The sequence below is a fragment of the Monodelphis domestica genome, chromosome 5 (assembly GCF_027887165.1).
Source record: "Monodelphis domestica isolate mMonDom1 chromosome 5, mMonDom1.pri, whole genome shotgun sequence".
Classification (NCBI taxonomy): Eukaryota; Metazoa; Chordata; class Mammalia; order Didelphimorphia; family Didelphidae; genus Monodelphis; species Monodelphis domestica.
Genome location: NC_077231.1, coordinates 172,781,147 through 172,853,235, shown reverse-complemented (window position 1 = coordinate 172,853,235; position 72,089 = coordinate 172,781,147). Strand labels below are relative to the sequence as shown.

The window sequence follows — 72,089 nt, the reverse complement described above, 5'->3', positions numbered from 1 at the left end:
ATGATCTGCATTACTGGAAACAATACTCACACTGATGAGATTACAGATCCATTCAAGTGTAGAAATAGAAGGATGATTATCCACTATATACAATTTGTTAAAGAGACAGAGACAGAGACAGAGAGACAGACAGAGAGAGAGAGAGAGAGAGAGAGAGAAAGAAAGAAGAGAGAGAGAGAGAGAGAGAGAGAGAGAGAGAGAGAGAGAGAGAGAGAGAGAGAGAGAGAGTGCTCTAGCTTCCTCTGAGCCAGGTAGGAATTCAGGGGAAAGGAGTCTCAAGACAATGGCCCTTTCAGGCCTCCAGAAAGGCCAAGGAAAGGAAGTCAGCCTTTACACTCACCACATGTCAGTTCAATCAGCAGATTCTTTATCAGCCTCAGCTCAAGTAGAACTGCTTCTTACAGGAGGTTCCACTCCAAGTGTGAATCTTCACTCCAAATCTCTCTTCATTCCAAGTGTGTCCCTTCACTCCAAGTGTCTCTTCACTCCAAGTGTCTCTGTTTCCACTTTTAAAGATCTTTTTCTCTTGCATCACTTCCCCTAAATTTTTATGTCTCCCAATTACAGCTGACACTCCATTCCAGGACTGCCCACTCTTTCACACGTGGGTCACAGACGTCCCACTCAGTGTATGAAATGGGTGTTCATACATTTTTGTGGTTAAAATCCAAAATGGGTAGATCTCCATGCTCAACTTTAAGTACTGTGCTTACATTTTTGAGGATTATAATCTAAAAATAGACAAGGAATTATAATTTAATCTTTACAATCAAGGAAGAGCTAGGTACCTTCATTGTTACAATCAGGGGAGAGCCAAATTCAATCTTCACAATCCCCCCTGATGATCATTGGGAAACTAATCTCCCCATTGATCATTTAACATAATCATCTTATACCCCTAAAAACTTCTAACTACAGATGTATACAATATTTTACTTTCTAAGAGGAAATAACAATAGTTAGAGATAAGAGGGAAATACAAAAGAGAGAGAGAGAGCAAAACCAATGTTTTGCTAGGTGCATTGACAAAAAGTCAAATTAGGGGGCAGTCCCCTTTGGCATAAAAGTGTACATTTACAATAAATGTTCAATTTCCTTCTGTTCAATCAATTGCACCCAAAAGTTCATTCTGGATCTTCTTAATGCAGTGTAGGTTTCTGCAAGCATCTTTCTTCAAAGAGTTCATTCTCTGGATTCAAGGAGTTAGCAAACTTCTTTTCCTGAAATTCTTCTCAAACAAAATTCTAGATCTTGGATTTTTTTTAAATAAAAATACAATACAATCCCCCCTGAAGAGGATGTTCACCAACATAGGGATCAACTCAAAGAGGTTGAGTTATGGGTGTATGAGTCAGTGATCAAAACAAAAAAGCAAAAAGAAAAAGAAATAGAGGAAAAAATTAAGCTTTTGAGAGAAATCAAAAAGTCAAAATCAGAATCAATATATCAAAAACTATGTATATAAAATTTCTTAATTAAAAAAGTATAAATTCATAACAGGCCCTTGTTATTAGGGTCTAATTAAAGCAAATTTCTGTCCTCCAAATCTGTAGGAGGAAAATTGCAATAATGTTGTATTTACCCATTATAAGTCAGGACTCTAAGTCAAATTGAAGTATAATTTTCTCACTTCCTTTATTTTTCTTGCTTTCTTTCTTTTGAAATATGACTAACATGGAAAAATGTCTTCCATGATTTCACATATATATAATTGATATATTGCTTGCCTTCTCAGTGAGTGAGAGAGGGGTAGGAAAGAGAGAGAGAATTTGGAACCCAAAATATAAAATAGAGTTAAAAATAAATAAATAAGATTTTTAAAGATTATGTACATGTTCTCATATTGAGTATAGCAAAAATGATAAAAACTTTTTCTTGATTACATAGTCATTGTGAATATAAATTATTGGTCTCTGATGCAATAGTGATTTATGCTTTTATCAGTTTTTTGCTTTTGTTTTCTCTAGTGATTGTCAATTCCTGCTATTAACAATATATCTTCCTCCAGCAACATCCTGCCCCCATCCCACTTCTAATTTCTTTTTTAATTTCTAATTCACTATTGTGAATTTTTTTTAAACCCTTACCTTCCATCTTGGAGTCAATACTGTGTATTGGCTCCAAGGCAGAAGAGTGGTAAGGGCTAGGCAATGGGGGTCAAGTGACTTGCCCAGGGTCACACAGCTGGGAAGTATCTGAGGCCAGATTTGAACCTAGGACCTCCCATCTCTAGGACTGGCTCTCAATCCACTGAGCTACCCAGCTGCCCCCTCACTATTGTGAATTTTAAAACTATTCCATTCTAATCAGACCATTCTTTAGAAGATCTGATTTAGCTATTTCCTGATCAATAACAATGGAAATACTTGAAATAACAGTATCAGGTCTTGGAAACTCCACATTCTTCACCCTCCTCAGTTTAACAAGATTTTGAAAGGTCTGCATCAAACTCAAGATTTAATTATCTGAGAAGATGGCCTTCAACAGACATGTGCAAAAAAAAAAGACAGACCTCTGGGCTGTCCTAAGTCAAGCTAAGTCCTCATTGATACAGATGGGATGCAGAAAAGTGATATAAAAACATCCATATAAGGCACATCAGTTTCTGCCTCTTTCTCTACCTGGAGAGACGACTCTGGCTGGCAGCATGCTAAGGGTTCTGACATCTTGGAGTGTTGGGTGGTGAGTTTTGCCCTGGAGCTGATTTCAGGTCCGGACATCTTAGCTAAGCCTCTTTGGAGGTCAGGCTGAAATTTTCCTCCTTCACACTCAAAACCTTACTTTCTAGATCTCCTATCTTCCTGCCTGGTACTAGCCTTTCCTTCCTCCTTCTTCTTAAAATCTTCTCTACTATATCAATTAAATCACCATAAAAATTGGCAGCTGACTTGGGTATTTTATTAATTGGGATTTCCCTTGGCAACCACTTAAATTTAGGTTTTTTTCAGTCTCAACCATAATTTCACCCTTTACACTATGAACTGGGAAACCAGTTAACCAGATTTATGAGAAATATGTGTTAAATGCTTTTTATCTCTAAAGGAAAGACTTCTATGAATAAATAAAATGCATTTTTTAGCCATTCAAAGAATTTTTTAAATTGTTTCCAGGTTCAGAGCTGTAGTTTAGAGATTTAAAGTTGCTGGAATTTTACATCTTACTGGGATGTTACATTTCTGAGAGTGTACATATATGCTTATATATGCAAATGTGGAAGAATAACATGATACAATCATTCTTAACAGAATTTTTTATTTAAGCAGCGTAAGATTGATATGAGTTTCATCTGGGCCTACAGTTCTGAAGAAAAACATTAAATTATACAAATTCTAGTAGTAGCATTTTATGAAAAAAAATAATTTCACTTCAACAGCTGAGAAGTGACAAAATTACTGAAATAGGAAAAAATGTATCTATTCTAATTCATTTTTATATTTTATATTTATTTATATTATTTATATTTTATATTATTATTATAAGGTTTCATTAGGTCCCTTTATTAGGAAGCAATCTGTTTTAACAATACAATTTTCATTAACTGGGGAGAAAGCAAAAGGTTCTATTGCCCAATTATTCTTACTTTGAATTTGAAAATAAGCACATGCACACCTCTTTAGAACCAAAGTAAGAAAGCCATATTGGCTGAAATTCAGAGCGTACAACTATATATGTAGGGATTAGTCAAAATTCTTAGCCTAAAATAAATGCTAAGTTGGATATTATAAAAAATGTTATTGCTTCAAGAGCCTTGTCATGAAGTAACAAAATTTCCATTTTCTTTCAAAAAGTGAATTGACACAATGAGATTAAATGCCTTGGTAGCATGCTTGTTTGGATTCCTTACCATCTGAGCACTGAAGGCCCAAAGAAAATTAAAAGGACCTTTTTTACAGTCATGAGAAGAGGAGAATTGAGGCAAGGATAAGACTATGCCATAAAAGCAGAAAATTATAATGAACAACAAAGAGAATACAGGACTATTCAGTTTCTATTCACTTACGATAATCTTTAGGCTAGACTTAGAAATGTTAGGTCTAGAACCCTAGTTGGGAGGAACATGAGTGAGGAAAATCTATGTCAGTTTTCTTAATACACAACTCTAAACTGTAAACGTCAATGTCATTAGTCTCTTCAGAAACAATCTGGTCCATACAGGACACTAAGCCACTTCTCTGCTAATTGCTTCCTATCTTGTCTTCCTGTTTCCTATGGGACATAGTCATTAGATGTCTGATGGAAGATTTGAACTCCAATATTCTGTCTGAATGTCCAGCTATACACTGTCACACTGTGAAATGAGCTACCATCAAGAGGTATTACTTTCATTTTGTTATAAGAGGTTCACTTTCTTCTTTTGCTTTTTTAAATCCTTACCTTCTGTCTTAAAAATCAAATCAATACTAATTGGGGATGAACTATTTATCCAAGGTCACACAGTAGGAAGTGTCTGAGATCACATTTTAACCCAGGATTTTCTATCTCTAAGACTGACTCTCTCTCCACTGTGCTACCTTAGCTGTCCCCACATTCCTTTTCACTGGACTTTCTCAGTTGAAAACTGAATGGCCACTTAGAATTTGTGAAGATTAGATTTAGCTCTCCCCTGATTGTAACAATGAAGGTATTTAGCTCTTCCTTTATTGGGAAGATTGAATTGTAATCCAATCTATTTTTAGACTTTAATCCCCAAAAGGTGATAACTCAGTATTTGAAGTAGATCTACCCATTTTAACAACAAAAAGGTGTTAAATAACCAAAAAAGGTATAATCTAACCAAAGAAGGTGTGAACTAAAGAGTGGGCAGTAATGGAGAGGAGCATCTGCTGTGATTGGTAGACATGAAATTTAGGGGAGATGACACAAGAGGAAAGGATCTTTAAAAAGAGGACCAGAGGCCAGAAGAGTTTATTTTGATTCAAGTTAGATCAAAGAACTCTCACTCAGAGGAGAGACTGGAAGAAAAGACACTCAGACTTGGAGTGAAGACACTTGGCTATGGAACTGGACCCCTGGAGGAGCTTGCACAGGAGACCTCAGACTGCTTTCTTTTTAGATGGTCACCGTTGGTGAGTGAAAGGCTGACTTAGTAACCCTGCCTTTCTCGGAGGTGTAAACTTCCAAGAAAGGCCCATCATCTTGAGACTCTTTTCCCTGATTAGGGCCTTCAAATTTCTACCTGGCTCAGAGGAAGCTGGAGTTGTGTCTCTCTCTCTCTCTCTCTCTCTCTCTCTCTCTCTCTCTCTCTCTCTCTCTCTCTCTCTCTCTCTCTCTCTCTCTCTCTCTCTCTCTCTCTCTCTCTCTCTCTCTCTCTCTCTCTCTCTCTCTCTCTCTCTCTCTCTCTCTCTCTCTCTCTCTCTCTCTCTCTCTCTCTCTCTCTCTCTCTCTCTCTCTCTCTCTCTCTCTCATTTCTTAATATCTTCCCTCTATTGTAAATAAACCACAATAAATTCCATTTACTTTAGTAATTCATTTTGGGATTTAGAAATTAAATCCCTGGCAATTAATTAATCTATTTCAGTCTCAACCACAAATAAATTTAACAAATTGTATTGTGAATTTTTGTTCAGGCATGAATCAAGTTTGATGACCTTTAAAGTTGAGTTGTGCCCCTTAAAAAAAGAAATTCCTTGAGAATAGGTAGTTTTATCCTTATATGTTTGTATTCCTAGCACCTAGCACAGTACCTGGCATATCAGCACTTAATAAATGCTTATGTATTGCTTCATTGTCTTATCACTAATTGGAAAATCTGGTGATGATCCTCTCCATATATAACTGGTCTTTAGTTTTAAAAAAACCAGCCTCTTGATAATTCTGTATTATAAATCTGACCAATATGGTACAACTAGTTAGAAATTGTGTTCTGTGTTGCATTTTCCAAAAACCACCATCACCAAAGCCTAATGAGACATTAGGCTAGCATTAAATGGGTTAAAATGGTTCATTGACAATCATAGTCAAGCACAGTATTGGAGACAGATGCATTAAGATAGCACATGGCCTCCTTGTCCCCATCCTATCATGAGGAAATTTTTTAATATTTTTTTCTTTTTTTAGATTAACATGCACAGTTTGAATACAAATACATGATTTGGTGCTTGCATGTTTCTGCCTAGTTAGTGTTTATGTTGCTTGTTTTTCTTGGATGCTTATTTAGTTAGTAAGGATTAACGTTAGAAGAAAGTAGAAAGAGAACATTTACTTTGCCATTTTGCTTAGGTCCCTGGTAGCTACCAAGAGCCACTAAAAATCCTTTTTTATTTTTATTTTTTCATTAAAAACCCTTACCTTCTGTTTTGGAGTCAATACTGTGTATTGGTTCCAAGGCAGAAGAGTGGTAAGGGCTAGGCAATGGGGGTTAAGTGACTTGCCCAGGATCACACAGCTGGGAAGTGTATGAGGCCAGATTTGAACCTAGGACCTCCTGTCTCTAGGCCTGGCTCTCAATCCACTGAGCTACCCAGCTGCACCCCCTTTTCTATTTAAATAGAAGCCAAAAACAATGCGATGATGATGATGATGATGATGATGATGATGATGATGATGATGATGATGATGATGATGATGTTGTTGAGACAATGACAACAACAAAAACTATAAATCACATTACATAGCTTCGTGGTATATAAAGTATGATGTTTCCTTTTGGGAGAGAGAAAATATGAGATATATTGGCTCTGTTCTCCTGTTGAAGCCCAGAGCCACTAAGGCATATGGTTCACTTCACATAGGGTTTTCAGACACAAGGTCTGCCATGATACCTACCAGGTGAGGCAATAAGTATCAGGGAACGTGGACCAGAAGCAAAAGGAAGATGTCTAACAAATCAACCAGGTGTGCCTACTCAGAATGAGAAAGGTGTAATTATAACGATCTCGTTCAGCAAACTTGCTGGGGAGTTTCAGAAGCCAATTCTAACTGGATACAGCTTAAAGCTTTCGTGCACCAGAAATGCATAACATAAGAGAGTCCCATTAAAGTAAAGCCATAGATTCTTCTGGTTATTCAGTTACCAAGTAAAACCTCAATAAAAAATCTCCCCAATAACAAAAATCTTATTGTATTCGCCATTATAGATTCCATTCCTCCACTAAATGACAATCCACAACTACAGTCTGTATGAAGTATATTTTTTTTCCCAAAGTGAATTCTAAAGCTCTTTTTTTTTCTTTTTCTGAAACAGTGCTATCCAAATCACCTTCTGTGGCTTCTTCAAGGGCTCTAATGTAGGTGTCTGTAGTGCCTAAAGAAAATAGTTATAAAGCTCTTGGGTAATGGCGATTTAAAGTTGGATAATAAACCACTGAGTAAAAGAATTTTGTACGTAGTTTTTGAGTGCCTTGTTACAGGTTCCATTTGACTAAGGTGTTCTTTGCTTGACAAAAAGGGATGACAGTAAAAAGTGTTTAATAACTTCCTTTTGTGGCTATAGTTTACATATTTTGAAAACTTATGAAAGACAGCCCCTTTGTTCCGCTTTTACAAGAACAAAACTGGGCATAGTAATGGGAGTGTTGTAGCATAATGAAGGAGAGAAGGCCAGAGGGGAGTTCTGCTCTCTTACACAACACAACTTTTTTACTCACTCAGCATTTCTTTATAGAAAGCTATGTTTTAGTGTTTTAGAAGTACAAAGCAGTACAAATTTGCTTTCTTCAGTTTCCCTAAGTAAGCCTTCTACATAACTGTATTAAATATTGTGTATGTAATGTGTCTGAGAGTGTACTCTCCTGCATGTTTTTTCTAAGAAAAAAATACTCATTGTTTAAAGCTTGCATCATGAAAAATTACCCCAAGATGGTTTAAATAGGTACTTTCCTATAGGAAGATAGAAATCTGATAAAGAATCAACAGACTTGGGTATAGAAATTGAAAAAAGAGAAGAAAATTTTAAAATTTAACATCATTTCTAGAAAAAGGGTCACCTCTAAATTCAATGTGTAGTGACTTTAAAAGAAATCATTTTACTAGAAATTAGATTACATATTAAGAGAGATTTATGAAGTAAGCCAATAAACTAGAATAGTTTTTTTAAAAGTTGACAAGTAGCCAACAAAAGTAGAACTTGTATAAACATCTGAATTTGAATGATACTGAGTTTTAGCTATAATTGGATCATACTTTCTTTTTTTTAATTGAATTTTTTATTTAATTAATTAATTTAGAATATTTTCCTATGGTTACATGATTCATGTTCTTTCCCTCCCCTCCTACTCCCTCCCCATAGCACAATTCCACTGGGTTTTACATGTATCATTGTCGATCATACTTTCAAATGTTACCTATTCATGTGTTCTGTAATAGTCCAATTTAGAGAAAGTATTTCATGAAAGCAATAAAATACACATCTGAAAGGACACAATCTCTATATTTAAGGAGTCCAGGAAAAGATACTTGACCAAAATTGCTATATATCTATGAATTTAGACCCTAACAAAAATATAGTTCACATTTTATATGATTCTTTTTTAAAGCACTTTATTAACCTTCCATAAGTTGAAAGGCAGAACGGCATAGTAAATACAGAATATGCCTCAAAGATTAAAACAACTTTTTAAAATTTAAAGAAAAAGATAGGAAGAGTCAATGTTGGAAGAATTGTAGAAAGACAGGCACCTTCATGTATTGTTGTTAGAACTGTGAATTGGTACAACCACTCTGAAAAGTAATTTAAAATTGTGCAAATAAAATAACTAAAATGCTCATCTTTTTCCTAGACCTCTCTATCTCAGTCTCTGTCTCTGTCCATATATAGACATATATCTATATGTGTGTACATGTAAATACACATAATGTATGTGCACATGTAAAATGTATGTGTGTACATACACATAAAATTTTGTGTGTGTTTCATTTGGTATATATGTTCATATGTTTGTGTGTACATTGTATGTGTGGATAGATAGATGAAATAAAATATTCAAGTGTTAGCAAAGAACTAGAAATAAAATTCATACCTATCAATTGGTGAATGACTAAGTAAATTGGGATACAGAAATGTAATCAAAACTACTATAAAAAAGACACACATGATGAATATAGAGAAACATGAAAAGATTTATGTGTAGACATGCCATGTAGAGTAAGCAGAGCCAAGAAAATAATATACAAAATGACTGCAACAAAGGAAAAGAAAAGAGTGACCAAAAAAAAATTAAAACTGAATGTGGTAAGATTAAAAGGACCAAGTTTGGCCCCAGATAAAAAAATATGTGAAGCCACCTGTCTCATCTTTTCGAGAAGTGGGGTTCTACAAGTTTGAAACATTGTACACAAAACTAAATTTCCTATGAGTTAATTAGTTTTGCTGAATATTTTTTCTCTTATTCCTCTTTCTTTTTCTTTATTCTTTCTAAGCAATGACTCCCTGAAAATGCAAAGGAAAGTGATACAGGGGAAAATATAAGCTAGAGTTCCAGGCTGGGAGTTGGGAAGATCTCGATTCAAATGTGACCTCAAACACTTCTCAGCTGTGTGACTCTAGGCAAGCTACTTAATCCTATTTGCCTAGCTTTTGTCCTTCTGTCTTAGAGTTACTAAAACAGAAAGTAAAAATTTAGAAATATATATCAATAAAATTATTTTTAAAATAAAAAAGAATACCACTATCTTTCTAAGCCATCTGTTCTCTAGACAAAGTACCCTTAATTCCTTTAATCAATTCTTAAACATCATGATTTAGAAGCTCTTCACAATCCTTCTTGCTCTCTTCTAAATGTACTCCAGTTTATCCATGTCATTTCCAAAATGCAAGGGGTAGGTAAGTGGCTCAGTGAGTTGAGAGCCAAGCCTAGAAACAGGAGGTCCTGGGTTCAAATGGGTTCTCAGACATTCTAGGTGTGTCACTCCAAGCAAATCACTTAACCATCATTGCCCAGCCCTTACCACTCCTCTGCCTTGGAACCAAACACAGTATTGATTCTAAGACAGAAGGTAAGGGTTTTTAATTTTAGAAAAGGAAAAGAAAAGAGAAGAAAAAGATCCAATGATCAGAACTGGGCAAAATAATGCAGATAATCTTGTTATTCTTAAAGCACAGACTATTACCTCCCTTATTCTGAAAACTGTATTTCTCTTAATACAAGTAAAGTCACATTCAAATTTTTTAATATCATATCACATTGCTAATTATATTGAATTTTTAGTGTACTAGAACCCTCTTTCTTTCTTTCTTTCTTTCTTTCTTTCTTTCTTTCTTTCCTTTTTTGACCATGGTATTTCTTGAAACAAAGCAAAATACAAAATGGGTCTCATGCCTATGTGGCTACCTTTTACCTCTTCAGTGGCAGTGATAGTCATGGAAAAGGGAAAAAGAGTACTAAGTTTTTAGGTAGCCTATAAACATTTATTTGGTTGTTGGGACTTTTGTTTAAAAAGTAAAAATATTACTAAAGGAACTGAATCAATACTAGCATTCTTGCTATAAATGAAAGATAAAAATATAATAAAAATTAAAATAATAAAAAATTTTTAAAAAGATAAAAAGAATTTGAAGTTAAATGGAATTGTGGAGAGAGAGACTATCAACAAGAAAGCCAAAAAATAAAAATAAAAAAAGGAAAGATGATGTTCTGGTAGTGTTTTTAAAATGCACAGAAAAGAATAAGAGGAAGTTTAGGAGACACAAATTAGCAAGGCAACTTTGAACCAAATATCTCTCTGGACATGGAAATAAATTTGGTAAGAAATATCAATTCATAGGACATTTGGTAATTAAGCATTGTCTTGTTCATAAAGATCATAAATAAAAATACCACCAAGAAGATAATTGTATTTTTGGTGTCAACATTTATGGCAGAGAATTGGATGATGAAATAGAAAAATGTGATGAAGATAACACTCTATACTTTAATTCTCTGTGACTTCATTGAGAAAATGGGCAAAAGAGGAGAATGGCAAATGAGGCTGAGGATTAAGAAATGAGGCAAAGGAGATGAAAGATGAGGCAAAGAAGATGAAAGATGAGTCAAAGGAGATGAAAGATGAGGTAAAGAGGATGAAAGATGACCTCCATAGTAAATCAGACCAGAAAGAGAAGGATGATCAAAAAGCCAGGGATGAAATCCAGTTTTTAAGAACCAGAATACAAGTAGAAACAAGTGACTTCACAAGGCAGCAGGACACTATAAAACAAAACCAAAAGAATGGGGAAAAAAATGAGGAAAATATGAAGCATCTCATTCACAAAACAGAGGATTTAGAAAATCATTCGAGGAGAGACAGTTTAAGAATCATGGGTGTACCAGAAGACCATGACAAAAGAAAAAGCCTGGACATAATAATACAGGAAATTATTCAAGAAAACTGCCCCGATATTCTAGAACAGGAGGGAAAAGTGAAGATTGAAAGAATCCAAGATCACCTCCTGTACTTAATCCCCAACTGACAACACCCAGGAATGTTATAGCCAAATTCAAGAACTATCAGACCAAGGAAAAGATATTATAAGCTGATAAGAAGTCATTCAGACACCATGGAACCACAGTGAGGATAATGCAGGATCTGGCTGCATCTACCCTGAAGGACTGAAAGGCATGGAATATGATATTCTGGAAGCAAGGGAACTAGGTCTACAACCAAGAATCAACTACCCAGCAAAACTGACTCTATTCTTACAGGGGAAAATATGGTCATTCGACAAAATAGAAGAATTCCAAGAATTTGCAAAGAAAAGACCAGACCTGAACAGAAAATTTGACGTCCAAGCACAGAACTCAAGAGAATCATCAAAAGGTAATTTAAAAAGAGGGAAAAAAGAAAAACAAAACAAAACAAAGAAAAAAACTTTTAAGAGACTCAATAAGTTAAAATTATATGTATCCCTATAAGAAAAGAGGTCATTGGTAACTCTTAAAAACTGTTTTATCACCTGGACAGCTAGAAGAATTACACTTAGAGGGAACAGTAACAAACTGTGTAGGATGAAAGAGCAAGACATAAATAGATATATAGATATATGCATGCATAAATACATATACATATGTGTGTGTGTGTGTGTGTGTGTGTGTGTGTATATATATATATATATATATATATATATATATATACACAAGTAGAGATAAAAAAAAAGAGAGGTTAATACTGAAAGAAATAGGAAAAGAAACAAATGGGGGTAAATTTATATGTCACAAAGAAGCTCATGGTAGGAGGGGGGAGAACATCAATACACTGGAAGGGTAAAGAGGTTGCAGATAGGAAATACTCAACTCTTACGTGCTTTGAAATTGACCCAAAGAGGGAAGAACAATCCAATCCATTGGGGCAGAGAATAGATTTGCGTCCTATAGGGGAGTAGAAGGGTAATAAACAGACTGGTGGGGAGGGAAGCAGTACAAGGGAGGGAGGGGGTAATTTTAGAAAGACTACAGGGAAAATAAGGGGGGAATAAGAAGGGAGGGGTTAGAAAGGGAAGTAAAATAAGGGTGGGAACTAGGGGGACTGATTAAAAATGAACATTGGTGTAAAAGGAAATAGTAAAAGAAGAAAAGGCAGGATCAGGAAAAGTAGAAATCAAAATGCTGGGAAATACACAGCTAGTAATCATAACTCTGAATGTGAATGGAATGTACTCACCCATAAAATGCAAGCGAATAGCAGAGTGGATTAGAATCCAAAACCCTACCATATGCTGTCTACAAGAAACACACATGAGGAAGGTAGATATGCATAGGGTGAAAGTAAGAGGATGGAGCCAAATCTATTGGTCATCAACTGATAAAAAGAAGGCAGGAGTCACCATCATGATATCTGACAAAGCCAAAGTAAAAATAAATTTAGTTAAAAGAGATGGGCAAGGTAATTACATCCTGATAAAAGGCAGTATAGACAATGAGGAAATATCCGTACTCAACATGTATGCGCCAAATTTCTAAAGGAGAAACTAGTAGAGCTCAAAGATGAAATAGATAGAAAAAACTATAATAGTGGGAGACCTGAATCTTCCTCTATCTGAACTAGATAAATCAAACCAAAAAATAAATAAGAAAGAGGTAAGAGAAGTGAATGAAATCTTAGAAAAATTAGAGTTAATAGACATGTGGAGAAAAATAAATAGGGACAAAGAGGAATATACCTTCTTTTCAGCAGCACATGGTATGTTAACAAAAACTGACCATGTATTAGGGCATAAAAACATTGCAAACAAGTGCAAAAGAGCAGAAATAATAAATGAAACCTTCTCAGATCACAATGCAATGAAAATAAGGGTACATGGAGAGGTAAATAAAAAAAAAATTGGAAATTAAACAATACAATTCTCCAAAATCGGTTAAAGAATAAATCGTGGAAACAATTAATAACTTCATTGAGAAAATGACAATGATGAGACATCATTTCAAAATCTATGGGATGCAGCCAAAGCAGTCCTCAGGGGGAAATTTATATCCTTGAGTTCATATATTAACAAATTAACAAGGGCAGATGAATTAAGCATGCAAATTAAAAAACTAGAAAGTGAACAAATTAAAAATCCTCAGATGAAAACTAAATTGGAGATCAAAAAAATCAAAGGAGAAATTAATAAAATTGAAAGTCAAAGAACTATTGATTTAATAAATAAGACAAGAAGCTGGTACTTTGAAAAAACAAATAAAATAGACAAAGTACTAGTCAGTCTAATTTTAAAAATGAAAGAAAAAAACCAAATTGACAGTATCCAAGATGAAAAGAGAGACCTCACCTCAAATGAAGAGGAAATTAAGGCAATCATTAAAAACTACTCTGCCCAATTATATGGCAAAAAATATGGCAATCTAGGTGATGTGGATGAATATTTACAAAAATATAAATTGCCTAGACTAACAGAGGAAGAAATAAATTACCTAAACAACCCCATATCAAAAAAAGAAATTGAACAAGCCATCAAAGAACTCCATAAGAAAAAATCCCCAGGTATAGATGGATTCACAAATGAATTCTATCAAACATTCAAAGAACAACTAATCCCAATATTATACAAACTATTTGACAGAATAAGCCAAGAAGGAGTTCTACCAAATTCATTTTACGACACAAACATGGTACTGATCCCAAAACCAGGCAGGTCAAAAACAGAGAAAGAAAACAATAGACCAATCTCCTTAATGAATATAGATGCAAAAATCTTAAATAGGATACTAGCAAAAAGACTCAAGCAAGTGATCAGAAGAGTCATTCACCATGATCAAGTAGGATTTATACCAGGGATGCAGGGCTGGTTCAATACTAGGAAAACCATCCACATAATTGACCATATTAATAAGCAAACCAACAAAAATCACATGATTATCTCAATAGATGCAGAAAAAGCCTTTGATAAAATACAACACCCATTCCTATTGAAAACACTAGAAAGCATAGGAATAGAAGAGCCTTTCTTAAAAATAATAAACAGTATATATCTAAAACCATCAGCAAACATCATCTGCAATGGGGACAAACTAGAAGCCTTCCCAATAAGATCAGGAATGAAACAAGAATGCCCATTATCACCTCTATTATTGAACATTGTACTAGAAACACTAGCAGTAGCAATTAGAGAAGAAAAAGAAATTGAAGGTATTAGAATTGACAATGAGGAGACCAAACTATCACTCTTTGCAGATGATATCATGGTTTACTTAAAGAATCCTAGAGAATCAACCAAAAACCTAGTCGAAACAATCAACAATTTTAGCAAAGTTGCAGGATACAAAATAAACCCGCATAAGTCATCAGCATTTCTATATATCTCCAACCCGTTTCAGCAGCAAGAATTAGAAAGAGAAATTCCATTTAAAATCACCCTAGACAAAATAAAATACTTAGGAATCTATCTGCCGAGACAAATTCAGGAACTATATGAACACAACTACAAAACACTCTCCACACAATTAAAACTAGATCTAAACAATTGGAAAAATATTGATTGCTCATGGGTGAGACGAGCTAACATAATAAAAATGACATTAATCTACTTATTTAGTGCCATAGCCATTGAACTACCAAAAAACTTTTTTACTGAATTAGAAAAAAACATAACTAAGTTCATTTGGAAGAACAAAAAATCAAGGAAATCCAGGGAAATCATGAAAAAAAAAATGCAAAGGAAGGAGGACTTGCAGTCCCAGATCTCAAACTATACTATAAAGCAGTGGTTATCAAAACAATTCGGTACTGGCTAAGAGACAGAAAGGAATAAGAGACAGTGGAATAGACTTGGGGTAAATGACCTCAGCAAGACAGTCTATGATAAACCCAAAGATCCCAGTTTTGGGGATCAAAACCCACTTTTTGATAAAAACTGCTGGGAAAATTGGAAGACAGTATGGGAGAGATTAGGTTTGGATCAACATCTCATACCCTACACCAAGATAAACTCATAATGGGTGAATGACCTGAATATAAAGAAGGAAACTATAAGCAAATTAGGCGAACACAGAATAGTATACTTGTCAGATCTTTGGGAAAGACTTTAAAACCAAGCAAGAGCTAAAAAAAAAAAACACAAAAGGTAAAATCAATAATTTTGATTACATCAAATTAAAAAGGTTTTGTACAAATAAAACTAATGCATCCAAAATTAGAAGGGAAGCAACAAATTGGGAAACAGTCTTCATTACAAAAACCTCTGACAAAGGTCTAATTACTCAAATTTATAAAGAGCTAAACCAGTTGTACAAAAAAAAAATCAAGCCATTCTCCAATTCAAAAATGGGCAAGGGACATGAAGAGGCAATTTTCAGTTAAAGAAATCAAAACTATTAATAAGTGCATGAAAAAGTGTTCTAAATCTCTAATAATCAGAGAAATGCAAATTAAAACAACTCTGAGGTATCACCTCACACCTAGAAGATTGGCTAACATGACAGCAAAGGAAAGTAATGAATGCTGGAGGGGATGTGGCAAAGTAGGGACATTAATTCATTGCTGGTGGAGTTGTGAATTGATCCAACCATTCTGGAAGGCAATTTGGAACTATGCCCAAAGTGCGATAAAAGACTGTCTGCCCTTTGATCCAGCCATAGCACTGCTGGGTTTATACCCCAAAGAGATAATAAGGGAAAAGATTTGTCCAAGAATATTCATAGCTGCACTCTTTGTAGTGGCAAAAAAATTGGAAAATGAGGTGATGCCCTTCAATTGGGGAATGGCTGAAAAAATTGTGGTATATGTTGGTGATGGAATACTATTGTCCTCAAAGGAATAATAAAGTGGAGGAATTCCATGGAGACTGGAACAACCTCCAGGAATTGATGCTGAGTGAGAGGAGCAGAACCAGGAGAACATTGTACACAGAGCCTGATACTCTGTGGTACAATCGAATGTAATGGACTGCTCCATTAGTGGCAATGCAATGACCTTGAACAAGTCGGAGGAACCTACAAGAAAAACCACTATCCACATCCAGAGGAAACACTGCAGGAGTAAAAACACTGAAGAAAAACAGCTGTTTGAATACATGGGTCGAAGGGATGTGGTTGGGGATGTAGACTCTAAATGAAAATCCTAGTGTAAATAACAATATGGAAATAGATTCTGATCAAGGACACAAGTAATACCCAATGAAATTGCATGTTGGCTGCAGGAAGAGTGGGTGGAGGGGAGGGAAATAATGTGATTATTGTAACCAAGGAATAATGTTCTAAATTGACTAAATAAACTTATTCAAATGGAAAAAAAGACAACTGTGAACCAAATATGTTGATTTTTTTCATATTCTTTTTAAAAAGCAAGTTGTACATAATAGAGATTAATGGCTTCATGTACAATCCTCTATTTCTATTTTTTGTATAAGGAAATATTTATATTTGAGATGTCAAGTACAGAATAAATTAATTTAAATTTTTAAAAGAATGCTATAAAGAATATTATCTGTGGTGTGCATCTATGAAAATGATAAGTACTATATTCATTTATAAAATTTTAAATTTTTTTAAATTTATTCTTAACTTGACCCAACAGACATATACCCTAAAACATGCAACCAAGCCCCTCCATTCGCAAAAAGTATATTCCCCCAAAAAAGATAAGTAAAACTAACTTAAAGAGTATTTGTTAATGACTGCATATCACTTTCTATTTTTACTTTTCACCATTTACTATAAAAGAAATATTCTTTAACTTTCATTGACATTACCAATGTTGTCTATTGTATTTTTGCTTGCTATTTAGTATTATCTTCGTTACATTATAATAGTCATTGTGTACATTTTTCTTTTAAATCTGTTCTCATTGTGTATTACTTCATGCAAGTATCCCCAAGTTTCTCTAAATTCTTTATATTTGTTGCTCTTTACAGCAAAAATAAAAATCCGTTACCTTTATATAATACTACCATATATTTAGCCACCTAAGCTTTTACTAAGCACCTGCAATTTCTGAGAATACAAAAATCAGATTTCTAATTAGGCAGGCTATGTGTGTGTGTGTGTGTGTGTGTGTGTGTGTGTGTGTGTGTCTGTGTGTGTGTGTGTGTGTACATATCCAATCCAGGAATCCAAATGACTAAAAAGGGTGGTGCCCTTCAAAGTAATCAAGAAGTTTAGAAGGTGGGGGTTTCACTGAGAAAAATAGAGTTAAATCTGTGACGTATTGATTTTGAGATGCCTTCAGGACACACAATTTGAAATTTTTACCAGTAGTCACTTAGTGGCAAGAAATGTTGCTCTAGAGAGAACATCTACATCTGGGAACTATCTGCATAGAAGGGATAACTCATAGGATGATGAGATTACCAAGTGAATGTGGAGAGAAATGTTCAACACAAAGCTTTGGAAGTATGCCCACATAGTCAATTAACATGGATTAAAAAAACAAAAAAAGGAAAAGAGATTCAGACAAGAAGGACTAGACACAGTGTCACAAAAAAAACAAAGGAGAGACTATCCAAAAGAAAAGGGTGGTCAATGGTATAAAATGCCGCAAAGAATATCAAGGATGAAGATTGAGAGTACTAGACCTGACAATTAAAAGATCGTTGGTTTCTTTGGAGAGCAATTTCAGTTGAAGAAAACAAATTAAAAAAGCATATCAGAGAGGGTTTAGAGAAGTGGAAACCCCCAAAACAGATGGCTTTCTCAAACACAGGCACACAAGTTGAGGAGAGACAACAGCAAATGGTAGAATCTACTGTAGATTTTTTTTTAAAGAGGGGAAATATTCAGCATATCTGTAAGTAGCAGAGAAGAAATGAGTAGTTAAGAAAAGACTGAAGATGGGGAGAGCATAATAGTAGAGGCAATCTACTGGAGAAACCAGAAAGGAATGAGAACAAGGGTACATGAAGAAAGTTTAGCTACAGTGAAAAGGGTCATCTTGTCATCAGAGACCAGATTAAAGCATTAACAAAAGCTGGATCATGCCCCATTCATCAAATGACATTGGAAAAAAAATTTTTTAATCTATGGGGTCAAGAAAATAAGTAGAATGTAAAATATTTGTCTAATTACAAAATCTACATGTAATTGTTATTTTTTAAACCCTTACCTTCTGTAAGACAGAAGTACAGTAAGGGCTAGGCAATGGGGGTTAAGTGACTTGCCCAGGGTCACAGAGCTAGGAAGTGTCTGAGGTCAGATTTGAATTTAGAACCTCCCATCTCTAGGCCTGGCTCTCAATCCACCGAGCCACCCAGCTGCCCCATGTAATTATTTTTGAAATAAATTTGAAGAACTAGGAAAATTTCTAGTTTTTAATTACATCAATACTTAGTGAACCCACTAAGCATTATTGGATGACATTGTCCAGCTCCATTCAAAGGCACATGAGTAGGAAGAGAAGTTAGATGTGTTATTAATGTTAGGCCTTAAATCTATAATAGCGATGATTCACGTAAAACTTATCTGTACTTGTATTTTAGTACAAACATCATTGTCAAAATGCTGGAATTATAATCATTGCATAGCTTTCCAACCACTTAAACCTTATTTTACTTTATATGAAAATCTAATTGGAGTTGAATTTATTGAAGTGCTTTCTTTATCTTGGTAGGTTAACCTCCAGATGCTTAATGCTCTTGATTTTAAATGTCTCTTCCTTTTCTTAGTTTTTAGAATATACAGAAATGTTATTTACGTTACAAATTTATCTTGCACCCCACTACTTTAAGCTATTTTCTCTCCATTTCTTTTGATTTTCTAATCACCCACAGGGTTAATTTTGCCTTTCATTTGCCAATGCATATTTCTTTATATATTTTTCTTGCTACTGCCACAGCTCACATTTCTCGGCAACCCCCATTCCCAATGTTCATTTCCCTAACCTCTCCCCTTATTCTAGGAAGTCTCCCACCTTCTGGGTAAAGTTGCCTCATTCTTCAACCTCTGGCTCAGTGAGTGGTTATGGGAAATCACCATAAGGAGATAGAAGAAAATGCCAGAGTTAAATTGTTCCATTAGCATTATCAGGCAAAAATGCTATAATTTTTCCTTGTTCTTGTCCTCAACAAAGCTAATACTGAATAAGTTCTTTAAATCAATCAGTGCATGATCCATTTTTTTCCCCATTCCCAATTACTGGTTTGGAATAATGTAGAAAAGGCCTTGTCCAAAGATGAATATCTGGTATCTCTATTACACAATAAACAGACACAATATCCTACAATTTATTTATTTAACTGCAAAACAGTGCATACTTCACCTTCCTCATATTACATAAGTTATTGAGAATGGCTATAAAGTACAATATTGCAGACTTTCCATTCTTCCCCAATAAACCAAAAATCATTAATTAGGGAAAAATATCTTGTGGCACTAAGCCCAAAGAAGCCAAGTAAAATAATTAAATTAAAACGTTCTAGTGACCAGGTATTTGACAGGCAGATACACAAAACCACAAGAAAAGGGAACATATATAGCTTTTAAGAGGAAAAAAAATAGGGCAAGAAAAGAGGGTCATATTCAGGGCCAACAAAAGAAACTTTAAGTACATAGTCTAGTCAGTATACATTCAGCCCAACCTCTTCTAAATTCTACAGTACTAAACAAGAATACAAGCTGATATTCAGAACTACATTTAGGCATTACAAAATCCTAAATGAAAGATGAAATCACATCCCGCATTAGTACTCCTAAAGCAAGAAAGTATACTAACGGTTTAGAAAGACTTCCATCAATACCAGTTCAAATAAACTGATGCAATAAAGAGTTCTAAAGAGAGTAAGAACTAGCTTCCAGTACTGGTTTGACTATCAATTAGAGATGTGTGCCCTGGGTCAAATTATTTAACTTTTTGTTGACTATATTATCTCTACTGTTTTCTCCCTAAACATTGTTGATGGAAAAGCGGTTTATCTGATTTTCAGCTCACCAGAATATCCAATTCCCTAAGCATTCCAGTTGATATTTCAGTTTCAAAACTGTACACATACACAAGTACTGGTAACATTTAATATTTAGCCATATTCTCAAAATGGAATGGCATGGGACAGTAAGAAGCAAAATATACCAGTAGAGAAAATTATGCTAAATTCAATAAGGAAATTCTCATTTTCAATAATCTTAGTTCTGAAAACAAAGTAATTTGTAAATTAAATAAAATGAAGTCTATTTTCAGGCATTTAAAATGTTTGATTAGTTCCCCTTCAAAGTAAAATACTGATAACTGCCAAACTCATGTGTCTGGCATTTGGGACAAATGATTTTGTACTTTCATTACATTAAAATAAACACTTTATAAAAATAACTAAGAATAAACAGAACATTCAAGTCGTAAATATTGTATTTGTTTCACTCACATATAACTGTTATGATAGGTGCTAGTTTTGTCAACATATATATCGATATGATTAATACTCTCACAAAGTATGATGTAGAAAAGTGCAGAACCAAAATTTTCATAAACTACACAATGAAGTTACACAAAGAAATTAAATCTGTGCAAAAAAAAATTTTTTCACTATTTAAAAATATTGCACGTTATGATATGGGTACACACATTAGCTATTTTTAAAGACTGAGGTATTAATTACCAAATGATGGATGAAAAAAAAAAGGACTTGACATAATGAGGACATCCAACTCAAGAAAAAAGAATGGCACTGACAAGCAGGTCTGAGTTCCATTAAAGAGTAGCTCAGCAAGCATGAAACAATCTCTTGGCAATGTATCAGTTGTCTTTTTTTATCTGTCAAAATAGTCTAAATATATGTGAACAAGGTAATTTCTTTCACTAACATATTCCATGTTTAAAAAAGTGTTTTCATGGAAAGCATTAAACTATCCCATGACTTTTTTTCTGCTTTGAAATAAATTCAATAGAAAAATAGAATTGCAAAATTCCTAAATTTCATGAGAGAAATGCTATCTCTACAAAGTATGAGATCTGACAGTTTTAGTTAATTAGCTCTCTCCATAATAAAATTCCACATATTAGATATATTCATCAAGAAAATTAGTACAGATCATGCAAGATTTCACTGAGTCTATTCAGTTCTAATATAAAATTTAAGTCAGGTAAATATCCAAAGTTTAGTTGTTAAACTCATTGAACCCTTTGTTGGTTTTAACAAATCTAACCAAATGAATTAATTTGTGGAAAAGTAAGTCAAATTATTTTAATTAATTGAATTCCTAAGATATTTTCTTTAAAATCCTAATTAAAGAAATGTTTAATTAGCTCATTGCCATGTAGTTGCATGGTGAAGATGTCAGGATTGTTTTATATACACCTTCTTTATGATATTTATTAAGTATTTTTAAATGTGTATTCATGCATTTGTCAAAAGAGTTCACAGAAACATTTGTTTCTATTTGTATCCACAAGAAACGATCAACTGGCTTTTTTGGGGGATAGAATTACTGTCCTGAACAGTCAGTGTATGTAGTAACCATATTTCCTCTCCGTTGAGTGACAGTTCTACAATGCTTGCCAGATCCGTGGAATCTCTTTTCGGTTTGTACTGTGTGTCGGTTTGCATTGTCAAAACCATTGAATGAAAACATTTTTTCCATATCTTCAAACATGTCATCAAACAGTCCACCTCCAAAAGAAAATTCCTGAAAATGATGCCTTTGCCTGCTGGAACTATCCTGGCGGGTCCGGAAGTGAGTTTCAAAATGTTTTTTGGTTTGAGTGTTTTTGTCAGGACCAAAAAAATCAAAGTCTTTAAAGAGATCATCAAAGTTGAAGTTGAAAGACTGCTGGAAGGTATTTCCACCACTACTAGTAAAGGTACTATGTCCAACTGAATCATATTCTTTTCGTCTATTGGCATCTGAAAGTGTTTCATATGCTGAAAAGAATAAAAATTTTTTTAGATCAAGGGCAAAGAAATATGAAATATGATAAAACCTTTAAATAGGGTAAATCTTTAAATGACTCTTAATACATTATGAACATTTTATAAAAAATGTTTTTGGTAATAATGATTCAAGAGTTCAAATTCATGTCTCTTACTACATGTATGTATACATAAATATCTACATATAGCCTTATGTCAATAAGTTTAAAACTAAGGCTTAGAGAACATTAAGTTGCTGCAGCTAGAAAATGTCTAGCTGGGACAAGAATTTTATTATGAAAGGAAGGAATGGAGATGTTGATAATTTAAAATAGCAAATTCAGACAGTCTTCAACTTCTGGACACATATCTATATAGAGATATCTTTAGCTATATATACATGGAGAGAGAGACACACACACACACATAGGTTAAGTTTGAATTCTTGAATCAAACTAAGGATTAGGAAAACTTAAAGGTGCCACAGCTAGAAAATGTCTAGCTGGAACAAGAAGTCTTATCACTTATGACGTTTCAAGAGTAGGGCTCTTTTTTCATTCTACTATGCTAAGCCAGTAATAGTGATGAAATAATGGATCAGTACCACAACATAATTTATAAAGTGGAATTAACAATTATGTTTAACAGTTCTATTTAAGAATAGAATATCTTTTTTTAGTAGGGAGGCATTACATCAAAATACATACAGTGACTATTCTAAACATTCTTAGCTCTCTTCAAGTTTCTCATGGTACTCCTTCCCCACAATCTTAAAACTGAAGTCCTCCCATCATTCAGTCATCTTCCTCCACTATTTCCTTCACTGCCATCTCATAGAAAATGATGACCTTTTCTTGTTTGTCAAAGCCAACCTTTTTACATGCACACTTAATGCCATACTCTCCTGAATTTTCCAGATTGCTCACAATCTCATCCCCACCAAAAATTCTCTCTCCCAATCTACTCTTCTCATCCTTCTGCAAACATATCTTCTCCTATCTGTAAAAAATTCTCATTTGATCCTACTATGGTGTATCTCTCTTCCCCTTTTCAGCTAAATTTGAGAAAGCTATCTACATTCTATGCCTCCACTACTATTCCTCTGTTTCAAATCATCATCAATCTGACTTCCAAAACCTCATTTAACCGAAAATGCCTCCTTAAAGTTGCCAATTTCTTAATCGCAAGATTTCTGCAAAGTTAATCATACAACAAAATGCATTAGGACATCTCAAACTGCATCTCCCCAGGCATCTCAAATCACCATGTCCAAAATAGAACTCATCTTTCTCCCTTCCAAGTCTCCCTCTTCTAGTTTTTCACTACTATCCTCCCAATCACTCAACTTCACAACTTCTGTATTACCCTAAAGTCCTCACACCCTCTCTTCTCTCAATCTCCAATATCCAATGTTAATAAATCTTGACATTTCTACCTTCACATTATCTCTGGTAAAGACTTCCTTTTCTACTCACAAAGCACCTGGGACTATCACAATAGTTTGCTTTTTGTTCTCCTTCCTTGACTCAAGTCTCTCCCTCCATTCCAATACATCATCCAATCAGATGCCAAACTTTTTTCAAAGCATAATGGTGACCATATCACTTATCTACTCAATGTGTCCCAACATCTCTGAATAAGTTCCAGGTTTCAATACAAATTCCTGTTTGGCATTGAAAGCTCTTCCTAACCCAAGTCCTCCCTACCTTTCTATTGATCTTACACCTTTCCTTCCATTCAATCTATGATCTAGCAATGCTAGTCTACTTATAGTTCCATTTTTGTGCCAGCATGGAATTATCTGACCCTTTATCTCCACCTCTTCCCTTCCTTGACCTCCTTTTCAAAATAGCTAAATCCCACCTTTTCATAGGAAACCAAGTGCCAATGCCTCCCCCTTTTAGGCTACCTTCCATCTACTCTGTATATATGCTGTACAAACTTAATTTATATATCACATCACATTGATTCAAACAAGTTCTCTGAGGGCTAGACTATTTTTGCCTTTCTATTAAAACCCCAGAACTTAGCATAGGGCCTGGAACATAGTAATTAATATATTTGCTTTCTGACTTAAGACAAGAATCTGTTAATTAACAATGGAATATCTAACAATTATAATTGGGGGGAAAAGGGTGTAGAAAATGAAAGGGAGAAGGGAACAAGCATTTACATACCATCTACTATGTGCCAAGTATTGTACTAAGCACTTAAAAAAATTACCTGATTTTATCCTCACAACAGTACTATGAGGTATATGGCATTATCTTCAGGTAACAGATGAGGAAAAAACTGAGGCAAATAGAGGTTAAGTTGCTTGCCCAGGGTCACATACCTAATAAATGTCTGAGGCTCAATTTGAACTTAAGTGTTCCTGGCTCCAGGGCCAGCACTCTAGTCATTGCATCCTTTACTGCCTTTTAATCCACTAAATTTACTTTCCAGGTCTGTCTAAGGTTTTAGAATTAAAAATTTTAAGGAGAATGACAAGAAATGTCAGTGATAGACCATTTACAATGAAAGCATGGATAACAGAAATAAAACTTCATTTTAGACTTATTTTTGACATTGTGGTAAATACATGTTTACTATCTTAAAGACACTACTTTTGTTGATAGAAATGAGATTACACATAAAAAATGTATAGAAATTACAGAATATACATCCACTAGGTGTTACTTTAGGTCCTATTAATACATGAACCTAAAACATGGGTTCATATATGTTCTTCAAATAGCATTTACATTTTTTTGAATAATGAATCATTTCAATGTACCAAGGAGCTCATCATTTAATGAGAACCTATCACTATTTAAAATAAACCTTACTATTTGGTTACAGCATGATGCCAACAGGGCAAAGGATATGACAGAGTACTGGGCCTGGAGTCAGGAAGTCTCATCTTCATGAGTTCAAATCTGGCCTCAGATATTTAACAGAGTGACATTGGGTAAGTCACTTTATCTATTTGCTTCAGTTTCCTCATCTAGAGCTGGAAACCACTCCAATGTCTTTACCAAGAAAATCCCAAATGGGGTCACGAAAAGCCAGATATGACTAAAAATGCCTTAAAAAAAAGTGTCATACACATGGGCATTAGACATAAAATGTTTGTGGATAGTAAATGACTGCCCCTAATTTATGCTTTATTGTGGTTTATGTTTCTGTCTATCAAGTTTTCCCATAGCATTTCATCTATATTCTAATATATTCCCTCACTGAATGCTTTTTTCATTAAACTCTGACTTTAAGGCTTCATCATAGCAGAGCTGATCCTGGGTTTTCTAAAACTATGCTAATAAAGTTCAAGCTCCAACAGACTAGACATAAATCTTAAGAGGTTCCAATTGTAAACTCAAAAACAGGTTGTCAACTGAAAACTGATCTAGCTAAGTTTGAATAATCACCAGAACACTGACCAACAGGGAGTGAATTCTTTTTGATCACATGCAATTCACAAAAGAATATAAAGGATTGAGTTCCCTATCAGTAGAAGAATCTGCAGGTTCTGCATTTCGGTTCATTTTAAAATGTGAGATTATACAACATTCCTTAGGCTTCAGCTGTATCTGGTTTCATATAATTCATATAGTAATAACAATAAAAATAGCTAACATTTATATTAGTATTTATTATGTGTCGGGCACTATGCATAGCACTTTATAATCATGATTTCATTTGATCCTCACAACCCTGCAGGTGGATGCTATCATTATCCCCATTCACAGATGAGGAAACTGAGGCAAGCAGAGGTTAAGTGATTTGCCTGGGGTCACACAGCTTGTTAAGTGGCTAAAGCTGGATCTGGACCCTGGTCTTCCCAGTCAGACTTTAGCCTTTGTTCTATCTACTATGCCATCTTATCTACCCCTTACAGTGAGATGTGTTACTCATGAAGTATTTAATGTATTTGTATTATATGTAATGTATTGTATTAATGAGTTTAATGTATCAATGACCAATCTCCTTATATAACTTTTTTTATATTAAACCCTTATCTTCTGTCTTAGAATCGATACAAAGTTTTGAACCCAAGACAGAAGAGTGGTATAAGGACTAGGGAAGTGGGGTTAAATGACTTTTGCCCAGGGTCACAGAGCTAGATAGTGTCCAAGGCCAAATTTGAACCCAGGACCTACCATCCTAAATGGGTGAAAACATGAACTTTGAGAATAGGAAAACATCATTTTTCTTTTCCTTTTGCAGCCTGCTTTGTGGCTACTTTAATATTTACCAATACCAAACAACACAGGAAAAGAAAATTCATATAAGGATATTTCTAAATATCCTTAAGTTGAATATTTAGAACTTCTAACTTAGATGTATGATTTTCAGCAATTCACTTAACTTCTGTGAGATTTGGCTTCTCATCTGTAAAATAAGGACAATAATATGTGGGCTACTACCGATCTTATGTGATTGAAATGTTTTATAAATCTTAAAGTGCTATATAAAATGTGAATTATTAATATAGTCTTCCTATAACAATACCTAAATCCTACAGAGAATACCCGTCTAAATTTTCTCTCTGAATACCTATGAACACCACAAACTTAAGAAAACCTATCAACCAAGCAATACAAGCTGTTTCTATGTATTCTTTACCTTCCGCAATCTCTCTAAATTTAGTTTCAGCATCAGGGCTCTTATTTTTGTCAGGATGGTATTTCATGGCCAACTTGTGAAAGGCCTTCTTGATTTGGCGTTCTGATGCAGATTTTGGAACTCCTAAGACATCATAGTAATTTTCTGTTGCTAGGATTAATTCTGTAATCATTAAAATGCAAATTGCAAAGGTGAAAACCGCCTGTGGAGTAGCCATTTTCATAACCCTGGAAAAAAAGAAAATGAACATTAGATAGTTATTTGTTGTCAGTGCTTTTTTAACTGAAATGCAGCCTGGTTTAATGGATAACAAACTGGATGAGGAGTCAGGAAAACCTGAATTTCAATCCTGCCTCAAATACCTGCCAGTGGTATGAGCATGGGTCAATCACTCCACCTCTGAGTGACTGTTTCCTTATCTGCAAAATGAGAAAACTGGATTCAGTGGACCTCTAAAGAGGTTCACTTCAGCTCTAAATTTATTATCATGTGAATTTTTTCACAATACAACATTCAAGGCACCTTCACCAAAAAAGTTATACTGACATAGTCAGTATTTTTTTAAAAGGCCATATAAAAAAACCTATTTTACTTATTGTACCTATACCAACTTATATACACTGCTTTATAAGTGCTATAAAGTTTCTTAGTCGAAATATGGTAGGAAAAGCAATGAAATTGTGAATTTGTGACTAGGAGAAATATGGACTCAAAGCCCATTTATAACATCTCCTAGGACTATAACCATGAATACATCAATTATTGACTTCTTAGGGCCTCAATTTCCTTAACCTTAATATCAGAATAATTCCATTTTAGTGAAAAAATCAATCCTATCATCATTGGTCTCAAATTTTAAGTTCCTGAACTGAACTTTTGTTTTTCACATACCCTCCAATAGCATTAGGATACTACTCTATGACAGGTACTCATTAAATGCTCAATGACTAATTTACCTCAATTAATTCTGGCTTAATATAAAATATGCAAAGCTTTTATATAAGTGAACAAAAAAACTAAGCCATAAATCCTACTCTTAAATAAAACAAAGTTCATTTAAACTACGAGGGGGTATTCATTCTCAAGACAAATAAATGTCTTTCCTCCATCAGGAGCTAGGATTTCTTAAAAACCCTTATGGCACCTTTTCTCCCTGGGAATTCAGTTGCATCAATTTTCAATTCAGTTATCATTTATTAATCACTTAACTATTTGCAGAACACAGTTGTAGGCCCTTGGGAAAATAAAAATATGATTGAAATGTCTCTGCTCACAAATGGGTAATTCTCTAATTCATCACTCTTATAGAATAAAAATTTTAAATTTTAGAAAACTGTTCAAGTATCCAAGCTACATAAGCACAGATCAGTCAGCTACTCTTTGCCATAAGTTAGCATATAAAAAGAAACCAAACCAGAGAGTCACTTTTGTTTTATCTTCAATTCAAATATCACACACTAATAGTCTTCAGCAAAATTTGAAAATTTGAAAAAAATTTGAAAGCTGAAATAACTAATGGTAATCTGCATGCCAAAATATCCATAAAAGGAAACTAAAATTTTTGAGAATGTCAGTATTTCACAAATTTTCCTACTACTAAAAAAAAAATTCCTATATATGAATGTTTGTGTTCATAAAAACCTTAAAATTGAAAAAATTGGATAATAAAAAGCATATCTCTTGAGCACTGCATTGCACCTATGAGCTTAACAAATACCCGAAGGTGACATAATCACAAAGATGATGATGAAAAACAACTCTGGATTACAGAAATTGTCAATTTAACCAGGTGGAATTTTTTTTCCCCAACAGAATTACTCACAGTCACGAGTATCCAAGGCTTAAAGTACACCTCCCGGCATTAAAAGGAATATAAACGTTATAACCTGCTCCAGCTGGACTGTAGATTGTTTATAAGGCACTAAGAGGTTTTAAAATGCCAAAACAGCACTGGATGCCCAGCTGTTCAGGCAGGCAAGGAATGGCGTTCAAAACAAAGAAATTTTCGACTAGCCTCCCCATTCGCAATTTTAATGGTCTCTGGGGTCAGACCAGCAAGGGGCCTTCCTACCAGTTGCTGACAGATGAGCCCTTTAACATGGCAAAGTAGAGACATTGAGTCAATATATCTTCATCAGATCAGGACGACAGATCCTGGGCTGGGGCCCTATATTGGGGTAATGTTTCCCAGTCAAAAATGAAGCAAATGAGCGTCGGTGGGAAAAAATTAGACACCTGCACCCAGCCCAACCCCTCTACCAACTCTCCCCTCGCACCTTCCTACCACCGCTCTGCCTTCAATTTGGGTCGGGAAAGCTCAACTGATGAGGCACTGGTCCATCAGGTGCTCAACCACAGACCACTGCCCCCCACCAACTCCAAGCGGGACCCCTCATCATCGCCCCACTTCCCTTTACCTCGGCTCCAACTTCTTTCCTTTACCACCCCCCACCCACCCCGAACTCCTTCCCTAACCCCGCCACTGCCACGGCCGCCGCCTTCCTCACCTTCAGCCTCTCCGTCCCCCCTCAGGAGGCGAAGACGAAGCAGCGGCCCACTTGTCCTCCAGACCGCAGGGGTCCCCTCCTCAGAACCAGACTACCCCTTCTCTGTCCTCCTCCACCTCCTCCTCAAGACGCGCAGCGCAGCGGCTGCACGTCAACCTCACTCCAGCTCCAACTCCAGCTGCCGATACCTCCACAGCCTCTCCCCAACAACCCTAGCCAGCGCCAAGCTTGCACCACGCAGAGTCCTACACGAAACGCTTTTCCATTGGCTGCAGCAACCCCACCTGACCCCCGGCGCCTTTAGCGCACGTGGAAAACTGTTGTTACCTCTTTTCTCTTAGAGTCACTTCCGGCCTGGCGCGGGGAGAGGGCGAGGTGGGGGCGGGATCTCAGGTCCTACGGAAGGCGGAAATGGGTATGCGACGGCAGTGACAGCTCACGGGCCTCCCTCCTTTCCCTCCCACTCCCATCAGCCTCCGAGCAGGCGCAGTAAGCCCCTGGGTCGCGCTGAGGATGGTCTCGTAGCCGTGAGGCCGCCCGGTCACCCTCTCAGCTCTGCGCTTGGTTTCGGCCTGCCCGTCGGTTTTCTTGCGTTTCTTGTATTCCTCTTCCCCTTTATCCCCTGCGCGGCTCAACTGGCACAATGCCCCGTTATTGCGCCGCGTTTAGCTGTAAGAACCGCCGAGGACGAAACAATAAAGACCGGAAACTGAGTTTCTACCCGTAAGTTGTCCCCCTAACAAGTAGCGCTTTCCCGTCCCCTCCGTAGTCCTGGGGTTGGGAGCCAGCGCCTGGGGCTGACCCTGCAAATGGAGCTAGTCTTGGCGTTCGGTCTCGCGCGCGCGCACTCCTCTCGCCCTTCTTGCCTTCTCTTTGGTACCTGATGAAACCCGGTGGCTTTATTGCGCTTTGGTCCCCAGCCGAAGGAGCGACTGACAGCAGCCTCGCGGGGCTGCTGCAACCGGGCTGTAAGAGGCTTTCGAAAAGTGTCACTTTCAGTCTACCACCTCCTGGTAAACGAAGCCTCAAGAATTCTCTTCCCTTTCCTTGTTCACAAACTGGCCTTGCAGAACTTAGGGCACCCCTTCAACCCTCAGCTAAGAAGGTCTCAATCAAATATATTCTAGCACATTACCATTCAGAAAGCGCTTTGACCTGTCTCATTTTTATCCACACAATATAAAAGCTGTGAAGCAGGAGGAAACTGAGGCACAGGATAGAATCTTAAGTATCATGTATGGGCTCTAAAACGAACGACGTGAGGCTCCCAACCATTCCATGGTGATACTGGTGGAATATTATTGAATTCAGAATCTCGTCTGACTTGTATCAAATAACATAAAATGTTGTAGACTCCATATTCCCCTTAGCTTGCGTGGTGTTACACCTGGTATAACTCCCAGAGCTGCATTTGATGTAAACAAGTTATGCTTTGGGAGCTAAGTGAAGCCAGAGCAAATTTGACTGCTAGATACTATATCTAGTTGCCTTTTTTGTTTTAATTAGCTGCTTAAGGCTTAACTATTGAATATAATAGAAACTAGTAGCAGTATTAATGTAATGTTAAAGATCAACGATATGAACTTTCCAAATTTCCAAAAACTTTTGTCATACAGATTATTTCTATGTTTTTACATGTAATTCTGGGCCTAGGAACAACATTAAGTGACTTAAGTGAAAGACATGGTTTTCTTAATTCTCAAACCTTTTTTTCTAGTAATGTAGAAAAGTAGGATCAAGTTCAAGATAGCAAAGGATGTTGTTGATGAAGACCTCAGTACTGCTTTAAAGAATTATACACACACCAAATAATTAATGATTTTACCATTAATCTTAAATGTACTATCAAGATTTAATTGGCAACATTTAAAAAGTCTGTGCTATTGGTGACATTTGGCCTCAATTCAAAATACAACATTTACTGTGAGAAAAAAAGATTATCAAAGAGGTGATTTATTCATTAAGAAAGTTTTTAGTTGTTATTTAACCTCATTTTGCTTTTCATTTTCCATTGTAGACTTTGGTTACCGCTTCATTTGTATTTTGAGAGAAAAATAAAATAAGATTATAGTATGAAAAACTATATAGTCTGCCATAATAAATAACATTTATTAAGCACCTTAGTGAGTACAATGGAAATACCCAGAAAGGTAAAAGATAGTCCTTGTTCTCTGGGATATCACTGTTTAATGAAAGAATGCCAGATGTAAACAAATATGTACAAAAGAAGCTATATACAAGATAAAACTGAAATAATTAAAAGGGAGAAGGCATTGGTATTAAGGGGAATCTGGAAAAGCTTCCTGTAGAAAATGGAATTTTAGCTAGGACTTGAAGGAAACAGAGATGAGAAAGTCTTCCAGGTATGGAAGACAGCTGGTGAAAATGCCTGGAACCTACAATTGGAGTGTCTTAAACAGCAAAGAGCCTGTGTCACTGGAATACTTGAAGAATTGGGAGGGATGGAGTATAAGTGAAAAAGACTAGAAAAGTAGAGGGGAGAGTGAGATTATGAAGGGCTTTTTTTTTAAACCAGAGGATTTTATATTTGATCCTGCAGTAGGAAATCGCTAGAGTTTATTAGGTGGGGAGGGAGGGTTTGTGACATGGTAGACTAATACATACCCTTGTGAATGGAACATTGGCCTTGGAGTCAGAAATAACATGGTTCAAATACTGTCACAGGCATTTTCTAGCTTTGTATCTTTTGCAAATCACAACCTCAAGTCCCAAGCTTTCCCTTGTAAAATGAGAAAAGTAATTGTAGAATTTTTCTCATAGTGTTTTTGTAAATTGGAAATAAGATATAATTAATATTTAATGCTTTTCAAACCTTCAAACCAAAAAGCAATATATAAATGTAAAGTATTGTTGAGTTTGATTCCTAATATCACCATCACTGTTTTTTCTGTTTTAGTTTTAAGTATTGGTAAATTAAGGATTGGTAGTCCTACTCCTTTCTTTTAAGCTTGTTTTACAGATAAATATTAATATTTTTAATAGTATTTATAAGGGTTGCTTTTAGCCAGAGAATGATTCTAGAGAGATGATTTCCCAACCCCTGTTTTGTCTTGAGAGTACTTTAAAAGTTTTTCCTGTCCTCCCCTCGAACCCAAAATGTTCCAAAGGAAATAATTTAAGTTCATTTAAGATTAAGTTATATTAACTTTTAGGAACAAGGAAGCCATTAAATCGCATGGGAATTAAGTATCAGTCATCCTAAAAGATTAGGAATCACTAATTGGGAAACTATAGTTGAGAATACATTATGTAGCTATTACTTATGACTGCTATATTTTAAGATGGGGCTCAATGGATAAGAGTGCCTGGCCTTTCAAATCTGGCCTTATACACGTACTATCCCCATGACCCTGGGCAAGTCACTTACCCTGTTTGCCTCAGTTTACTTATCCATAAAAGGAACTAAAAAAGAAAATGGCAAATCACTCCAGTATCTTTGCCAAAAAAAGCCAAATGGAATCACAAAGAGTCAAACACAACTGGAAAATGACTGAATCACATATTTCCAAGTGTGTTTTTTCCTCAGTGTAGTATTTTATAGATTATCCAGGATGGATCACTTATATTATCACAGAACATACTTTGATCCTTGTAAACACACTGTGGAAATTGAATGAATTTATTGCTTTTGGTGGTATATTTTAAAAGTAGCAAATCTTGATTCTCTCTAAACTTCAGCTTTAAAAACCAAGAAGCTCATTGTTCAGTTCATTGGAAAACTGGATTGCATTGCCCTAAATTCTCAAAAGGAAAAATTTGTTATCAGGAAGTTAGTTTATTAATTTAGTATGGAAATTGTATCTCACAAAAGAACAGAAAAATGTGCATTAGTCAAGGCAGGATGGTCCAAGGTATCTTGCTCTCTAGAAACTAAGCAATCAGAAAATTGCTTAGTAGACATCAGAATTATGGTGCAAAATTTTAAAGGTACATTTTCACTAAACAATTAGCCTAAATCAGCATTCTCAGTTCTAGGAATTTGACTGTCATTCATCTCCACAATGTCATGACATGCTCAGAGTTCTAGAAACAAATAACTACTTAAAGTAATTATGATGATTCTCACTCCCTGTTTGTTCAAGAACATTAACAAGTTTTTTTAACAATAAAAGCACTCTAAGGATCCCAATTTTTTTTTCTTTCCTTTAGTAATACCTTAAGTGTTCAAAAGGTGCTGATTAAATATGGTGCAGAGAAAATAACTGAATTAGCATTGGCAAACCACTTATTCTATATACCTTGTTTGCTTGCTTAATCAGTAAAGTCAGAGAATTGGTCTAAATAAGACTTTGGAATCTCTTCATACTCCTACATGTGAACCAGCAAGATTCTTTTTTTTTTTTTAACCCTTACCTACTGTCTTAGAGATTCTAAGGCAGAAGAGTGGTAAGGGCTAGGCAATGGGGGCTAAGTGATTTGCCCAGGATCACATAGCTAAGAAGTGTCCAAATCCAGATTTTAAGCCAGGACCTCCCATCTCTGGGCCTGGCTCTCAACCACTGAGCAACCCAGCTGCCCCCACCAATAAGACTCTTGACAACCCAGGAAAAAGAGTTGCAATTGAATGAAAGTTGTCTTTTCATTTAGGATAACTTCCAAATTTCAGGTAATGGATTTAAGCACATTTCAAGGAAACTCAAGGCCCAGCTCATCATAAGATTGGACTTGCTTTGAGGGATCCTACAGTTCAACAACTCCATCTTAATTCTGTTAAAAATCTATTTTGTGCCAAGCACTATGCTAGGGCACCTAAGATTGGAGGGTAGGGAAGAAATATAAACATTAAATAAGAAATGGCCTGTACCTTCATTGTTAGGGTTAGAAACATTAAATAAGACTTAGACTTTCATGAAACAATCTCAAGAGGAGTCATCACATACATAAATAGCTATAATATAAGAATAAAGCATAAATATATGGAATTGGTTCAAAGGATAGCCCAAGGGGGGGGGAACATTTCTGACTGTAATTGAGTTTAAGAATGATTAGGAAATTGGAGGTTCCTTGGAAGAGAGAGAATTTGAACAAGATCTTGAAAATTAGGCATTTCCAAAGGCAAAGTTATTAGGAAACATTACAAGCATAGGGAAAGGTATAGGCAAAGTCACAGAGGTGGGAAAATAATAATGGATAAAGGAGACAAATAGTAATCCAGTCTAGCCATAAGATTGAGTCCAAAGAGGGAGGAAAACAAGAAAAAGTTAGAAAAGTGGACTGGCTTCAGTTGTAGAGGCCTTTGCATTTGATCATTTTAATCTGGAACCAGAGAGAAACGTGGATCCACCCAGGTCCAGTCCCTTAGATTAATACGAAGACCAAGAGGTTTAAGTGATTTATCCAAGATCATATAAGTATAACAAATGGGAAAGCTGGGATTTGAATCCTGGTCCACTGATTCCAAATCCAGCATTCTTTCCACTGTACCATGCATGTCAAAATACGGAATTTGAATTATGCTGTATTCTCGTAGTAGTTGACCACCATAACATTTTGAGCCCAGGAGAAACTTGATCAGATCTATGCTTGAGGAAGATTATTTGGCATCAATAGTATGGCTATATTGGCAGGAGACCAGTAAGAAAGATATTGCAAAAGATAGTGGGCAGTAAGGTCTTGTGTCCATCTCCACTGGTGGCAGTAGAAATAGAAAGAAGGATATCAAAGAAATTCCAGAGCTAGTATAAAGAGCTCTTTGTATTTCATTATCCATAACAAGTTTTAGAGAGAGAACATTTCAAGCATTTGTAACTTGGTAAATTATGATTCCATTGACAGAATCAGGAAGCCAAGAAGAAGACTGTTAATCTTAAAAAAAGAGAAGAGGAAGGCAGTTGTGTAGAAATGGACATGAATTCTGACTACATCCTCTTCCCCTGTCTATCCACAGAGTGACAAACAACTTTGAATTCAACTCTCTTCTGCTGTCACCACAGTTGCTATTTCAAATCAGAGTCTAAAAGTATGGGTTTGGGGAATTGATTGTTCAGCAGGTTTTCCCAATTGTCTTTGCAAAATCTTCATTTAGGTAAATTAACAAGTAAATAGTGGTGGTTGTCTCTTTAAAGAGTCAAGAATATCCAAAATGTGGATATCAGATTAGCAATAGCAAATTCAAATCCTAAAGTTTGATGCCAATAGGAAAATGAAAACAGCTCTCATTATCTAATTTTAAATACATGTTTGCAGCTTAAATATGCATGCATATTACTCATAAAACTGAGTAGTGTTGATACTTTTTTGCTTCTGATCTTTTATTTGGCATAGTGATTTATTAAGTATATATTTGTTGTTCTTTTAGGTATTTTATTTATGATTTAGGTTTTCTAATGCAAATGGTCCAGTTTAATAAGATAAGCTGTTACTTAATTTGATCCAAACTAGACCTAAGACTTTAAAGAAAAGCATTCATTCAACAAATATTTATTAAGTATATGCATTGAGCAAGAAGTCTTTGGAAAATGTTTCATATGCATAATAGCTTGTTATGTTAAGTTTCCCCAAAAGATCTCCCTAAAATCCTTATACACTTTTTAAATGAAATAACTAATAATACATTTTTTGCCATAAAAATAATGTTATGTAATGAGGGATTTAGGTTCCAGTGCCAGACTAGTACCAATGGCTCTTGTTACCATAGGCATAAATCTCAGTAGGCCCATACTTGTGGGAAAGGGTGCTCTGATGATAAGGAAAGCCTCCCAAAACTTTGTTGAGTAGAGAAAGGATGGAGAGTTTGAGCTGGAAAGTGAATGAAAACTCAGTATTTGTTCAGTTGGAGGTAGAAGGCCAGGATACCGTAGACAGAAAGTACCAAGAGAGAAAAGGGATAATCCAAAGAAGTAGGTTCTTTGGGAACATGAGTCCTTCCTAGCAGCAGCAGCAGTTAAAGACTCATTGCAAGATTCCATCTTGAAGGTGTGACAATAGAAGATCATTTTGTGAATGTTCATAAATAAAAGATTATCTCTATAATATTTGTCTTGGGAGCTTTATATTTCTTGAAAGTCATCATAATAGTAAGAAATTAGAATACTATCATGAAAAGTATATATCAGTGGTCAAAGCCTGAAACTTTCAAACTGATAGTAATGCATTTCTTATAATTTACCATTAAGTCAAATTCAGTTGATAAGATACACTGTATAAGAGAAAGGCACATCTGGATAAAGGTCACTGCTAACAGCAAATACCAAATGTTCAAGAGCTATCTTTTTTTTAATCTTTTCTAAATAATTTTCTTTGCTTTTATACTAAAAAGTATCAAAACTTGGCTCTAAATGTTGGCTTTACTAAAATAAATCTTTACCTATATCAGATTGGCCTCCTTTAGAACTTGGTTGTATTATTATACATATACACACATGTACATGTATATATGTATGCAGCTATGTGTTCCTATTATTGATAAAAGGATCATAGTAGCCCCCTTATTTTATAGATGAAAAAAACTGAGGCCCAAGGAAGTTAAGTGATTTGCCAGATGTCACACAATACATTGTACAAGTAAGAAATAGATTTTGAGCCCAGATCATGATTTTTAAATCAGTGCTTTTTCTTTTCAATTCTAGGTTTCCTCTCCATGACAAAGAGAGACTTGAAAAATGGTTACGAAATATGAAACGTGATACATGGGTTCCTAGTAAATACCAGTTCCTGTGCAGTGACCATTTTACTCCTGACTCTCTTGACATCAGATGGGGCATTCGATATTTAAAACAAACTGCTATCCCAACTATTTTTTCTTTACCTGAGGACAGTCAGGTAATTCTTATTCTTATTTGACAGAAATTAAGAAGGTGACTGAGGTTATTAAGGAAAAGTGAGATTATTATTTACTACCTTGTAGGAAATCCTATGTATTTTGTAGTTAGGTTTGAAGACAAAATTCATAAAATAAGAATACTGATTTCTACAAAATAATTATCTAAGAAATGTGGGGATAATATATTTGATCTTTTGATTTAATTATGCTTGTCGATTAAACTATGGCATAAAGCCTGGCATTAAGAAAAGTAAGGTATACTTCATAGTAGTATCATGACCAGAAAAGATGAGATTTCTGTATATACATCTTTTTTCATTTCTAATAACAAGATTTTTAAAAAACTTGTACAGAAATTCAACAGCTTAAATAATTTAAGATTTAGCCATTTTATTATTCACGTAAGGTATAACACTAAAAGAAAAGGGGATTACATTATTAACTACTTATCTAATGACTCCTGATATTTGTTAATTGATAACTATTCCAGAGACAATCAGTTATATTTAACTTGCAATCTTTAATTTAAATAGTTTACTATATTTGTTTGTTCTTTTCCCTACATAAAAATTGTTCTTAAAAAACCTAAGTCTTTAAATATTTACTGTCATTCGATATTCAGTAGAATTCTTCAAATGATGACAAATTTTACTCTTGACACCATGCCTTTTATGTCATTTTTCTTTTTAAAAAATTAATATTATTTATTTCAATAAGCTTTGAAAAAAAAAACTTGCTAACTTTGAAAATATTGTTTTCTAGGAAAAAGACCAGGTAAAAAACAAGCCTCATAAAAGAAAAACAGAGGATGAAAGAGATATATGTCTAATGGTAAAGTCAGAAGAATTACCTGCACAAATGGAACCAAAGAAAAATATTATAAGCACAGAAAAATTTGATGAAAGTACAAATTTACTTTATTCATCTTCTTTGAGTGAACCACTACAAAAGCATAAACCACCAATTTCCAGTATGGAAAATCCACATAATGGCACATTAACTATTGATTCTTTAATTCCACATGTTGAAAAACCAAAACCTGTCTTAGAAACAGCAGTTGTCCAAGATATAGAAGTTAGTAGTTTTCATACATCTCTTGAGAACCTCTTAAATACTACAGCTGCTACTTTGAATGTCTCAAATCCAGAGCATGTGCATCTCTCTGTGGACCCCAGTAATGTAGTTGAAACATCCATAGACCATCTCTCTAATCCAGAAATCACAGATATTTCAGTGGCAACACAGGAAAATACTGTCTTACTGAGTACAATTACTCAGACAATTGAGGAGCTGAATACAGATGAAGAATCAGTTATTACAATTCTAGTGCCTGCTGAAAGCTCTAAGCCATCGACCAGTTCATTCATGCCAACAGAACAAGAGAGGATAGATGTGGAAGATGTAGATATTGAAGATTCCTTATATGATGACACAGACTATGGCATTGAAGTACTACAAACTGAGCATTCTTATTGTAGGCAAGATATCAACAGAGAACTTCTTTGGCAAAAAGTTACTAAACTACATTCAAAGATAACCCTTCTTGAACTACAGGAGCAACAAACTCTAGGAAGACTCAAATCTCTAGAAACTCTAATAGGACAGTTAAAACAAGAAAACTTACTATCTGAAGAAAAACTCAAGATTGTAGAAAACTGTTTCACAACATTTGAAGTTACAATGATAGAATGAAAGCTTTTTAGAGACCATACTTTTAAGCAAGATCATTTCAGTCTCTTTGATTATCCCTGAGTTATTTATAAGGTGACCTTTTTTCCAGTATGAATCTTATATTCTTAATAACATCTATGAAAATACATCAAAAAATGCCTCTTATTTTCATAAAATCCAAAATTATGACATTGCCATTTAAAGTGATTAGCTAAGAAGCATAAAGAGTAAAACTGGAAAATACTTTCATGTATTTCTTTTTTAGCCCAACGAAGCATTTGTGAAATAAAATTCTATCATTTGATTCTAATCCTCCAGATGGATGTTAACATCATATGATAATTATGTAGTAATGAATTTATAGTAAAATATGGCTAAATCCTAAAGGTTGTGCTCCCATTTTCTTAAGTGAGAAGAACACTAAAATGGGAGGCATTAAACTTGTGAAATTAGTCACACAGTTTGCTACTGGCTAGCTGTGTAAACTTGGGAAAATCACACCCGTATTTTGGGTGTGTCATCTGTGTAATAAGGAATTAGACTGAGGGATCTTGTAAGCTCTAAAATTCTGTTTCTGTGAGACCCTTCCCTACTTTAGAGAACATTAGAAATACAACTTTACTTCAAAGATATTTTACAGTATGTCTTGATCATAGTTATTGCTTATGTTGTCTGGATAACTTCAGTATTCACTTTTATAAAGATTCCTGTGTGGTTTGACCGTTCAACTTCAGTACATTTCTATAATAAAGTGTGCCCCAGATTGTTTTGTTTTCATTTGAACTGCATTATAAACAGGGCACCATCTTTAGGCAATGCTCAATTGTGTTCTTAGGATAAGATTCTTTTAAATCTTAAAGATTGCTTCTTGAGTTAGATATACAATGTGTATGGTTGGCCATTGTAATAGTCTAAGAATTTTAGTAAAGGAAATACCAACTGTTTCCTTATAGCTATATTTCATAAACACAATGGATAAGATAATAAATTGAAAAGTTTTGAAAACAGTTTCCATAATACTCATTTCACAATATTCATTCCTTAATGAGTATTATTTGCTTTTTTTTAATTGCTTGTATTGGGCATTCCAAAATTTTTTTGCATTTCTTGGGATATTAGGATAATAATGAAAATCATTCATTTCCATTCACCTACATTTTAATTTGTTTAGCTTGTAATCAAGAAATTTTAAGGAAATTGCTAGAAATACATTGGGAAACAAAGTTGAAAGAAAAGAATCATGCACAAAAAAATTACTTTTAGATAGTAACAACATGAGGAAATTAGCAGAAAAAAACTGAAGTAGGAAAATAATGACTTGAAAGAACTACAAATTTGAAAAATACCTAATGTCATCTCTGAAATGAACAATCAGTTTGATGTGTGAATGAAGGAATAACTATATGATTGGGAAATATATTTGATTTTGGAAGGTAAATAATTACTTCTGTATCTTCTAGCTCCAAAAATTCAATGATTATTTTCCAACAGATAATTTCTTAGTTATTTTTATATTGATAGATAAAGAAGGCCTGAAATTGTATGGAATGACATAGAGAAAGCTAACCTTAGTTTTAAAATATGATATAGAATTGACTATGTCAATAACTAAAAGGAATTTTTTTTAGTTATTTTCTTAAAGGTATACTAATGTTCCCTTTCGATTAAAACAGTGGAATGTGAAACATCTTATATTGGATAAAAATGAGAGCATGATTTTTTTTTCCAATTATCTCAACCAAGTAATCTTATACAGTTAGTAATTCTTAGTTTTAATCAAGGTAGACTATAATTAATTGTTTAAGTAAAGGTTTTTATTTTGGGTGTGTTTTTTTTTTTTTTATAAATTTGGCTAGATGGAAATAATACCTGGAAAATCCTTAGGGCTATTATTTTCTGTAGCTTTTGTTTTCTCTTTTGTGTTTTTGTCTTTATAGTACAGAAAATCCCCATCTTGCAAAGAGGCCATGTAAGTTGGTTATTTGGATATATTAAAACCTATTTTCTTTTTATTTTTTCAAACCTTTACCTTCTGTATAAGAATCAATCCCATATATTGGTTCCAAGGCAGAAGAGCAGTAAGGGCTAGGCAGTTTCTAGGAAGTGTCTGCGGTCAGAGTTGAATCAAGGACTTTCAATTTCCAGACCTGGCTCTCTATCTACGGAGCCACCTAGTTGTCCCCAAGAACCCATTTTCAAAGGAAACAATGTTATGAGGGGTAATTAGGTTCTGAAGTTGGCTGAAAAGACCTTACTGAAACAAAAACAGGACTTCATATTTGCACTAAAAAAATTAGACATTAAAACAATATAAAATATTAATAAACAATTTTTATTTATCTTGAGTGCTCATACTTGAAAAATTAACAAGTTAAATAAGAAAATAGAGGGAAGTAGGACTATATAGTTTGTTGGCAATAATTATGATGATTAGTTTTTCCTCTTGAGCTCATCGGCTACAATTGGGATCATTCTCATTTCATAAAGAGAGGTGAAGAGAATTTTTCAGAGGTAAATAGAAGACAGAAGAATGAAAAAAAAAAAACTATATGTGGAATGAAATTCACCTGGGGTCAAACTGTGTATGGCATAAGCCAAATAGGAAAAAACAATACATATATGGCCTTCCTCAGTTGGGCCAAGGAAAGTTAGACAGTCTCCCATGATTACTATCAAATATTACTGGTGGCCTTTGAGAGCCTTGCTGCTGTGATGGCTGAGAGAGAAGGGAAACAGTATACAACCTGCCATGTGTTATGTTCACAGATCAAAAGTTTATATGTAACTCTTATAAAACTTATAGGATATGTTTCTTATTGAACTTAAAACATGGACTTTCATAAGGGCTTGTCTTTTGGTTGAAATGTTAATTAGGAAATACAAATGTAATAGCTCTAATACATTTTTAATAGAAAAATAAATTTTGTAAAACAATTTTGAAAACTTTAATGCATCTTGGATTCCTAACCCTATATTAGATAGAATTTTATGTAGTAAAGAAGAATATTCTTCATCTCCCCTCCATAAGTTATTTTTGTATTTTATAATTGTAATCATTTCTAAGAATTATCAGTTATAGTTATCACACAATAGTGAAGTATACATGATACACAGTTAAGAATATTATCTGTTGTTTTAGAGTTTAGGAATCTTTAGCGTAACTACAGGCAAGTTTATTTTTTGGTGTTTTATAATGGACCTATTATTGAAGTGTTGGGGTTCCTTAACCTCCTGCATTCTTTTCACACATCTCAAGTGTGGAAAGGAAAACTGAATCAAACTGGACTTTCTGCCACTGAGGTGGAGCAAACAGTATTTGGGAGGTTAGAGTGAAATTGATGAACAGCAATGATAGTTGGTGGGGGGAGGGATGACTGGGAGAGTCCTTGCTTTCGAAGGACTAGAAGGAGTGCTCTCTCCCTGACTCTGGATAGAAGTACCTCTATTCCTGGATTTTCCCAACTGTGTGCTCTACCTGGATTCTTGTGATCATCTCATCAAACTAAAGGATTTAAGGGAGCTGTTTGAACTGTAAGGCCAGTCTTTAGGGGTGTCAGCCCAAAGAGACAGGCCCAACCAGCTCTGAAAGTCAGAACCTTTTTTTCCTCTTGCTATCTACTGCTGAAGACTTTGAACTTAAGAAAGCTAGCATAGATTAGCATAGACAGGAATAAAATAAACCCTCCCACCAGCCTGCAAGGCCTGGCCTCAGCTCAAAAGCTGAGAGAGACTCAAACCCAATCTAGGGAAATCCTGATTCCCTCTGTAATATTTATTGGGGAAAGATGATGGAATTGGAAAAACAGGGGATACAGAAGGTTCGTAGCAGGGTATGGAGGAGTTGAGGAGAGGGGGAATATTGCTTGGTGAGGCAAAGGAGAGAGAAGCCCCCTGCCAAGAGGAAATAGTAGGGGTCTGATAAGGATTGTTTGTCATTGAATGACTGAACTGATGTTCAGCTCCCTCTATGCCCCAGAAAAGATAGTCCACTTATCTGACTGCGAATTCACATAAGATAAAGTTTAATAACCAGTTTGGATTGGAGAGGTATCAGGAAAGAGGGGTGAGGGATGTCCCTAAATAAGGTTGGAGTCTTCCTCAGCTTTTGGAGCTGGGGCCAGGCCCACAGGCTGGTGGAGGGTTTCTCCCACTCTGGTCCTCTGTGCTAGTTTTGTCAATTTCAGAATCTTAGCAGTAGATAGAAAGCAAGCAAGAACAGTTCAAACTTTCAGAAGCTGATTGGGCCTGTGTCTTCAGGCTGAAGCGAGTAGAGGAACTCCACTCCAGACTGGGCTGAATGAGCTCCTTCCTCCTCCCACCCCAGGAAGGAAGTGCTAGTCACAAGACCCAACTGCCACTCCCAGTTGCCCTTCCCCCACCAACTGTCAGTCTTGTTTCCTTTCCACACCTCTTCCCTGATACCTTCTCAATCCAAACTTGTTATTAAAATTCATTTTTATTTAAATAACTGCAGTCAGATTAAGAGGACTGTCATTTCAGGGGGACATAGAGGGAGCTGAACCTAAGGACAACCATTCAACCATATATGGTCCTTATCGAACCCCTGCCAGGCGACTTTGGTCTGGGGGGGGAGGCTTGTTCCTCAGGAAGATCCATGCTTACCTGCTCTGGGGTAGCTTCAACATCAATCAATAGAGAAGACATCTCCTCAGGCTATCATAGTTGGCCCATTTCTCGGAAACCCAATTTTTCAAAGATAGCCTCTCAGCAGGGGGTATCTCTTTCCTTTTACCTCACCAGAATCCATATTCCCTCTATCCCTTCAACTGTCCATTCCCTGTACTATTTCAATCTTTATACAATTCTTTTAACTATTACACTACACAAGTAACTGGGGAGAACAATTCATTTGTCCACTAGTTATTAGTGTGTGAGGCTGCTTTTGAACTCTGGTCTTCCTGATTCCAGGTCTAGGACTCTATCTACTGTTCCACTTAGCTACCTTTCATCCTATCCCAGAACATACATACTTCCTAAGCCTTCCATTTAGTTCATCATGTGTCCTTGTGTTCCCCAATGGAACCTTTGATTTTATCCCTGGTAACAACCTGGCCTCTGATAGGTTATCTTTGAAAATCTAAAAGACTGGTCTTGTCTGATTCTAGGCTTCTACAACAACTCCACTATAACTGATGAAGTACCAAAACTGATGCAATCTCTGTAATGTTTGCTGATGAACCTTTCCTGGGGATCAGAGGGAGGGAAATGATCAAGTGCAACTGGTATGAAATGAAGACTTGGTTGTGTTGAAGGAAATAGCACTGTCCTCCGGGTTTTGAGAGATGAGCATAAATAGAGAGCTAGAAGGGACCTTCAAAAGCTAAGGTCTAGAGAGGTTAAGGGACTTGCTTGAGGTCATAAAAAGTAATATCAGAAACAAGAATTAAACTCAGGCTTGTAACTCCACAGTTGTTTCCACTGAAGCACACTAGTTCATATTCCAGTCATGTCCCAGGATAAATCAGCAAGGACGCCTTTCTGAATATACTCCTCATCTCTGAAAAGGAGATGATCATAGACTATCTGCTTTCGAAGTTTGTGAGGATGATCTCTGTAAAATGTAAAGTGATCACTCAGTGCATCACTAGTCATTGGTTTTAGCTGTTTGCATTCCCTTATAAAAATCAACCAATCAATAAACTATTAAAAGCCTACTATGTGCTAGACACAGTAAAAGAGGCAAAAAACAATCCCTGGCCTTAAGGAGTTCTCAGTGTAATAGAGGAGACAGCATGCAAACAAATACAGAATATACAAAGAGCTAAAGTCAGGAGAAATGTGAAATAATTAAATGAGGGAAAGCCCTGGAATGAAGGTTGGAGAAGGCTTCCTACAGAAGGTGGGACTTTAGTTGGCACTAAAGGAATCCAGGGAGCTCAGAAAGTGGAGGAAGGAGTTTCAGGCAGGAGAGCCAGCCAGAGAGACAGAACATCTCCTTTATGGAACCAGCCAGCAGGCCAGTGTCACTGGATTTGGAGTTCGTGGTTGGGAGTGAGGTAGGAGTGGGTTACGTTATAAAGGGCCTTGTATACCAAGCCAATCATTTTGTATTTGCTTCTGGAGGCAATAGGCAACAACTGGAGTTTCCTGAGTAGCCAGTTGGCATGACCTGACCAAAGCCAATCTAATTCAATTAATATTTAGAAGACACTGCAGAGTGCTAGGGGATACAATTAAATTTTTCAAAGGCAATCTCAAGAAACACATAATCTAATGGGGGTAGATAGTACAAAAGGAGTCAGGGTTGAGGTAGATCAGGATACTTGGCATAAGAGCCTGGAGTTGGAAATAGGCAAAGCAACAGAGCAACAGGAAAAAAAAAAAGCACTTTAATAGCTGAACAAAGAATCAATTGGAGAGGAGAGAGATTTGAGACAAACTGATCCCTCCATCCCCAACAGGTTATTGTAGTTATGGCAGCAAGAGGCCATGAGGGCCCACACTAAAGGGGTAGCCATGTCAGAGGAGAGACAGGTATATTCCAGAGCTGTGATAGAGGTGAAATCGACAAACCAACTTTTGGGGGGGGGTGATATAGTGAGGAATCCAGAAGGACCCCTAAATGGTAAGCCTGAGGCACCAAGAGGCTGAGGTTACCCTCTACAATAATAAGGAAGTTTGGAGTGGGGAGTCTAAGGAAAGAAGATGTTTGGGATGTGTTACCTCTAAGATGGATATGGATACTGAACATCCAATTAGAGTTGTCTGAAAAGCAAATGAAGATGTGAAATTAGAGATCAGCAGAGAAATCAAGGCAGAAAAGATAGATTTGAGAATCCTCAGAATAGAAATGGTAATTAAGTCCATTGGAGCTAGTGAGATAACAAAATGAAATACAAGAAAAAACTCTAAAATTATATTAACATTAGACATACCCAGATTTAATATCTCATTTGGGTAAACACAACTACAGTTCCCAAATAATGATTATAACATAATTTGCTCCTGAGTGAATCAGTGTCAAATTAAAACAGCAGGTGGCACTGAAGAATCAGAATGAAGAAGAAACAATGCTAGAGTCTAGACTCCTTGTCTATAATTTTTTTTTCAGCAAACCTACAAAGTAAGTATGTTTTAAAGGCACTTTTATACCCCTTAAAGATTTTTAAATCTGGGCTCTGGGCCTGGTTGTCTTGGTTTTTCATAGCACCAGTCTCCCAGTAACTGGAATCCCTGTAGTAAAATTCCTTTTTTGAAAGATGGTATAACAATATAAGGGATAATCTTGGGAGTGACTATTTCTATTTTTCCCACAGAATTTCAGATCTGAAAGAACTAGAAGGATCATCTAGTTTTTAGTGTGGAACCTAAAAGCCTATTACCACAAAGGGAATTTTTAGAATACAGATTTTCTAATATTTCAGTCTCTCTATATTAACTAACCAGCTAACAAACATTTAGTAAGTTTCTGCTTAGTACCAGCCCCCTTCCAAGGTGCTGGGGATACAGAAGAAAAAAAAAGAAACAATCATCGCCCTCAAGTTAACACATCTTTTCAAGGGACATATGTCCACTAACCAACTGGTTTTCTAAATGAAACTCCAAGAAACAGTTGATCTAAATAAAGAGTTGAGTCATCTTAGCTGGCCAGCTCTTGACTCTAGAATTTCATTCTAAGTTACCATTTGAATCAACAAAATATAATTTACTATCTATTCAATTCAATAAATATTTGTTTTTTTCTAAAGCTACCTTGGGGAATTTTGTTTAATAAGGTCTATAATATGAGTGAAAATGTTTTTTTTTTTTCCTACTAACCACTGTAAAGACACAAAACTAGAGCCAGAAGTTTGTTGTGGCTTTTTTTCTGCCTCTAATTGTGTGTCTTTAGAGTGATTCTTTTGGGCCAAAATTATATGCATTCATACCACTTTTTTATACCTGACCTATATGTTATTATGATACTTGAGATGATTTATCTTCAAAAAACTAGTATAAGAAAATTAATTTCTCATTTCATTCCTTCCCCCATTTCATCAAATGAAAACAATGACTTTCTATTACTATCAGGATTAAATGCATATTTCTGTTTGATATTTAAAGGTCTTCATAACCTGGCCCCCGCCTGTGTGTCCAGCCCCTTAAATTGGTGTGAATGGAACCCATCAGGGAGGGAATTTCCTGGGATAGGAAGGCATGCAATACAGGTCTGGTGGGTTTCTCTCTTCCAGCGGGGCCACCTTGAGACTAGGTTAGGATTATTCCAGCCCTGGTCTGAATGGGCAGTAAGTACATATCTGACTTAGGAGTCAGGTAAAACAAGGCTAGCAATCTCCTCAATAACTCAACAGGGCCAGGAAGGGAAAGTGGGAAGATGGAACAATTTACTAAATTTATAGGATTTTTTGAAAATTTCAAAGCATGGAATGATCTTGATGCTTCCACATTGAAATTGTTTTTCAAATCTAACTTTTTCTGCACAGTTCTTTAGGTTTGTTTTAGAACAAAAATAAATACTTTCCTGGGTTAAATACCTTGCACCTTGATAATGAAGATGAATGAGCTCATTACATAAATTTGCATACTCACTCCCAAACCCCTCTCATTTTTCCTGTGGGATAATGCAAGACTGGAAGGTTGAATTGGTGCAAGGCTGCTCCAGTTTCAACAAGACTTGCTTTGGCATCATTAGCTATTGCCTCATCTTTCACCAGTACCATAGAAGCACAGGATATTATAAATTTTAAACAGACCAGGATGGGGGGATATGCAAGGTAGCCACAAAGGCCAGTGTTAAATGAGGCACCACAAACACTTTAGTATTTTCATACGTTCACATATTTTAGTGGAAATTTTGTCCTTCATGGTTTTATCAAGCCTGATATGCTCCAGATTTTTTGAATCCCAGTTCTTGGGACCATTGAGATACTATCTACTAGAATGCTTGGAAGCCAAGCCCTAGGAAATAAAGACCCAATTTTGCTACAGAGAAAAAGAGTATTTAATAAAATTATCGGGCAAACATCCACAAGGGAAATTCTTGACTTAGTGATGAACATACAATTCTAGTTGTCATTAGACTTTCAATCATGTGGCCTCTATGAAGAGAAGTTCCTAGCTCAGTACAAATTTAACAAAAATTAGTTCTGTAAAATGAATTTTAATAATCATAAATATTTTATGAATGCTCTTAAAAAGAAGGTGACAATGGATTATTTCTTGATGTTTGCCTCTAGTCCCAATGGGCCTACCATGCTGTTACCTAAGAAACCAAAGAAAGCTTCTGGGACCATGAGAAAAGAAAATCAGAGAAAGAGCTATGCTTCCCTCTGTCTTCTCCCTCCCTTCAAACCAATCAATCAATGGGCATTCATTAAAGCCCATGTGCCAGACCCTGAAACTAAGTTGGAATATAAAAGAAAAACCATGAATAACCCTTGCTTACATAATTTAGAGGAAACAAAGAACACACGTATGCAAAATATTAAATATAAGATAAATATAAGGTCCTGTCCATTGCGGAGGATACTGAGGGGAACACTAGCAGTTGGGAGAGGACTGTCAGGACAAAAAGAAGAGGGCCAAATGCAAGATTGCAATGGTCTAGAAGGAAGAAAAAGAAGCTCAGGAAAGATACCTCCTCAAAAGACTTGTCTGGAAGCTCTACCATGGATATTCAAAGAGGACTGGCCTCTCTGGTGTCTACCTGGCATTCAGGTCTCACCTGTGGTTCAAAAAGCTGAAGCACCAAAGCAGCCTCACCCCAATTAATCATCCCAGAAAAACAGGCTTAAACAGGCCGAGGGTGGCTGGATGGCCCAAACCCCTCAGTGATTTAGGCAGCAATGTCTACTCTAAGCATGTGATGACTTCTTTTATTCGAAGAACAACGCTTTTCCATTGTTGGTGCTTCCTTCACCCCACACCACACATTACTTTGCATTCATTTTTTTCTCCCTCTGTGTACATATCATTTTCCCTGATTAGGACAGAAGTTCCTTAAAAGCAGTGCTGGGCATACAAAAATTTTGTCTTTGTATGCCCAGCACTGTGAATTTCAAAACTACTCAACCCTATTCAGACCATTCTTTAGAAGATGGGATTTAGCTATTTCCCGATCAATACAAAGAAAAGGCGAGAAAACAATCCTTGCTTTTAAGATCACAGGCAAATATCCATAGGCACTTAATAAATGTTAGTTGACTAGAGTCTGTAGTGGGATCTGAGTTTAGCAATTTCTAATGGGGAGTATGGGGTGCTCAGGGAGGGGTAGTATCTCTGGTATGGAGGGCTTGTTGTGCCCTCCTAGGGCAGCTCTCTAGCCTCTGACCCCCACATGACCTCTCACTTGTGGCTCCCAATAGCTGCTAGCATGCGGCAGTGGCCACACCCCCGGCAACGGCTTCAACAGGCCAGCTAAACCTTGTGAGGGTAGCCATCGGGTCGTGGACCCCTGGTGAACCAGGGCTTTGCTCACCCAGCATGTGAAGACTGCTTCGGTGGAACAGGTGAAAGAAACCAATAAGAAGGTTTAACAGCTGAGATGGCAACGCAGCAAAGCACTGTGGAGTGCTTAGGGCATGTTGGAGCACAAAGGATAACAGGGCCACCCAATGCAGCTGAGGAAGTCTCCAAGTGTAATGACTTTTCGTGCCACTGGACCCAGGCTTCCAACGCCGAGAGGGTGGGACTGTCTCTGTGCATCAACTTTTCCACTTAAATCTCCTTCACGCACAAGTATCTTTGTGCACACTCATCTATACACCATAGATGAAAACACACAAAGACAATCGTCATCCTCAGTTACCGAGAGACTACTACTAACTAAAGATCAATAACAATAGAGATACTTGGAATAACAGAATTAGATCTTGGAAACTACAATCTCCACCCTACTTAGGGTAACAAGATTAGGAAGGGCTGCAGCAAAACTCAAGATTTAATTATTTGAGAATATGGCCTTCAACAGACATGTGCAAAAAGGACAGACCTCTGGGCGGTCCTAGGTTAAGCTAGAGCCACCATTGATTGGCACAGGTGAGACACAGGAAGTGAGATAGAGGACAGCTGAGGAGTGCTGGTGACTTCCTGTGTGGTGGGAGAGAGGTGGTTGGAGCCTGGTGTTTGGAGTTGGAGGAGTCCACAGACTGTTTCTCCATTTTGGTCACGTGAGTGATAGGGACTGATCTCTTTTCTTTGCTTTGGCTATCCAGGGCCTTGGGCCTTTGGCTCAGCCTAAGCAGAATGGGTATTTAAGCCCTATTTCCTCCTCTCTCTTTTCCCTCTCTCTCTCTCTCTTCCTCTAATACTTTTCTTCCTCCTGTTTGTAATTAAAACACCATAAAAGGTTTGACAGCTGAGTTGAGTTTTCATTTAGGAATTACATAGCTGAATTCCTTGGTGACCTTAAATTAATATATATCAGTCTTTTAAAGTGATTTCCATATCACAGAACCTAGTAGGGACAGGTACATAATACAGACACTTGTCTTCTTGCCTTTCCTAATGCATACGGGCTATCCATGAAGACTTACCTGGTGGAATGGGTAGAGGAGAACAAGTTGTTCCAAAGGCCAGGAAAGCTGCAGAAGCAGGCCCTGGTCAGACATCAAAGACACCAGGGTCATCCACTGCATCCTGGGCCATCATCACAAATCATCCTGACTTTTGTTATTTTCTGCCCTGTTTCCCCAAATTCAATCAGCTAAAAGGTAACTTGATGTCAGTTGTTAACTGTGACACTGCCAAGGATGACTGAACAATCAGCCTTGTTATAGTGCCCCTTGGGGACTAGTTGATGATGCCTGTCATCACACCCATGACATCATGCTTAAACAAACAAGCTTCTAAAGAACTTTGAAGGTGGATAACATGGTAGGAAAGTAAATTTTTTGAGATAAATTGACTCATTTTGCAGTGAAAACTCAGACTCTAGTAGATAGCAGTGTCAGTGCTGACAGATGAGGAAAGACACACTATTCAAAGACCTTACCTTGGACATGCAGGTACTCTTTCCCATCTTTCCACCTAAAAAGAGCTGTCATTAAGGTTATAATATTTCCTTAATATAATAGTATTTCCTACTACTGTAATAGATATATTTTGAGGGTGTATATTTGGTGGATACTAAATGACTAATGGATCAAGGTTTGCCTACCCTCCTCCCTCAATGCCTCCCATTTCCTCCCTCTTCAGAAGCCTTTCAGTTTCCCTTCCCCCCGGCCCTTTCTGCTGTGAGCTGTGAGATTTCAGAGGAAATACTCTTTTCTCTTCTTTTCTCAAGTAAGGATTTATTTGGGGAAGACAGGACAAGGATGGAGGATAAGGTAAGAGGGGTAAGGTTTCCCTATTCTCTATACAGAGTATTGGTTTAGAGGATATTGGGAGAAATAGCAATCCAGTTACTCTTGTGAAACAGAGTCAGTCAAAGAGATATGAGGATAACTGTCTTTCTTCTTCTTCTTCTGCCAATCAGCTAGACCAGTCCCAGAGATACAAACAGCTTTTTCTCCACCTCTGTCAGAAGCCAAAAAGCTCCTCAGCCCAGTTTAGCCATTGGCTTGACTCCAACTGTCTCCGAGTCACATTCCAAATGGAATCTTCCTTTTTGACTGACAGATGATGTCCTTTGCATGCATTGTAAATTCTCTCCTCCACATCACCAAAAATCCATTTGCTGTTTGAAATAAATTTTTTAAATGTATTATTCAAAATGCATATTTCTTTTCATTGGTAAAAATATTGCTAACAACAACTGTTCTCTTTTCTTCCTTTTAATACCACATATATAATTTCTTTTTTTAAGTTACAATAAATACAAAGGTAAAGTTTCCCCCAAAAAATGTGAAAGCCAGCAAAAACACACAGAGGCTCGAAATGTAGAGATATCTTTTAAATGTTTAGTAATTCATAATGCATGTAAGGTACTGTAAATATTCCATATAAAATAAAAAGGAAAAAATGCAGATTTCTTTTCTGATATGAAGAGCCAAAAAATTTTATTAGGATTTTCCAGAGGAGGTGGCCCTGCACTCCTACACCTGTGATGTGGAAAAAGATACATGTTAGTATAACACAACCAAGTGAGCTTCCATTGCATTTGCTTAATTCACTTTACTGTCCTAATGTTTGTTTATTTTCCGTTTAAAAAATAAGCCTTTTGTGGTTAAACTCCTTTAACAAAGCATTTATTCAAAAGAGATCTATTCAATACAAATCTTTATATTAGGCTTTATGGGTGATACACAGACATAAAAGACATGATCTTTCCCACGTGAATCTTCTCATCTACTTATCCATATGAAAAATACTTGAATATTATAGAAGGTAAATGTATAATAAATGTTAGTTCTGACCTTCTGTGACACATAAAAGAGGTTATATATCTATAATCTGCACATGTCTATGATCCCTGTGTGAGTCATGAGGAAAATTTCAAAAGTTCCTAAGCTTTTGATTCATGAAGCAGAAAAGTGGTGTAGTAGATAAAATATTAGCTGTGAAAGCAAGAGGACCTGAATTTGCATTCTGTCTCAGATGCTTGCTAGCTCTATGAGCATAGAGAAATCATTTAACCTCTATCTGCCTCAGTTTCCTCATCTGTAAAGTGGAGATAATAATAGCACCTGCCTCACAAGGCTATTGTAAGGATCAAATGAGAACATACATGTAAGGTACCTTGTAAGTCTTAAAATGCTATATAAATTTTCACTATTAAATATTATCTCCATGATTTAGGAAGGGGGGTTCATGTTTTCTAATCACCCAAAGAATCAGGAGAACCTTAGTGCTGTAGAAATTAATTATTTCTCTAATAATAAAAATATTATATTTTATGAGGTTTATTAAAGATTATAAGAAAATCAAGGAATAAAGAAGATACAAAATAAAAACCATGTGCCCATGACTGATTAGCCCATTCAAAACCCCCACGCTTAGCTTACTTGCTACATCATTGTAATGGAAGAAAAGAGCATGTGGGAGGCATTACTGCCAGTTAAATACCAATTGTGATCTCGCCAACTGTGGGGACTCAGGTTAGATTATAGGGAATTCTGGGTAATACCAAGGACTTCTGGGGATTGAAGTCTAGAGTTCAAAATCTCCATTTTTACATTACCCCCTGAGGCCCGAGGAAGACTAGTCTCTCCGATGGGTCTTGTAAACATAGCATCTAAGAAATTACAATGCTAGGCTCATTGACAAAAAGCCAATTAGGGGGCAGTCCCCTTTGGCATAAGAGTATACATACAGAACAAAATGCATTTAAACCCCACACAGTTCAAATCACCACATCCCAAAGTTCACTCTGGACCTTCAGGTGCAGCTTGTGGTCTACGGAGGCATCTTCATCGTGTCTTCTCTAAACAGTTCACTTTCTGGATTTGAAGAGGTAGCAAGTTTCTTAACCTAAAATTTCTCTCTCAAAAGAAATTTAAACTTTGCAATTTAAAATAATAATATGTACAATAATTATACATTCCCCCCTGAAGAGGGTGATTGAAAAACAAAGGGATCTCTTAGGAATTCATGACTGCTTTATGAGGTATATGAATCAATTGGCAAGAGAAATAAAAAATATCAAAAAAACACAAATAAAAAAGATAATTTCTGGATGAAATATAGACTATCAAAGTCTTATGTGTAAAAATTCTAAGTAAAGGAAAAATAAATCTATAACAGGTCCTTGAATCAGGGACCAATTAAAATGATTTTAGCAATGATGCATTTACCCAATCAGTAGCTAGGGCTACAGAAAGTTTGATACACTATGAAAAACAGAAAAGGGACTAAATTTTAGGAGCCAGGTAGAAGCCAAATTTGAGATACTTGGTAAAATGTGGAACAAGGAAGACCTGCCTTTAACACATGTTAAAAAGCCACAACCTCGAACCCCAAACGTGTTCAAGTTCTCTTGTCATAGCTCAAAATTACATCAATCCCACCAGGATTGGTTGGTCTCTTTGACCTCGTTCTCAATTCGCACTATACAGTTTAGCTTTGTGCTTCTTTGGCACTGTGCAATGGCTCTTTTGTATTCTCTTGTCCTGGAATCAGACAGAATCATTAAGCAAAGTCCCATAAATTATTTTTAAACAAGTAATGGCATCATTTTGTATAGTCTCAAGCTTTGGGGGCATGCATTGACATTATAGCAAATATATTTTAAACTTATATTACTGCTAAATCAAAATTTAAAGAAAATCTCATTACTGGTGACATGTGCTTCATATATAAAAAGGAGAGAAAAAAACAAAAAACTGAAATAGTATATTGTACATGCAAGAAAAATATAATAATAAAAGACTTTTAAAATTCAAAAATATAGGGGGCAGCTGGGTAGCTCAGTGGATTGAGAGCTAGCCCTAGAGACGGGAGGTCCTAGTTCAAATCTGGCCTCAAACACTTCCCAGCTGTGTGACCCTGGGCAAGTCACTTGACCCCCATTGCCTAGCCCTTACCACTCTTCTGCCTTGGAGCCAAAACACAGTATTGACTCCAAGACGGAAGGTAAGGATTTAAAAAAAAATCAAAAATATAGCTTATAATCATTGACATACTCTGTCAGCTATGGAAATGTAGAATACAAAGTGTTTCTCACCAAAAATGAGATCCATTTCCTCTTCATACCTGGCCATGATCCACTGTGAGTATAAGCAAATGAATTTCACAAAGTAACAGTTTTTTATAAAGAAGAGTAGTACAACATGTAATGCACATTCAAATGGTATCAATATCCCCAAAATTCGCAATAGCCTAATTAATTACAATAGCAAACAAACCCACTATCATATTTCACATAAGTTGCTGTATGACATATAAAGAAAATGGATACTTGTCACAAGTTTTTTCAGGTGTTAGCAGTGTTTCAACCTTGGCAAATATATTTTTAAACAAAGTAAAACTTATTTGGATCTAGAACATCATCACGAAATCTAGATTATTCTGGTGGAAGTAAAGTGAGCTGAAGAGATATAAATGAGAGAGATGCTCCTCTTTGGGGAGTCATCCAGGGGTACCATGCTCTGGGATCAACTTCCCAGGTCCTTTGGTATGAGACTGTGATGTCCCATCCATTCACATTTTTATAAATGTGGGAGGTGAGGATTATAATTGTATTTCACTTCAGCTACTAAATGGACCTTACCTCCTGTTAGAGGCAGGCAAAATGATCAGAGTTGTTGAAAAAAATCTAAAAATCATGTCTAAAAGACCCCTTAAAATAAATTTGAGATATTTAGCTCATTAAATTTTCCAAAAGTTGTCATACAATTGTAACCAGTTTTGATGAAGTCTATCAATCCTTTATGTGACAATTTACAAAGTCAAAATAGAAAAAAAGGCTGTTTTTTTTAATATGGGCTTATTAAATAATATTTGTTCAGTATAGTTATAGGGGGGAAGCAACAGCATATAACAGTAGTTAAAACCCAAAACATTAAAATGATTCAGTGTAATAGAATAGTATTGAATACATTAATATATGAACTTAAAACCAACAAAATTAAATCTTAAACAAATCAACAAAATGCAATAAAATACAGAGATTTTTATAAAACACTGAAGTCTGAAAAGTCTTAAAAATATAAACTCCAGTCTCTTTAAAGTTCATTTTTGTTTTGTTTTGTTTTTTAATCTGTTGAGATTCCTTTTGTCAGTACTGTGGAATTCCCCATATCAAGGAAGAAATGAGTTTTAGGAATCTCAAATTGGGCAGGCCCAAATGGCAAAGAGTTACAGGGAGATGAATTTCTCTCCTGAATCTCAGGTGAGATAAGTAAAAGGATCAGTGTACTCAAAAAATATCCTTTGAAATATGCAATGCACTGCTCTCTCATAGAATATGCCATATTAATCAACTTCCTGTTTGGAAAAGTCTCTTCCTTCTCCTCTTCCCCCTCCCCCCACCAGGTCCCCTGCCACGTGGAGGCTAATTGTTGCCTAAGGAAAGGACACCCCAGTTTTTACCAGTTTGTTTGTGATTCCAAAGACACAGGGGCAGCTACCAGCAGCCTGGGTCCTGGGGCTGGGGTTGGATGAGCGATCTGGGTCAAGAAGCCAGAGATCAGTACAGGTGCGGGGGCTTGAGCCTAGGCCTGGAGCCAAGGCTGGGCCTGGAGCCAGGGCAAGGCCAGGACCTGGTGAGCAATGTTGGTTAAAAAGGTCAGGAGGAACAAGTTGAATCATGAGAAGTTTGCGAGTGTGGGTGGGTGGGGCAAAATGGCAGGAGAAACGTGGCTTAAAAAAAGTTATCTAGGCTATCTAAAAAAAATTGAGAAGTTCTTGTCTGATCTTGTGGTTGCCAAAAACTGTAAAAATTAAATTATTTCTCTAATAATAAAATATGATATTGTATGAGGTTTATTAAGGATTATTAGGAAATTAAGAAATAAAGAAGATACAAAATAAAAACCATGTGCCCAAGGCTGATTAGCCCATTCAAAATCCCCATGCTTAGCTTACTTGATACATCATTGCAATGGAAGAAAAAGAGCATGTGAAAAGCGTTACTGCCAGTTAAATACCAATTGTGATCTCGCCAATGTGGGTACTCAGGTGAGATTATAGGGAATTCTGGGAAATACCAAGGACTTCTGGGGATTGAAATCTAGGGTTCAAAATCTCCATTTTTACAGTGCCTAAAAATGGCACCCTGATATATATGTAGATATCTATCATCTATCTATCTGTCTGTCTGTCTGTCTGTCTATCTATCTATCTATCTACCTATCTATCTATTTATCTATATCCCTTTGTGCAGTGGTTAGGTTCTCTCTCTGCCCTGTATCACTGGATATCCTGTTCCCTGTGGGTCATGGCTATGAGTCTGCTAAAAACATCACTGGAAGCACAACTTTGGGCTTTTTCATTTTAAGTTTTGTGGGATATTTTTTGGCAACAAAGATGAAATGCAAGTCTAACTTTTCCCCTGATCTTAATGTAATTTATGTGAAATATATAATGGCAGGAGGGAGGGTCTTTCCTTTCTTTCTGTCAAATAGGACATGGACATAATAAAATTAAAGGAATAATTAATTTGTTTTGGTCATACTGTCTTCTTTTCTATGATAGATACCTGAAAGGTTCATGCTCTTCTTGTATTGAAAAAAATACAAATAAAGTTTTATGATCTCTCACACCAAAAAGTCCTAGAAGAAACAACTTAAAACTTTTTCATTGATCTCTTGGAATATGTCAGAATTCACGTTCACCTCATCTATTAAAAGAGCTAAAAGAACTAGGTGTTCCTGGGAAGAATGAATAGAAATCTTACTCTTTTATTTGGATCAAAGGATTTCAACAATGGTTCACTGATGAAGGTATGCTGCAGTTCTATTTTCAAATCTACATTTTCTTTTCTCAGATACTTAATCCGGCCTTTGACTAGCATTTAGAATCCATCTCATTAATCATATTGCATATAATAAATTTTCTGTTTTAGTAAAAAATGGTCAGGAGTTAGTTATTTTTTGACATGATTAAATCAAAACCACTGATCTTTCTCAGAATGTCTCCTCATACTGATAATTTAAATCTTTCCTTTAAAAATTATCCATGTTTCTCAACTTTAGAAGTGCTTATTAGGTTGTTCATGTTAAATAAGGCTCATAGGACAATCATGTCAACCCATGTTACAGCCATCCAGACAGGAACAAGTTGCATTTTCACTTTCCATTAAGTTATCTAAGCAATGGACTTCCTTTGCTAGGTTTCAGACTCCTTAGGGTCATTCTACCAGTATATTTTACTCATCTTTCCATCCTCATTGCACCGTTCTATATTATGGATACTTTATAATTTTGTTGAATTGGATTAAAGTAAATCTCATAAATTAATATTTAATTTTACCTTGACAAGGAGAAAAATATGCTTATTAATATGTTTTGTGATATTTCTCAGAAATGAACATTACTTCTAGAAAAATAATACTGAATCACTTGCTAAATCTTGAATTGCTATGTAAAAATGAATCATTTTCATGCTACTTCCTTGAAATTCAAACATACATACACATATATATTCATATCAGCAGCAGAATTATAAGGGGCATTTGGAGTTATCTAGATTTTCTATCTGCCTCATGCAGGAATCCTTTCGGCAATATTTCAATAGATTTATGATGTCTCATCAGCACTCAGCACAGTGCTTAGCACTGTGATATTTTCTTTTTCATATACTATATTAATTCCTATATATCAGGGAGAATTACTGTGTATTCCTGTTTGAGATTTATAGCAGAGATACCAACTAGTCCTCTGCTTTTCACATTTGTTTTTGGAATGGTTTTCATTCTGATAGAATTTAGTTAATAATTGAAGGGTAAATTCTTTGGCTTCTTTTCTGGCAAATGTGACCTGTTTACCTGTAGGAATGGGGAGGGGTGGATAAATTGATGGACCATCACTTAATTAACTATCACCAATTAAAGGTGTTTTGATTGGGTCAAGAAAGAGGCTAAAAAATGAGCTCCCCAAAATCTATTTATTAGGCTGCCTAACCTAGAGTAGATCATCCCTGGTCACTTTATTGGTTATGATGCTGGCTAACCAATAAACATAATCAAAAAACTTATATTCTTACCCCCAAATCACTCTCCTCAGATAATTATAATTGTAACAGCAAAAAGGGGTGCTTAATAAATGGTTATTGATTTAATTTATCTGCTTATCACCAGGGATCATAATTAGAGAAAATGAATAGAAGTTACAAAATGGCAGTTTTAAATTTAATGTTAGGGAAAACTTCCAATCAGAGCTGTGGAAAAGTGGAATGTCCAACTGTAGGGGTGGGGGGTGGAAACTAAAATAAGTTTTACATCAATGGAAGATCTCATGCAAAAGCTGGGTGACAATGTTTGAAAGGGATTCTTGGTTAAGAACTCATTGGAATTGTTGGTTTCTGAGGTCTTTTCCAACTCTGATACTCTGATTCCTTTTACTTCCTTCATTCTTCATTGCTCCTGTTCTTTTGAACTTTCACTTTAACTCATAAAATTATTCTTATAAGATCTGTCAACTTTTTTATTCTTCAATTACTGGCCCTTGATTTCATTTTCTTTGTGTCAGTATTTCATTAAGTCTGGTGCAGATTTTAGCCCATTACCATATAGATCTTTTGCAAATTTAAGATGGTTGATATTTCCTCATATATTTGCATCAACCTTTTCATATAGCTCTCCATTTTATTACTGCAAAAGATGGTTTATGTTTTATTTTTTCAAACTTTGCCAATATATATATATGCAATATCTGGGAGGGACCTACAATAAAAGAAACTAAAAAGATAAAAAGGGTACTTGAGATTTTATTATATCTGCTAATCCTGTCTAGGGTGATCCAGGAGTGCTTGAGGGTTTCATAAAACAAGGTTGTCATAGGATGTTATAAATGCCTTTATTTTCAACACACTGATTTACTACTTCCTATTTTCATCTCAGCTCTAATGGATTCAACTTCTCTTTAAAACTATTGCTCCTCCATCATAGAAAGATAGGTGATAAGGTTGTCATGTTGCTATCTCAACAAATTTGCTTTGTTTCCTCCTTTTCTTTTTTCTTCACTTCAATTTCTTTTTGTTATTAACTTAAATGCCATTTGTTGCTAGATCACTTTGAAATAAATTTAGAAATCAGTTTGTGAGGGTTATATGTATTCCAATTTCCACTAGCCTCAATATAATTTGGGCTATACTATATCTGGTGAGTTGAATTGAAATTTGTTCACTCTCTGACTTCAGATTGTTTTCATGAAAGTCGAACCAACTTAAATAAGTTTGGACCAACTTATAACTTTTCCTCATGAACTCTAATTTCTCATAGATATATCTCTGTTAGATGTCTTCAGAAAAGTCTCAGTCCACCTCTAATATCATACTTGATCCTGTCAACCTGAAAAATCATAGAACCAATAAAGCAAAAGAACACATCTTTAATCAGGACAAGAGAGATAATTCTCTTATGGCCACCACTCAAAGTCATACACACACCACACAGAGTCAAGTTCTGGGACTCTAGGAACACTGTCTCTGGGGGGGGGGAATGCGGGAAATATGTATATATATATATGTATATATATATATATATATATATATATATATATGTATATACACATGTTAGGGGAGTCTAGGAAAGAAAGGACAACTGATTGGCTTAAATGGAGGCAAGGGAAAGAGGATTATAGCCAGAAGATGCAATGTCTGGGAGGGACCTACAATAAAAGAAACTAAAAAGATAAAAAGGGTACTTAAGATTTTATTATATCTGCTAATCCTGTCTAGGGTGATCCAGGAGTGCTTGAGGGTTTCATAAAACAAGGTTGTCAATCCTCAAAATCATCCTATGAGGCATATTGGTCAGGTGTAATTATCCCAATTTCCTGAGGTTCAGAGACATTGAGTTACTTGACAGTTGACATACCTAGAATGTAGTGAAGTCAGGATTTGAATTTACAACCCTCTAACTTTTTGTATTATTTGCATGACACTGTGTCACCTTTCTGCAGGTTGAGAATTAGCACTCATAAAGAAAATGAATTACTGTTATAAAAATGAAAGACTCATTCCCATGGGAAGAAGCATGAAAACTATATATATATAGAGAGAGAGAAAAAGACAATGGTTTTTGCAAAGTTTCTGAATCAGAATTTGAATTTCCTGACTGAAGATTCACAGCTCTATGATGTCTTAAAGGAAGAGATTATAGACTACCAGTATAGACCACTCATTTGAAAATAAATTGTAAAAAGAAGAAGAAATAGGACAGTAACTAGAGTTGACAGCAGAAGCAAGTGAAAATCTTTCTCCAAAAATTGGGGGGAGGGGAGGTGGGGAACAGGGGCAGCTCAACAGCTAGTGGATTGTGAGCCAGGCCCAGAGATGAGAAGTACTGTGTTCAAATCTGCCCTCAGCCACTTCCTAGCTGTGTGACCCTGGGCAGGTGACAAACCCCAAATACCTACCCCTTACCACTTTTCTGCCTTGGAACCAATCAGTTATAAAATGGACAGTAAGGGTTTTTTTTTTAAGTTAAAAAGATGAGAACTTTAAGGTTCTCTGTCCTTCCATCTCATCTCCTCTGTACAAAATGAAAGCAAAATTACTATTTTTAGGACAAGCAGTTCTTTTAAAAAAAGTGTCTTTTTTCTGCTATAGAATTCTTGTAGTTCACAAAAATAGTGATATTGAACTATAAATTTAGAGCTGGATGGGACCTTCAAGGTCATTAAGTACAATTACTTCATTTTTCAGATCAGGAAACTGAGGCATCAAGAGTTTAAGTGATTATATGTCAAACAGCCAATACTTAGAGTGTGGCAGTACTTAGCACTTTTATTTTCTTTGTTGCATAGCTTTCTAAAAAGATACCCTTCCATGTTTCAAGTAAGATCACCCTTATAGAAAACACTATTCAATAGCAACAGACATAACCAAGAATTATTGTCTTTATAAACATGGACTTTTCTCCCTTAAAATATCTTAAATTTTTCCTAAAATTAATTAAAGTGACATGTACCAGTATTTAGTTTTAAAATATCCTAATTTCTGGCTATTTTTAGGAATGAATCATCAAGCCACAACATATGAAAATTTGCATCCTCTGCCTATCTATGCTTGTCAGTGAATGCTGATATATTCAAATGTAGTTTGGTGAGTTAAAATGTATTCACAGAAGTGTAGAATGTTGGAAAGGATTTCTTCTACACTTGAACAAGGGAGGTATACAGAGTAAATGAGCATTTATAAATCTTTACTATGCTAAGTGCTTTTTACCAATATTATCTCTTTCAATTCTCACAACAACCCTCCAAATTAAGTAATATTCTTATCACCATTTTAGAGTTGAGGAAACATAGGTGAAATGACTTACCTAGGATAATACTGATATAAAATATCTGAGACCAGATTTGAATTTAGGTCCTTCTGACTCAACACTCTATCTACTAAACCACCTGTTTCTTGGAAGGCAGGATAGCACCAGAACAAGAATCATCTCACACCTAATGAATGGTCATATAGCTTTAAAGACTCCTCTGTTAGCATACCCAGAATCTTCCAAATCAGCACATTCTACTTTTGGACAGCTCCCCTCCCTAGGAAGTTTTTCTTCATGTCTCTAAATAGGCTTCTTTGCTACTGTAAGAAATTAAATTTAGGTTTCATGTTAAATATGAAAATTCTAAAGTAATGTTGTGTTCACCAATTTAAAGATATTATAACTTAAGTTAAAAATTAATTTTAGTAGCTTTATTTACAAAGAGGTAGAAAGAGTAAAAATGGGAAAAGGTAATAAAAGAGACAGGTTTTAACAAGCCTACTAGCCCATCTCCATAAAAGTGAGGCTCAGCCCTGCAGGGGCTTCCCCATGTCCAGTGGTGTTTTCAGCTAGAGTTCCATCAATTCAGCCTCCTCCAAAGCCAAGGCAGGAATCTCCAGAACCAATCTCTCCAGAAGCCAGGAAAGGAAGACCAGCTACTCTCCCACCCAAGATGTACTCCAAAGGAGAAGACCAAAGGCCAAGTCCCAAGGAGAAGTACTTCAACACCAAAGTCCAAAGGAGAAGATCCAGGAGCAGTCCAAGAGCCAAAGTCCAAAGTTGAAGGTACCTTGTACAGGAAGTTCAGGACTTTTTATAGCCTTTTTTTTAACATTATTTCCTGTCCCTTCCTCCACTTTACAGGAACCAATTGATGTTTTTGAATTTTTTTTAAACCCTTACCTTCCATCTTGGAATCAATACTGTGTATTGGTTCCAAGGCAGAAGAGTTGTAAGGGCAAGGCAATGGGGGTCAAATGACTTGTCCAGGGCTGGGAAGTGTCTGAGGCCAGATTTGAACCTAGGACCTCCCATCTCTAGGCCTAGCTCTCAATCCACTGAGCTACCCAGCTGTCCCCACCATCTTTCAATTTGCCCGTCACAGCACAGGAGCAGGGAAGTGGCCTCTGGAGTTGTCACCCACTTGTGACAAGGAAATCACTTTAAAAGACTGATATATATTAATTTAAGGTCGCCAAGGAATTCAGCTATGTAATTCCTAAATGAAAACTCAAGTCAGCCGTCAACCTTTTATAGAGTTTAATTACAAACAGGAGGAAGAAAGGAATTAGAGATAGAGAGAGAGAGAGGGAGAGAGAAAGGGGAGAGAAGGGAATAGGGCTTAAATACCCCTTCTGTTTAGGCTGGGCCAAAAGGCCCAAGCCCTTAGATAGCTGAGGCAAAGAAAGGAGATCAGTCCCTATTACTCACGTGACCAAAATGGAGAAACAGTCTCAGGGGCCTCTACCTCTAGCTTCCTTCAGAGCAGCTTCCTTCAGAGCAAGCACAACCTCTCAGAGCCAAAAAACTCTCCAACCAACCACCCCTCAGTCCTCAGACCCCTCTCTCTTTAAGCAAACCATCCAAGTTCCCTCCCCTCCATTCTCACATCTACCAATCACTGTCCATGTCTTCCCTGTGCCAATGGTGGCTCTAGCTTAACCCAGGACCGCCCAGAGGTCTGTGGCTTTGCACATGTCTGTTGAAGGTCATATTCTCAAATAATTAAATCTTGACCCTTTGCTACAGCCCTTCCTAAATCCTGTTACCCTGAGTAGGGTAGAGATTGTAATTTCCAAGACCTGGTTCTGTCATTCCAAGTATCTCTATTGTATCAATTCTAAAATCAATCATGACTCAAAGAAATTCCTGTTCTATGCTTAAGTATAGGTCAAAGCCCTTTCCATTGTTCAGCAAAAGGTTTCTGTCCTAAATTAATCTTAAGAAGGGAGGAGGAGGAACCTCCCATGCCAATGGGGTTCACATTCCAATAGAGTTCCCACTATCAATAGGAAATTTTTCAAGTATGAAATTTCCCAATGGTGAAATTTCCAACATTTATAAGTCTAAGAAATTTTAAGGTTTACACACTTGAGTAAGTGATTTGCAAACTCTCTTAGTGTTAAGTAGGAGTGTTTAAGTTTTTTAATAGATTAATTTTAAAATTGCTGATTGATAGACAAAGAAAGTTTGATTCACTCTCCACACTACTTTCATCCCATTGTTCCTCCTCTGGGGCCAAGCAGAACAAGTCTAATCCTTCTCCCACATGACAATTTTGTTTGCATCAGAGAGAAAATAGAATTGTTGTTGTTTCATTTCAAGCTAGAATTTGCTGAAGATTTCTCTCCCTTTCTGGCAGGTGTTATTTGCTTCTTCATCACTACTAGTGATTCCTCTGGCTGCTGAGTCTGAGTGCTATTTAATCTGTATTCCCTGCGGGGATATGACTACAAGTGATAGTGTCATTGCCTCCCTTGAACTATTTCTTCCAGAGAGAGATACTTCATAATTGCCAGCACTTTAACTTTAAAGCTATTTTTTTTCTCTAAAGGGGGAAATGGAGCTGAATTTCCTTTGTACCCCATCAGGGGTCTGGAAGTCTAACTTCATTACTTTCTCCTCCAACAGCTGCTTCTTTCCCCCATCAGTGGAGATGAAGAATTTACTGAGTCCTGATTGAAAGAGTCCTCTTCCAGGGTCATATGGCCAAAGAATCTAAAAGTGGAATGGGCTTTAGAGATCAACTACTCTAATTCTCTTATTTTACATTTGGAAAAATGAAGTTCAGGCCCCAAACCAAGCAGTAGAAAGAGCATTAACTCTGGCATCAGAGAATATGGGTTCAAATATTCCCTCTACTATTTTACTATCTGTATGAATTGGACAATTCACTAAACTTACTTGTATCTCTTGTAAGAATTAGCTTTTCATATACTTTATTAATTCATATATACATATATATATATATATATATATATATATATATCAGGGAGAATTACTATGTGTTCCTGTGCCTGGGATCTGGGTCAGAGATACCATCAAATTTGCTATTTCTAGCATTTTTCTTTGCCCATGGGAATCCCAAGGAATGTCTTCATTTCTAATAGAATTTAGTTAATAATTGAAGGGGGCAAGGGTTCTTTTCTGTGGAATGTAACCAGTCTACCAGTTGGACTGTAGAAGGCTGGATAGGTTGATGGACTAGCTCTTAATTGGCTATCACCAATAAAGATGCTTGGGATGTTCAAGGAAGGAGCTGAGTAATGAGCTTCTAAAAATTTATTTAATTACATGTATAACCCAATGAAATTACTTGTCAGCTCCAGGAGTGGGGAGGGGAGAGAAGAAGGGAGAGAACATGAATCATGTAACCATGGAAAAATATTTAACAATAAAAATAAAAATCTATTTAATAAGTTGTCTAATCTGGCTCAAATTGTCCTTTTCTGGACAGAGCCATAGACACCTAGATCATTTTATCAGTTATGATGCTGGCCTAACCCATAAACCTAATATAATCAATAAACTTATATTCTTACCTAGAAATCAGTCTCTTTAGGTACTTTTAATTGTAACATTCTGTAAGGGGTAAATTTAGGATTGAGACTGAATATATTTTTAGTTGGTTGCCAGGGATTTAAATTCTAAATCCCAATGAAATACTCAAGTCAGAATGGAATTTTATGGTAGTTTATTTACAATAGAAGGAAGAAATTAAGAATGAGAGGGGGGGGGAGGGAATTGATCTACTCTGGCTTGATCTGAGCCAGGCAGGAGTTCAGAGACCTTGGCTAAGGGGGCTCTCTAGAAAGCCAAGGAAAAGAGAAGTCAGCCTTATCACTCCCGATGTGACTGTCTAAAAGAAAGCAGTCTGAAATCTCACGCTGACCTCCTCCAGGGTCTTTCCACAGCCAAGTCTGAAAAAGTGTCCCTCTCAAAGGAAGTGACACAAAATATAAAGGCAGTTCTTTACATCACTTCCTATGTCTTACATGTACCAATGGTGGCTTCATCTTGGCTTTGGACAGCCCAGGGGTCAGTTAGTTGTTTCTGATTTGTCACTTGCTAGCACACACAGGTCATGGACCTTCCTCCCCCACACTTAATCCTTAAGTGGGGGGTGTATACATTTCTGGTTGCTAAAATTCTAAAGACTAGGCAGTGTGGAGTAAAACGAAAATTCATAATTCTCTTTCCTCATCTGTAAAATGAGGAGTCAGAAAATACAACTTCTAAGGTCTCTTCTGGCTCTAAATCCTAAAGTAATGAAGCTACTTGGGTTAGAGCTTGCACACTATGTTCAAACTGCTTCTGTAAATGTGTCATGATGTTTAGGCATCTCAAGTATTACTATCCCAATATGAAGATGAAGAAACAAAAGCTGAGAAAAGTTAAATAATCAGCCCCTACTTGAGACAGTTAATAATAACTCTTTTTAATATAGCAAAATGTTTTCCCCACATCTCTGTAAGTTCTGAAATATAAGTATTGTTTTTTCTATTTTATAGAAGGTCTTCAGGATGAAACACCTTTTAGGATCATCTCTCAGGGCAGCTAGGTGGCTCAGTGAATTGAGAGCCAGGTCTAGAGATAGGAGGTCCTGGGTTCAAATCTAACACTGGGCAAGTCAGTAAGCCCCCACTGCCTACAGCTCTTATCACTCTCCTGCCATGGAACAAATACTTGCTATTGATAATAAAATGGAAGGTAAGAAAAAAAAGAAATCCTTCCTAATGTCTATTATCAATCTCTACCATGCCAAGTGATGCTCATTGTCCCTTGCTGACCTTGGGAGAGACATTGTGGGGAGGGGGGCAAGGAATCAATAGTTTCAATCTTTTTCTCAAATAGAAATGGACTCACTAAATCATACATAAGGATCACTGCAGTACACATATTGTCCCAGAAAACTACAGGTTAACATTAACTGTGTCCTATTCCATTTTAATTTATTTTGTAAATACTTCCCAATCACACCCAGGAGTGTTGCCTACAGCATATTTGATACCTCTGATCTATGTTTTAAAAAGCAGAAGAAAGGTCAAAGAGAATGAGAACTAAAAAAAAAACAAAAAACACCTTTCAGTATAGCAATTAGGTCAGAGAAAAAATGAAAAAAGAGACAAATACAGGGAAAAGAGACTAACAGAAAATCAGCTGAGTTCATGATCCTTAGCCTTCAATTTCCATTCCAAAGTTGTACAGGGAAAAAGATGTGAAATAGGAATGACTCATAAAGTTTTCTGTTTTTAAGGAAGAAGGCCAGTGTGGAGTCACTTCCTCATTCCACCACTGCTATTGTAGTATAGTTTATATAACTCTAAAAGAGACTGAGCAGACAGATCTAAACTAAGAGAGCTCAAATTACTTAGAGATGTCTCCTGTCTCAACTATCCCCTAAAAAGTGTGTCTTGCTTTCCATCATGGGTAAAGGAAACCAGAAGCAAAATCCAGGGAAAGGAAAGGAGAAGACCTCCAAGGAAGGGCCCATCCAACAAAGAGATGCATGGGTATTGACAGGATGACCTTTTAAAAGGGTTGATGGGGGAAGGAGAGATCCTTAAACATTGTGGGTTTTGAAGTACATGTTATGGGATTAACTTTTATCCAGCTTGTACCTCAGCCTTCTGTAGGGCAGGAAGGCATTACAACATGATATCTGAAACAGAATTCTCATCATTCACAACAAAGGGAGAAGATGAAGGCAAATTAGAAGGAGGTAGGAAAGAGGGAAAGGAGAAGTGAAAAGGAGACAAAGGGAATGAGGCAGACAGAAACAAAAACAAAGAATGAAAGGGACAGAAGAGGAAGCTTGCTTTGTAATCTAAAAGTCCAGAGCCTGGGCCCAAGAGAGGGAGTTTGGCTTTGAATGGAATAAAGCAATCAATCAAACAACAAACATTTATTAAACATCTACTACCTGTCGAGCATTGTGTTCTTTCCTGGGGATACAAAGACAAAAATGGAACTGTCTTGGCCTTCAAGCGGTTTATATTCTGAAGGGAGGGGAAGACACCATGTACATACACAACTATATTTACAAGACTTACATAAAACGTATACCATACAAGGCAGTTTTAGAAGGGAAGGCCTGAGGGTAGAGAGGGAAGGGATCAATAAAGACTAATGAAGAAGGTAACATTTGAGCAAAATCTTGAAGGGACACAGAGATTCTAAGATCACATTTGGAATGGAAATTGAAGGTTGAAGATCAGGAACTCAGCTGATTTTCTCTGTCAGTCTCTTTTCCCTGTGTTTCTTATGTAGAAATGAAAAGAAGAGCTATCCAAAAGGAGGAAGGAGAGGAAGAGAGAAAGGTAAAAGAGAGAGGAAAAGAGAGGGAAAATAGTGAAAGAAGGGGAAATGAAATGAAGAGTAGTGTAGGGAAAAAAAAACAAAAAGGAGAGTAGAAAGGAGAGAAAATAGATAAACAAAAGGGGGAAGTGAGGGGAGAGAGAATGAGAGAAAGAAATATGTTAAGTGAGAGAAAAAAAGCGACAGGTGAGGCACATAGATGAAGAAACAGGTAAACTACAATCCCCAGCATGCTTTGAGCTGGGGGTGGGGGGTTGCCAGGGGTTGGAAGCGGTGTTTCCAGCGGAAGTAATGAGTGGAACTATAGTCACCCTCTCTTTCACCAACGTAGGCGCGGACTACATCACCCAGTGTCCTCCGCGCGGATCCTGAGTCTTTATGGAGAGCTGGGACTGGAGTCTCAGGTGAGAATCGGCCCTTTGTTTTCTTGAAGGTGGAAGGTTTGGGGAGTGCTGAACCCGTAGAACGAGGCGTTAGAGGAATCAGGAGGAAATCGGCGAAATTTCTTGGGAAAAGAGGCGCTAGGAGTCAGGTTCATTGGTTTGCCTTAGAACGAGGAGGCTGGATGGGTGAAAGCTAAAGCTAAGGGCTTAGAACTTATAGACTGTATGTTCCGGAAGAGGGAGCGTTCTTTCCCGAAGTAGAGTTCGACCCTAAGGCAGAAGATTTTGCTTTTAGGGGCAAGAGATGCTGAGGAGCCCTAGCATTACTGCCTGAATGCAGTAATGTTTCAATATTGTACAGGTGAACGAATTTTTCCAAGTTGTGCGGAGGGAAGTTGGTGAAGGGAGCATTGCAGCCTACAATTATAACTGAAGGTCTAGGTCACTGTTCTTGAGTATAGGAAGAAGTGAGTAGCAGGAAGGTCATTTAGGGAAGAGGAAGGATTAAAGCATTGATGGTGAACCTGATAAGACAGCCAGCCCTAGGATCTGCCCTTCTGTAGGTCATGCATCCATTCCTTTTTAACTGTCTACTCAAACTCTCCTGGCCTCCAACTCTTTTATCCATCATAGCTTCTAAGACACCTTAGTTTCCTAAATTTTAAAACTAGCAGGGACCTGGCTAATAGAGCCAGCTTTGGCCAGGAATGGAAGAGGAGAGAATAAACCAACCTGAGGTTTCCATAAGAGCTTCAAGAGGGGAATTTTTTTTTTAATGCCAACATGGTTTGGAGTTAAACCCAAGAAAGTTTCCTGATAAGATGTTGAAGCTTTAGAAAAATTTATAGAATCTTCTTCTTATGGGACATAGAAAAGAAAGGCACCTGAAATGGGTAGATAAGATCTGGTGGTCCAGTGGGGAGGATGATTTAGATGGAATGGACTAGGTACATTTCTACATGGAGGCCAAGAAACCCTGCCATATGGATTTTCTTCAGTGTCAGTAAATTGAGGATCTCTCTGCTTTTCCTAGGTGATATCAGCATGTCCCAGCCACTGGCTTCCCCAGTGGGCCTCCCAGAGGAACCTGACTTGCTGAAGCTTCCTAGCTCTCCTTCCAGCCTGGCCCAGGATTTCCTAGAGGAAGAATTAAGACTAAATGCTGAATTGGACAAGCTTCAGTTCTCAGAGCCTGTGGGCTTTATTTATAATCCCTTGAAATACGCCTTGGAACTTCACCGAAACTATGTTACCAGATACTGTCAAGGTCCCAAGAAAGTGCTGTTTTTGGGCATGAACCCAGGGCCCTTTGGCATGGCCCAGACTGGGGTGAGAGGGTCTTTGAGTTAGAGGATGGAGGGAGATATCATTGGTGATTCACATAAATTCACATAAATGAATCATTTGGAGAATTTGTGGACATGTGTGGAGCTATGGGGTCCCCCCATTCCCTTTGATCATTTCTGTCACTTTAGATTCTCTCTTTATTTTGCTGATGGTCGATAGACAAGCCTGTTAACTATGGTTCCCTTTTACCCTTTTGGTCCACTGATTGTTTCTGGGAGCCCTTTTTCCCACAGTGGTCCAGCCCCTTTGACCCTATCCCTGCACTTTGATTTTTACTTCCTCCTAGCTCTAGAAAAGAAAAAGGAGAAGAGGACAGACCTTTTATCATTCCATCCTCACCCCCCCCCCCCATTCCCGAGAGGGAACTCTGAGAAAGTTCTAGGTTCTTTTTAAAGTGAAAAAGAGGAGCACAGATAGGGAAGGATGGAAGTAAGAAGTCAAAGAGATATTGAGATGGGCTCACATTGCTGGATCTCTCTTTTGTATTAAAGAGAATCATAGTGGTTGGCGCTAGGAGGTCAGAATGTTTGTGCATTTTCTAGGATGAATGAGTAAATGCTTCCTTAAAAGGCATGTGAGAATGTAATCTCTGGAGCAGGAGTCTTAATCATTTTTACTGACTCCATGTAATTATTAATACTATCCACCTACCTGGAGAGTTGGGAAACAGACCTCTTGGGTCCCAGGAACTACCTAACTGTCTCCCACCCTACACACATATAAACTTCCTTTATATTCCTCCACTGAAAAAAAGTTCATTTTATTGCAAAATAAGGCCTTGGTTTTTTGGGTTTTTTTCCCATCTTTCCTCCCTCACTGTACTTTGGAAAAAAGATAGCATCTGAAAAAGTAACTTCAGACCATGTGGGCATATACCATATAAAAATTCCTTCCCCTCTTTCTCCTTTCTGTTTTCTCTGGGCTCAGAAGATTACAGTGCAACAAGGGAACCTCAGCTCCAGGAGTCAATGGGAGGAAGAAGTTATAGGTAGATGTCCCTTGACTTCCAGTGATGAGTTCCAAGATAATCTTAGAGGTTTTGGGGAACAAGGAGGCATCTCAGGGAGGAGTGACAGACTGCTCAATAGCCACACCATCCATCTTCATTTTACATCGAATCCTTCCTATTCCCCTATCTTGGCTACTTGTTTCTGTTCACAGGGATTTTCTCAACCTTAGGTCCCAAGTGCCTTTAATTCAGGATCTCAAAATGCTCACAAACTGATATTTGTGCCAATTCCCAGCAACAAAAATGGTGGCAAGAAGTACAGAATGTCTTAGACCCTTAGTTCTTGTTGGAAGTTGGGGGAGAGGAGCCCAGCAGTTCCTAAAGCCTAGTCACTCTCCAGTCTCCAAGTTTCCTTAGGGAGAGTAGAAAGGGGAGATTATGCCCAAACCTGGGGATTCTGTCCCTACTCGTGTGACGCTCATGTCTCTTTTTCTTCACAGGTGCCCTTTGGGGAGGTGTCTGTGGTCCGGGACTGGCTGGGCATTGTGGGGACAGTGTTAGCCCCACCCCAGGAGCATCCCAAGCGGCCAATCCTGGGGCTAGAGTGCCCACAGTCGGAGGTGAGTGGTGCTCGGTTTTGGGGCTTTTTCCGTGCCCTCTGTGGGCAACCTGAGACTTTCTTCAGACATTGCTTTGTCCACAACCTATGTCCTCTTCTTTTCTTGGCCCCTACTGGACGCAATCTCACACCTGCAGAGCTACCTGCCAAGCAAAGAGAGCAGCTTCTGGGCATATGTGATGCTGCCCTTAGACGCCAGGTGCAACTACTGGGTATTCGCCTGGTGATAGGAGTGGGGCGCCTGGCAGAACAACGGGCTCGCCGGGCCCTGGCAGACATGGTGCCTGAGGTACAGGTAGAAGGGCTTCTGCATCCTTCCCCTCGAAGCCCACAGGCCAACCGTGGATGGGAGGCTGTGGCTAGAGAACGACTGAAGGAGTTGGGCCTCATGCCTCTGCTGACAGTTGAATGAAGCCCCCAAATTATGCCCATTCCAGGGTTGAAGACCGCAGGAGAAGCCAGTGTTCCTAGACATAGAATTCTCATCCTCCTTGGACATGCAGAAGACAATATGCCAGCTGGGCTGAACATACATGTAATAAGGTGCTATTTGATCCCTTCTGGGGAACTGGAAAACGTTGACTTTCATTCTCTGAACTCTTTTATACCTATTGTTTCAGTCATAACACTATTCTCACTCCCCCTTCTACTTCAGTGCCTTCTCATTTGAATTCTTCTCGGGGCTCGGTGCCCATACACTACAGGAAGGTGGCAAGAAGTAGATGCTTTCCCAGGTAACATGACAATGTCTGTCTTTTCCTCCTCCTCGGTGGTCTGGCCAAATGGCTTGTGGACATGGTACTGGCACCCACAGAAGATGAACTTGCTATTCTCAAAAAAAGGTCCCAACCATAAGCCATGCCTCTCTCTAGGAAACTGAATACCTAAGTCTTCTCCTTTGGCCTTGCCCTTTTAGGGCACGGATATGAGAGATGGGCAGCATTGCAAAGGGAGAGCTC

General features: G+C 36.7%; 3 protein-coding genes and 1 long non-coding RNA gene across 12 annotated transcripts in view; 3 read left to right on the top strand and 1 right to left on the bottom strand.

The window, feature by feature from the left end:
* Nucleotides 1-19,552: 19,552 nt before the first annotated feature.
* On the bottom strand, nucleotides 19,553-50,406 carry DNAJB9 (DnaJ heat shock protein family (Hsp40) member B9). 3 transcript variants are annotated; one of them, XM_007504143.3, is made up of 3 exons: nucleotides 50,239-50,406; nucleotides 26,783-27,009; nucleotides 19,553-22,189 (listed from the first exon to the last, which is right to left on the bottom strand). In XM_007504143.3, exons 2-3 carry the CDS (start codon nucleotides 27,003-27,005, stop codon nucleotides 21,753-21,755), a joined length of 660 nt encoding a protein of 219 aa, XP_007504205.1. In that variant the 5' UTR covers nucleotides 27,006-27,009; nucleotides 50,239-50,406; the 3' UTR covers nucleotides 19,553-21,752. The 3 variants fall into 3 exon arrangements, with proteins under 3 accessions (XP_007504205.1, XP_007504206.1, XP_001363246.2); XM_007504144.3 differs by lacking the exon at nucleotides 50,239-50,406 and adding an exon at nucleotides 29,617-29,757; XM_001363209.5 differs by lacking the exon at nucleotides 50,239-50,406 and adding an exon at nucleotides 29,290-29,640.
* Nucleotides 29,875-41,677, top strand: THAP5 (THAP domain containing 5). 5 transcript variants are annotated; one of them, XM_056799550.1, is made up of 4 exons: nucleotides 29,875-30,012; nucleotides 35,086-35,335; nucleotides 36,879-37,071; nucleotides 37,835-41,677. In XM_056799550.1, the coding sequence occupies exons 3-4, from the start codon at nucleotides 36,925-36,927 to the stop codon at nucleotides 38,762-38,764; spliced, it is 1,077 nt and encodes a 358-aa protein (XP_056655528.1). In that variant the 5' UTR covers nucleotides 29,875-30,012; nucleotides 35,086-35,335; nucleotides 36,879-36,924; the 3' UTR covers nucleotides 38,765-41,677. The 5 variants fall into 5 exon arrangements, with proteins under 5 accessions (XP_056655528.1, XP_001364404.1, XP_007504208.1 ...); XM_056799551.1 differs by lacking the exon at nucleotides 29,875-30,012 and adding an exon at nucleotides 30,171-30,302 and having other exon boundaries at nucleotides 35,086-35,269; XM_007504145.3 differs by lacking the exon at nucleotides 29,875-30,012 and adding an exon at nucleotides 30,171-30,302.
* A 126-nt stretch (nucleotides 50,407-50,532) lies between the features above and the next one.
* On the top strand, nucleotides 50,533-60,645 carry LOC103105755 (uncharacterized). Of its 2 annotated transcripts, none has more exons than XR_008912243.1 (3): nucleotides 50,533-50,709; nucleotides 56,777-57,024; nucleotides 60,205-60,645. It is a non-coding gene; the product is annotated as an uncharacterized LOC103105755 (long non-coding RNA). The 2 variants fall into 2 exon arrangements; XR_008912244.1 differs by lacking the exon at nucleotides 60,205-60,645 and adding an exon at nucleotides 59,523-59,649.
* Nucleotides 60,646-68,095: 7,450 nt separating this feature from the next.
* SMUG1 (single-strand-selective monofunctional uracil-DNA glycosylase 1) overlaps nucleotides 68,096-72,089 on the top strand; it is a 4,213-nt gene continuing 219 nt past the window's right edge. Inside the window, exons 1-3 of one of the 2 annotated variants that reach the window (XM_007504137.3) lie at nucleotides 68,096-68,236; nucleotides 69,249-69,544; nucleotides 71,012-72,089. The exon at nucleotides 71,012-72,089 is cut by the window's right edge and continues 219 nt beyond it. In XM_007504137.3, coding sequence (XP_007504199.3) covers nucleotides 69,260-69,544; nucleotides 71,012-71,542 — 816 coding nt within the window. In that variant the 5' untranslated portion in view covers nucleotides 68,096-68,236; nucleotides 69,249-69,259 and the 3' untranslated portion in view covers nucleotides 71,543-72,089. The other variant, XM_001364287.5, reaches the window with a different exon arrangement.

Bases quoted from the DNA above. Each gene is read 5' to 3' on its own strand.
- DNAJB9 (XM_007504143.3), bottom strand. From the start codon at position 27,005: ATGAAAATGGCTACTCCACAGGCGGTTTTCACCTTTGCAATTTGCATT. The intron at 22,190-26,782 runs GTAAAGAATACA...TATTCTTTTCAG, and splicing joins ATTTAGAGAGATTGCGGAAG to CATATGAAACACTTTCAGAT.
- THAP5 (XM_001364367.3), top strand. From the start codon at position 29,933: ATGCCCCGTTATTGCGCCGCGTTTAGCTGTAAGAACCGCCGAGGACGA. The intron at 30,013-36,878 runs GTAAGTTGTCCC...TTTCAATTCTAG, and splicing joins CGGAAACTGAGTTTCTACCC to GTTTCCTCTCCATGACAAAG. The intron at 37,072-37,834 runs GTAATTCTTATT...ATTGTTTTCTAG, and splicing joins CTTTACCTGAGGACAGTCAG to GAAAAAGACCAGGTAAAAAA.